The 72,089-nt window shown below is 44.9% G+C and overlaps 1 protein-coding gene across 1 annotated transcript; it reads left to right on the top strand.

The window, feature by feature from the left end:
* The first annotated feature begins 20,525 nt into the window (after window positions 1-20,525).
* Window positions 20,526-60,754, top strand: LOC143776137 (uncharacterized). The gene is made up of 13 exons (XM_077265177.1): window positions 20,526-20,572; window positions 20,815-20,880; window positions 22,992-23,013; window positions 30,427-30,445; window positions 30,697-30,765; window positions 32,622-32,696; window positions 38,816-38,872; window positions 39,840-39,935; window positions 43,572-43,661; window positions 47,583-47,642; window positions 50,013-50,051; window positions 59,377-59,426; window positions 60,618-60,754. The coding sequence occupies exons 2-12, from the start codon at window positions 20,851-20,853 to the stop codon at window positions 59,420-59,422; spliced, it is 603 nt and encodes a 200-aa protein (XP_077121292.1). The 5' UTR covers window positions 20,526-20,572; window positions 20,815-20,850; the 3' UTR covers window positions 59,423-59,426; window positions 60,618-60,754.
* The last annotated feature ends 11,335 nt before the right edge of the window (window positions 60,755-72,089 follow it).

Genomic DNA, 72,089 nt, shown 5'->3' with positions numbered 1-72,089 from the left:
CTCATTCCTGGCGTCAGCCATATATTCTCCCATCCTGCCCTAATGAGTATCTATCCTGCCCCATATGATCTTCCCATCCTGCCCCATCTGTCTCCATCGTATCCATCCTGCCCCATCTGTCTCCAATCCTGCCTCCAGTGTCTCCAGTCATGACGCCATGTCTGTCATCCTGCCCCGTGTCTCCATTCTGCCCCTGTGTCAAGCATTCTGCCCGTGTCCAGCATTCTGCACCAGTGTCCAGCATTCTGCACCAGTGTCCAGCATTCTGCACCAGTGTCCAGCATTCTGCACCAGTGTCCAGCATTCTGCACCAGTGTCCAGCTTTCTGCCCCTGTGTCCAGCTTTCTGCCCCCTGTGTCCAGCTTTCTGCCCCAGTGTCCAGCTTTCTGCCCCAGTGTCCAGCTTTCTGCCCCAGTGTCCAGCTTTCTGCCCCAGTGTCCAGCTTTCTGCCCCAGTGTCCAGCGTTCTGCCCCAGTGTCCAGCGTTCTGCCCCTGTGTCCAGCGTTCTGCCCCAGTGTCCAGCGTTCTGCCCCAGTGTCCAGCTTTCTGCCCCAGTGTCCAGCTTTCTGCCCCAGTGTCCAGCGTTCTGCATCAGTGTCCAGCGTTCTGCCCCTGTGTCCAGCGTTCTGCCCCTGTGTCCAGCGTTCTGCCCCTGTGTCCAGCGTTCTGCCCCTGTGTCCAGCGTTCTGCCCCTGTGTCCAGCTTTCTGCCCCTGTGTCCAGCTTTCTGCCCCAGTGTCCAGCTTTCTGCCCCAGTGTCCAGCTTTCTGCCCCAGTGTCCAGCTTTCTGCCCCAGTGTCCAGCTTTCTGCCCCCGTGTCCAGCTTTCTGCCCCAGTGTCCAGCTTTCTGCCCCCGTGTCCAGCTTTCTGCCCCCGTGTCCAGCGTTCTGCCCCAGTGTCCAGCGTTCTGCCCCAGTGTCCAGCGTTCTGCCCCAGTGTCCAGCGTTCTGCCCCAGTGTCCAGCGTTCTGCCCCAGTGTCCAGCTTTCTGCCCCAGTGTCCAGCGTTCTGCCCCAGTGTCCAGCTTTCTGCCCCCCAGTGTCCAGCGTTCTGCCCCCGTGTCCAGCGTTCTGCCCCCGTGTCCAGCGTTCTGCCCCCGTGTCCAGCGTTCTGCCCCAGTGTCCAGCGTTCTGCCCCAGTGTCCAGCGTTCTGCCCCAGTGTCCAGCTTTCTGCCCCAGTGTCCAGCGTTCTGCCCCAGTGTCCAGCTTTCTGCCCCCCAGTGTCCAGCTTTCTGCCCCCCCCTGTGTCCAGCTTTCTGCCCCCCAGTGTCCAGCTTTCTGCCCCCCCCTGTGTCCAGCGTTCTGCCCCAGTGTCCAGCTTTCTGCCCCCCAGTGTCCAGCTTTCTGCCCCCCCCTGTGTCCAGCGTTCTGCCCCAGTGTCCAGCTTTCTGCCCCCCTGTGTCCAGCTTTCTGCCCCCCTGTGTCCAGCTTTCTGCCCCCCAGTGTCCAGCTTTCTGCCCCCCAGTGTCCAGCTTTCTGCCCCTGTGTCCAGCTTTCTGCCCCCCAGTGTCCAGCGTTCTGCCCCAGTGTCCAGCGTTCTGCCCCAGTGTCCAGCGTTCTGCCCCAGTGTCCAGCGTTCTGCCCCAGTGTCCAGCGTTCTGCCCCCGTGTCCAGCGTTCTGCCCCAGTGTCCAGCGTTCTGCCCCCGTGTCCAGCGTTCTGCCCCAGTGTCCAGCGTTCTGCCCCCCGTGTCCAGCGTTCTGCCCTCGTGTGCAGCGTTCTGCCCCAATGTCCTTTCTGCCCCCCTGTGTCCAGCTTTCTGCCCCCCAGTGTCCAGCTTTCTGCCCCCCCCTGTGTCCAGCGTTCTGCCCCAGTGTCCAGCTTTCTGCCCCCCTGTGTCCAGCTTTCTGCCCCCCCGTGTCCAGCTTTCTGCCCCCCAGTGTCCAGCTTTCTGCCCCCCTGTGTCCAGCTTTCTGCCCCCCAGTGTCCAGCTTTCTGCCCCCCCCTGTGTCCAGCGTTCTGCCCCTGTGTCCAGCTTTCTGCCCCCCTGTGTCCAGCTTTCTGCCCCCCAGTGTCCAGCTTTCTGCCCCCCAGTGTCCAGCTTTCTGCCCCCCTGTGTCCAGCTTTCTGCCCCCCAGTGTCCAGCTTTCTGCCCCCCAGTGTCCAGCTTTCTGCCCCCCTGTGTCCAGCTTTCTGCCCTGGGCCCCCCCCCCGATCGCCGCTCTCAATAAAAAAGAAAAAAAAACAAGTTCTGCTTACCTGACCGCGATCCTGCTCTGTCTGGTTATCGGTGGGGGCGGCCATCTTCCTGAGGCCGCGCGTGCGCAGGTGGAGTGCTCTGCTGCCTGGGGCTTCAGGAAAATGGCCGCGGGATGCCGCGCATGCGCAGATGGAGATCGCGGCGGCCATTTTTCTGAAGCCGACATGCGAACAGGTAAATTCTGCGCCGCCGGCGACCCGCCCCCCCGCATTGTGCCGCCCCCCGCATTGCGCCCCCCTTCCTACGCCACTGCTTGGCGCCCTGTGCGGCCGCACAGGTCGCACAGGGCAAAGGCCGGCCCTGATCCTGATGACCTCGTTTACCCTGATGTCCTGCCTGTGTCCTGATGTTTCGCCTATGTGTGCCTCGGTGATCCGTTGGTGTCTTGGGGTCCACTGGGTGGTACCCTTCTGGGAGGTGTGGAATCAGGAGCCTGACATCATTATGTTTTGTTTATGTACTGTGTGACTTTACTTTAGTAAACTTTACTTTCTCTATATCTGAAGTTGTGCGGTGTAATCAAGCCCTACGTGTCTCTTTCCTTGTCCACATACTCAGCTGCCACAGAACCCCGGTCTCTGCCCTCCCCTAGTTCGTGTGGGCCCGGGTCCCCCTCGGTATAAAGGGTCCGTATTGTGCGCCCCACACCTTCTGAGGTCAGTCGGCTTTGGGCGTTTATGGGCTGTGCCGCATCAGCGGCTGTAGCTGACCGTGACAGTGAGATTTGGCATGCTGAATCACATTAGCAACTGAAAAAAATAGTTTTTTTGTACTCTGCAACAGCTCTGTGCACAGATTAAGTTCCGCGGCACTAAATGACAAGCTGACATATGCATAATCATAATAGCATGGGCGTCACTAATAATCTGTAAGCCAGATACTGTGCATTACCTGTATGTGAACAGCGCCTTATACAAGCCATTTTTGTGCAATCATACACTAAGCAATCGCCTCCTCTATGAATTGGTAGGTTGGGAGTGGCTTTCTTATCAGTATTTTGCACCTATGTTTCCGCCATCTTTACTACATGGGTTTGCTGCATCCTGAGAGTGCATTCATTTGGACACCTGGGCAGGTAAGCATTGCTGACCCTTTTCTGTTTTATTACTTCTTGAATTTTTTTCAGAATTTTTAGTCCTTTTTTTGTGTCTTTCGTATTTCGTTTAGTGTTAGGACTCACAAGTGTGAGGACCCTTGACGCAAGTTGTGAGCTTGCATATCTTGGCCAAAATATCAACCAATACTTCACATATTTAAAGGTATTTTCTGTACTTTATTTTTCAGGGTGCAGCCAAGCCCAGCATTTTTGGTCTTGTAAACTGGGGAGTCTGTTCACATGAGATGCATGTAGATAGTGCTGGGCAGCCTGCCTGATCTACTAGTATGGGCGTCACTAATAGGCTGCAAACCAGATAATTTGCATTACCTGTATATGAACAGCACCTGTCATGAATCCCCAATGGCTAGGGATAGCACAGGATAAGCAAAGTATAATAAATATCGGACGAGCTCTAGGGTGATGGAACCTGGGCTGACCGCTGCCCTACGCCTGACAAACGCAACTAGAGATAGCCAGGGAGCGTGCCTACGTTGGTTCTAGACGCCACGCACCAGCCTAAGAGCTAACTAGTACTGCAGAGAAAACAAAGACCTCACTTGCCTCCAGAGGAATTAACCCCAAAGATATAGTTGCCCCCCCACATGTATTGACGGTGAAATGAGAGGAAGGCACATACATAGAGATGATGTATATAGCTTTAGCAAATAGAGGCCCGCTGAAAACTAGAAAGCAGAATGACACAAAAGGGGACTGAGCGGTCAGCAAAAAACCCTAATCAAAAAAACCATCCTGAGATTACAAGAACCCATGTGCCAACTCATGGCACATGGGGAGAACCTCAGTCCACTAGAGCAACCAGCTAACAAAGAGACATTCTAAGCAAGCTGGACAAAAAACCAAACAACTGAAAATCAGCACTTAGCTTATCCTGAAAGATCTGGGAGCAGGTAGGCAGGAACCAAACAGAGCACATCTGAACACATTGATAGCCGGCAAGGGAAATTACAGAGAGGCCAGGTAAAATAGGAAACACCCAGCCTCTGATGGACAGATGGAAACCAAAGGCCGCAACCCACCAAAGTCACCCAGTACCAGCAGTAACCACCAGAGGGAACCCGCAAACAGAATCCACAACAGTACCCCCCCCCCCTTGAGGAGGGGTCACCGAACCCTCACGAGAACCCCCAGGGTGATCAGGGTGAGCTCTATGGAAGGCGCGGACCAAATCAGTCGCATGAACATCGGAGGCGACCACCCAGGAATTGTCCTCCTGACCATAACCCTTCCACTTAACCAAATACTGGAGTTTGCGTCTGGAAACACGAGAATCCAAGATCTTTTCAACAACATACTCCAATTCTCCCTCCACCAGCACCGGAGCAGGAGGCTCGACCGAAGGAACAACAGGCACCTCATACCTCCGCAACAACGACCGATGGAACACATTATGAATAGCGAACGATGCTGGGAGATCCAAACGGAAAGATACAGGGTTAAGAATCTCCGAGATCCTATAAGGACCGATGAACCGAGGCTTGAACTTAGGAGAAGAGACCTTCATAGGGACAAAACGAGAAGACAACCACACCAAGTCCCCAACAAGAAGTCGGGGACCCACGCGGCGACGGCGATTAGCAAACTGCTGAGTCTTCTCCTGAGATAACTTCAAATTGTCCACCACCTGATTCCAAATGTGATGTAGCCTGTCCACCACCACGTCCACTCCAGGACAATCCGAAGACTCCACCTGACCAGAGGAAAAACGAGGATGAAACCCCGAATTACAAAAAAAAGGAGAGACCAACGTGGCCGAACTAGCCCGATTATTAAGAGCAAATTCGGCCAGTGGCAAAAAAGCAACCCAGTCATCCTGATCAGCAGAAACAAAACACCTCAAATAAGTTTCCAAGGTCTGATTAGTTCGCTCCGTCTGGCCATTCGTCTGAGGATGGAATGCAGACGAGAAAGACAAATCAATGCCCATCTTGGCACAAAACGTCCGCCAAAATCTAGACACAAACTGGGATCCCCTGTCAGAAACGATATTCTCCGGAATCCCATGCAAACGAACCACGTTCTGAAAAAACAAAGGAACCAACTCAGAGGAGGAGGGCAACTTAGGCAAGGGCACGAAATGAACCATCTTAGAAAAGCGGTCACACACAACCCAGATAACGGACATTTTCTGTGAAACCGGGAGATCAGAAATAAAATCCATGGAAATGTGCGTCCAAGGCCTCTTCGGGATGGGCAAGGATAACAACAACCCACTAGCCCGTGAACAGCAAGGCTTAGCTCGAGCACACACTTCACAAGACTGCACAAAGGTACGCACATCCCTAGACAAGGAAGGCCACCAAAAAGACCTGGCCACCAAGTCTCTTGTACCAAATATTCCAGGATGACCAGCCAACACAGAAGAATGGACCTCGGAGATGACTCTACTGGTCCAATCATCCGGAACAAACAGTCTTTCTGGTGGACATCGATCCGGTTTATCCACCTGAAACTCCTGCAATGCGCGTCGCAAGTCTGGGGATACGGCGGACAATATTACTCCATCCCTAAGGATACCAGCAGGCCCAGTGTCTCCAGGAGAGTCAGGCACAAAACTCCTGGAAAGAGCATCTGCCTTCACATTCTTTGAACCTGGCAGGTATGAAACCACGAAATTGAAACGAGGAAAAAATAACGACCAACGAGCCTGTCTAGGATTCAAACGCCTGGCAGACTCAAGGTAAATGAGATTCTTGTGATCAGTCAAGACCACCACGCGATGTTTAGCACCCTCAAGCCAATGACGCCACTCCTCAAATGCCCACTTCATGGCCAAAAGCTCCCGATTACCCACATCATAATTGCGCTCGGCGGGCGAGAATTTTCTAGAGAAGAAAGCACATGGCTTCATCACCGAGCCATTAGAACTTCTCTGTGACAAAACCGCCCCCGCTCCAATCTCGGAAGCATCAACCTCCACCTGGAAAGGAAGTGAAACATCTGGTTGACACAACACAGGAGCAGAAGAAAACCGGCGCTTAAGTTCCCGAAAGGCCTCCACGGCCGCAGGAGACCAATCAGCAACATCAGCACCCTTTTTAGTCAAATCAGTCAAAGGTTTAACAATACTGGAAAAATTAGCAATGAACCGACGATAAAAATTAGCAAACCCCAAGAACTTCTGAAGGCTCTTAACAGATGTAGGTTGTGTCCAGTCACAAATAGCCTGAACCTTAACGGGATCCATCTCAATAGTAGAAGGAGAAAAAATGTACCCCAAAAAAGAAATCTTCTGGACTCCGAAGAGACACTTTGAGCCCTTCACAAACAGAGAATTGGCCCGCAAAACCTGAAACACCTTCCTGACCTGTAGAACATGAGACTCCCAGTCATCAGAAAACACCAAAATATCATCCAAATACACAATCATAAACTTATCCAGATATTCACGGAAAATATTGTGCATAAAGGACTGAAAGACTGACGGAGCATTGGAGAGTCCAAAAGGCATTACCAAATACTCAAAATGGCCCTCAGGCGTATTAAATGCGGTTTTCCACTCATCACCCTGTTTTATCCGCACCAGATTATACGCACCACGAAGATCTATTTTAGTGAACCACCTAGCCCCCTTAATGCGAGCAAACAAATCAGTAAATAATGGCAATGGATACTGGTATTTGACTGTAATCTTATTCAGAAGGCGATAATCTATACAAGGCCTCAGGGAACCATCTTTTTTTGCCACGAAAAAAAAACCTGCTCCCAGAGGGGACGAAGATGGACGAATATGTCCCTTTTCCAAGGACTCCTTAATATAATTCCGCATAGCAGTATGCTCTGGCAGTGACAGATTAAATAAACGACCCTTAGGGAACTTACTGCCAGGAATCAATTCTATAGCACAGTCACACTCTCTATGGGGAGGGAGCGAATTGAGCTTAGGCTCCTCAAAAACATCCCTATAATCTGACAAAAACGCAGGGATCTCCGAAGGAGTAGATGAAGCTATAGAAATCGGAGGTGCATCATCATGAACCCCGTGACATCCCCAGCTTAGCACAGACATTGTTTTCCAGTCCAGGACAGGATTATGAGTTTGCAACCATGGCAGACCAAGCACTAGTACATCATGTAAATTATACAGTACAAGGAAGCGAATCACCTCCTGATGAACGGGAGTCATGCGCATGGTCACTTGTGTCCAATACTGCGGTTTATTCATAGCCAATGGTGTAGAATCAATTCCTTTCAGAGGAATAGGAACTTCCAGAGGCTCTAGACTAAAACCGCAGCGTTTAGCAAATGACCAATCCATAAGACTCAGGGCAGCGCCTGAATCCACATAGGCATCGACGGAAATGGAAGACAGTGAAAAAATCAGAGTCACAGACAAAATGAACTTAGACTGCAGAGTATCAATGGCAAAAGATTTATCAACCCTTTTTGTGCGTTTAGAGCATGCTGATATAACATGAGCTGAATCACCACAATAAAAACACAAACCATTTTTCCGCCTATAATTTTGCCGTTCACTTCTGGACTGAATTCTATCACATTGCATAGTCTCAGGTGCCTGTTCAGAAGACACCGCCAACTGGTGCATGGGTTTGCGCTCCCGTAAACGCCGATCAATCTGAATGGCCATAGCCATAGACTCATTCAGACCTGTAGGCGCAGGGAACCCCACCATAATATCCTTAATGGCCTCAGAAAGACCATTTCTGAAGTTTGCAGCCAGGGCGCACTCATTCCACTGAGTAAGCACCGACCATTTCCGAAATTTCTGACAATATATTTCTGCTTCATCATGCCCCTGAGAGAGGGCCAATAAAGCCTTTTCAGCCTGAATCTCTAAGTTAGGTTCCTCATAGAGCAATCCCAATGCCAGAAAAAACGCATCCACACTGAGCAATGCAGGATCCCCTGGTGCCAATGCAAATGCCCAATTCTGAGGGTCGCCCCGTAGGAACGATATAACAATCTTGACCTGTTGAGCAGGGTCTCCAGAGGAGCGAGATTTCAAAGAGAGAAACAATTTACAATTGTTCCTGAAATTCAGGAAGGTAGATCTATCTCCAGAAAAAAACTCTGGAATAGGAATTCTAGGTTCAGACATGGGAGTGTGAACAACGAAATCCTGTATGTTTTGAACCTTTGCCGCGAGATTACTCAGGCTGGAAGCCAAACTCTGGACATCCATGATAAACAGCTAAGATCAGAGCCATTCAAGGGTTAAGAGGAGGTAAGAAGCAGCTAGACAGCAATTAAGGGCTAGGCAGCAAAACTCTGAAGGAAAAAAAAAAAAAAATTTTCCTTGAACACTTCTTTTCCTCCTGCTTCAGCCCAAACAATTAACACTTTGTGGGCCGGCTATACTGTCATGAATCCCCAATGGCTAGGGATAGCACAGGATAAGCAAAGTATAATAAATATCGGACGAGCTCTAGGGTGATGGAACCTGGGCTGACCGCTGCCCTACGCCTGACAAACGCAACTAGAGATAGCCAGGGAGCGTGCCTACGTTGGTTCTAGACGCCACGCACCAGCCTAAGAGCTAACTAGTACTGCAGAGAAAACAAAGACCTCACTTGCCTCCAGAGGAATTAACCCCAAAGATATAGTTGCCCCCCCACATGTATTGACGGTGAAATGAGAGGAAGGCACATACATAGAGATGATGTATATAGCTTTAGCAAATAGAGGCCCGCTGAAAACTAGAAAGCAGAATGACACAAAAGGGGACTGAGCGGTCAGCAAAAAACCCTAATCAAAAAAACCATCCTGAGATTACAAGAACCCATGTGCCAACTCATGGCACATGGGGAGAACCTCAGTCCACTAGAGCAACCAGCTAACAAAGAGACATTCTAAGCAAGCTGGACAAAAAAACCAAACAACTGAAAATCAGCACTTAGCTTATCCTGAAAGATCTGGGAGCAGGTAGGCAGGAACCAAACAGAGCACATCTGAACACATTGATAGCCGGCAAGGGAAATGACAGAGAGGCCAGGTAAAATAGGAAACACCCAGCCTCTGATGGACAGATGGAAACCAAAGGCCGCAACCCACCAAAGTCACCCAGTACCAGCAGTAACCACCAGAGGGAACCCGCAAACAGAATCCACAACAAGCACCCTATACAAGCCGCTTTTGTGCAATCATATACTAAGCAATCACCCCCTTCATGAATTGGTAGGCTGAGAGTGGTTGTCTCATCAGTATTTTGCAACTACATGGGTTTGGTGCATCCTGAAAGTGCAATTGTTCGAAAACCTGAGCGGTTATGCACTGCTGCCCCTTTTCTGCTGTATTAATTCTTGAATTTTTGGAGAATTTTCAGTCCTCTTTTTGTGGTTTTGCTATTAAGTTCAAGGTGACATATGGCTTACTGAATCACGATAGCAACATAAAAAAAATAGTTTTTTATAAATCTGCAACAGCTGTGCACACAGATGAATTTCACTGACACAAATGAGAAGGTGGGATGTGGCATGCTGTATCACATTTGCAACAGAAAAAATAGGGTTTTTTTTTACTCTGCAATAGCTCTGCACAAAGATGAATTTTTATTGCCACTAAATGACAAAGTGGGATATGGCGTGCTGTATCACTTTTGTAACAGAAAAAAATTGTTTTTTGTACTCTGCAACAGCTCTGCACACAAGTGAATTTCACCGCCACAAAATGAGGTGGTATATGGCATGCTGTATCACGTTTGCAACAGAAACATTTTTAAATAAATCTGCAACAGTTCTGCAAACAGATGAATTTCACTGCCACAAAATGAGAATGTGGAGTATGGAGTGCTGTATCACGTTTGTAACAGAAAAAAATAGTTCTTTTTACTCTGCAACAGCTCTGCACAAAGATGAACTTCAACTGCAAAACAGAGAAAGAAAGGTGTTTTTTTTATTCTGCAACAGCTCTGTACAAGGATGAATTTCACTGCCACTAAATGACAAGGTGGGATATGGCGTACTGTATTACATTTGTAACAGAAAAAAAAATGTTTTTTTTTTACTCTGCAACAGCTCTGCACACAAATGAATTTCACCGCCACAAAACGATGTGGGAATCGCGTGCTGTATTACGTTTGCAACAGAAAAAAATAGGTTTTTTTAAATCTGCAAAAGCTCTGCACACAGATGAATTTCAGTGCCACTAAATGACAAGGTGGGATATGGTGTACTGTATCACATTTGCAACAGAAAAAAAAAGTTTTTTTAAAATGTGCAACAGCTCTGCACACAGATGAATTTCACCGCCACAAAATGAGAAGGTGAGATATGGAGTTCTGTATCACACTTGTAACAGAATAATCTTTATTTTTTATACAGCGCTAACATATTTATTCCGCAGCGCTTTACAGTTTGCACACATTGTCATCACTGTCTTCGATGGGGCTCACAATCTAAATTCCCTATCAGTATGTTTTTGGAATGTTGGAGGAAACCGAAGTACCCAGAGAAAACCCACACAAACATGGGCAGAAAATACAAACTACTTGCAGATGTTGTCCTAAGTGGGATTTGAACCCAGGACTCCAGTGCTGCAAGGTTGTAGCGCTAACCACTGAGCCACCATGCTGCCCAGAAAAAAAGTAGTTATTTTTACTCTGCAACAGCTCTGCACAAAGATGAATTTCACAACCACAAAATGGCAAGGAGGGAAATGGCGTGCTATATCACATTTGTAACAGAAAAATGTTTTTTTTTATTCTGCAACAGCTCTGCACATAGATTAAAGGGAACCTGTCAGCTGTTTTGGCCGCTATAAGATGTGGCCACTGCCTATCAGGGCTTATCTACAGCATTCTATAATGCTGTAGATTAGCCCCCGATTTGAAATGAAAGATAAGAAAAATACGTTTTATTATACTCACCCGGGGGGTGGTCCGGTGCGGTCCGGTCCGATGAGTGTCGCAGGTCCAGGTCCGGCGCCTCCCATCTTCTTGCGACGCCACCCTCCTACTTCTTCATTGCTCGCCGGCATTGCGCTCCTGGGCATACGTACTTTATCTGCCTTGTTGAGGGCAGAGCAAATTCCTGCAGTGTACAGGCACTGAGCCTCTCTGACCTTTCCCGGCGCCTGCACACTGCAGTACTTTGTTCATCCCTCAACATGGCAGATAAGTACGACTGCGCTGGATCTGGACATGAGACACCCATCGGACCAGACTGCAGCGGACTGCCCCCCCCCCCCCCCCCCCCCGTGAGTATAATAAAACTTATTTTTCTTCTCTTGCAGCTCAGATCGGGGGCTTATCTACAGCATTATAGAATGCTGTAGATAAGCCCTGAAAGGCGGTGGCTGTATCTTATATTGGCAAAAACAGCTGACAGGTTCCCTTTAAGTTCAGTGGCACTAAATTACAAGGTGACATATGCTTTGCTGAATCACGTTTATGAACTGAAAAAAATTGATTTTGAAAGGTCTACTCGTGCATGGTGCACAATAGAAGCAGTGCACAACACAGGGCCAGACTGGGACTGAAAATCACGCCTGGCACACAAGCCAAAGCAGCCCACATTCAAATCAATTAAATAGGAGTGTATCTTTTCAATGCAGACTTTTCTGTTCAGTTTGTGGGTAAGAACACTAAGAGAGTTAAATAGGTGAAAAATGACAATATACGTCCCTCCTTGTCTTTAAGGGTATGTGCACACGATGCGGAAAACGCTGCGGATCCGCAGCGTTTCCGCAGCTGCGCATCCGCAGCAGTTTCCCATGAGTTTACATTACAATGTAAACCTATGGGAAACACAAAACGCTGTGTACATGCTGCGGAAAAAAATGCGCGGAAATGCATTCCGCAGCATGTCACTTCTATCTGCGGATTCCGCAGCGGTTTTACAGCTGCTCCTATAGAAAACTGCAGTTGTAAAACCGCAGTGAAATCCGCAGAAAAAATGCGGTAAATCCACCATAAATCTGTAGCAAAAACGCAGCGTTTTTGCTCTGCAGATTTATCAAATCCGTTGCGGAAAAATCCGCAGTGGACGATTATACGTGTGCACAAAGCCTAAATGTTGGGAGATACGGCATTGAGTGACTGTGCAGCGCCCCAGAGTTCTGGTCGTTGCAGTGCTGTGGCTTCGCCGCTAAGGGGAGCCATGGTACGTTCGATGGCACCGAAGGAGTTCCTCCAATCAGGTATCACAGACACCAATATGTTTCACAGCTGGGCCTCCGGGGGGAGCTAAGGGTGCTATTCATTAGGCCACTCCCCACCATAGTGGGTAAACTGGGGGTCAGGCAGGAAGTTAGAGAGAACGCTGACGGGATTGAACGGAGCAACACCCTGTGGCAGGGGGTGTTGTGAAGGGAGAGACTGTAGGGTCTCTGCCAGGGGTGGGATCCTGGCAGAGGCTTGGCATTGAAAGAACGTAACGGGTCCGCGCAGGCTCCTGGAAGCGGCGGGACTCAAGAAAGGACTAGAAGCGAGACAGATTGTGCTGAGTGAGAAACGAGATCAAGCAGAAGGAGAATACCAGCAGGGGTTGTGCTGAAAGAGGCAGCACCCTGCTGAGGCGCAATACCGGTGGCCGGAACGCCGAGGGAGTGGATTAGAATACAGCTTCAAGCCATACTCCAAACAGCGGCAGGACAGTCGGTCTCAGGCGGGCTGTCTACCACATATCACCTATGAAGTCTTGGGGGGCAATTGCGGGAGAGGGGCGACTCTAGGGTCCCGGAAGAACTCCAGGCCTACCTGACAAACGGGTGCCATTCCAACCTGAATACAGGGAAGGGGTGGATTACAGAGGAACATCAAATCGAGTTGTGAGGGAACTTAAGAAACAGACACAACCGTTGTGGGGTTACTTTCCGTGAGCACAGCAGGGAAGGACTACAACACATAGCGCTAGAAGGAAGGCACAGATTTCCACCTGAGAGGAGAACTCTGGAGGTGCCATTGGACCGGCCGGCCTTGCGTAGCCTGGTGAACCGTGTTCCGGACTGAGGACTCAGAGATCTCCAGTAAAGAGGTAAAGAGACTGCAAACTGGTGTCCTCGTTATTTACCGCGACTTACACCCCACAACCGTACCGCTCCATCGCTACCATTACTACCACTTATTGCACCGGACGTCCCCCACTGACGGACAGGGCCACGGACCGGGTCTAGCCACCGTGACAACCCCGAGACTGAGAACTAGAGGCCCGGCTCCGGGTATCCCCTCGGCCCTGCGGTGGTGTGGGGGCGCTCCAACTGCACCTACTGTATGCCCTGTGACCCTGCTGACATTTTTGGTTTTGAAAAGAAAAAAAAATTGCAGCATGCTACAAGTGGCTCCTGAATTTGGATCATGTGCACCAGTACAAGTCTATGGGTGCGTATGACACATCGGACTACAGTCTGATTTAAGTGGACACAGAGAATGGGGTAGATGGAAAAATGTAGATTCTCCATCTCCACCGCTTCTGTGATACCATTATCTCATGCAAGACAATCAGATCACAGTAAACTAACACTGATCAAACTCGGATCAGAGTTTAATCAATATCATTACCATAATCGATCCGATTCTCTGGCAATAATCAATAATGTGAACAACTTATTAATGTTATCACCACTGTGACAGGGTCACTGGTATCGTACATGAGGGAAGATATGTGTCACAAAGGTTTCTTTCCTGCATGATGTAACTGTTTTCTCCAACATGATATGTGCTGAGAGCAATTCAGTCGCTATATAGGCATGGCTTTTATGGTGGGTAGGTCAGAGATGGGCGGGATGCCTACCTACCATATCTCCACCTCCAGGGTGTGGCTGGAGGGAGTTAAATGTCCAGCCAGTTTTTATTTCCTCTGTCTATGTATGTGGAGGAAAGCAAGCCTCCTGATTGCTAGCTCCTGCGAGACCTGTCGTATGTGTTGTCCCAGAGGACCTGAGCAGGACTGTGTAGGAACTGTTTATTTTCACTTGAGCCAGACAGGCTCCTTTTTTCTGTTACCATTTTTCTTTTTTTTGTTTATGATACAATAAACCACCCAGAGACTTTAACCACACGTGTGCTTGTGTCTACCTCGAGGAGCAACATTCCAGGAATACGTGTAGCAGTGGTGGACAAATCGTATGTCCTGAGTCAAGGCTGCTGTGGGAATAGAAAAGCGGTCGGACAAAATGGAGGAGCTACTCAAACACCTGACCTTAAGCCAGCAGCAACAGCACCAGGTACAGCAGGAGACTAATGCACTCCTAATACAGGAGCTGCAGCCACAGCAAAGGCAGATGGAACTCCTGGAGGGAGATGTCCGCAGCAGAGAAACCGCCCCTCCCCCACATCAAGGTGATAACTCGTGCATCTGGAAAGCAGTAAGACGAGCCATGCACAAGATGATCCCAAGGGATAATACAGAGGTATTTTTGACTGTTTTTGAATGGGTTGCAGAGCGTGAGAGGATGCCCTCGGCGCAGTGAGCGGAGGTGTTGGCCCCCTATCTGGGTTTCACCCTATCTGACAGGTGAACCCCAGAAAGCTTATTTTGACTTGGCCTTGCAGGATGCCTGGGAATACGCCAAGTTGAAAACGGAGATATTGGCACGCTCAGGAGTCACTATGTCTGTCAGCGCCCAAAGGGTTCATCACTGGGCGTATCATGGTGACAAACTTCCCCGCTCTCAAATGTTTGACTTGTTGCATTTGGTCCAGAAATGGTTTCAGCCGGAGTCCTCCACTCCAGCCCAGATGGTCGAGCGGGTCTTCATGGACAGATTTGTTCACTCGCTCCCCTGGCTGCTGCAGACCTGGGTTACCCAAGGAGAACCGCGGAATGCGGATGACCTGGTGAGCCTCGTGGAAAGGTATTAGGTGGTCAAGAGGTCCCTGAGGAAGGCAGGGGGTGGTACATCTCCATACTGGGATACACAGTGAGAGACTGAGTTCAAAAAAAGGGGTAACAGAGCCACCACTGGGGGGAGTCCCCAGGAGCCGCTGAGGGGCTACTAAAGGCTGCTGCTAAAGACCTGTCCTAGACACATAGCTGTCCGTTGTCCTATGTCTGCCGAGCAGATGGATTGCAGCCTGGGCAGGCGCTGCTCATATTATGCCTACCCAGCCTGCAGTGTGGACTATCAGCCCGTAGAGGGGCCGCAGTCATGTGCCGTGACCATAAATGGGGTACAGGTGTCCACGCTTCCCCACCAGTTGATCACAGGGAAACATATGGGCATCCGCTGTATCCACGGGGATGCCAAAAACTACCCTGTTGCCAGTGTGTTGATTAAAATGAGCCGTAGTACAGAGTTTCATGAGAACGGGTAATCAGAGACTTGCTGCACCCCGTGATAATCGGGTGGGTCTTCAGCCTGTTCTAGGACTTGTGGGGAAAAGCAGGGGTGCCCAGTGTCTCATGCAGGAGCCAGCACAACTCTGATAAGTCCCCATTGCAGTTGGAGGTGGAGGAGTTCCCTTTGTGTGTCCTATCTGGTGATGAGGACAAATCAGTGACCAGGGAGGCCGAGGTTCCAGAGCTGGGGGTTTCTGGGGAAAATTTCGGGACTGCTCAAATGCGGGATCTTACCATAAAAGGGGCATTTGAAAATGTGTCTGCAATTGATGGGGTTGTTCAAGAGTTGGAGCTGACACCAGGTACCCACACTTTGTTGTATCGAGTGACTACACTGAGGGGAGGTGAAATAGTGGAGCAGCTGTTGGTTCCAGGGCCATACCGGTGAAGGTTTCTAGACATGGTATATTCACATGTTTTGGGGGGACATATGGGGGTGGGGAAAACACAGGAGAGAATATTGCAGAGGTTCTATTGGCTAGGATGTTACAGGGAGATCCTGAATTATTGTCGGTCCTGCCCCACCTGCCAGATAACTGCTCCTTCTTCTCACTTCCGAAGTCCTTTAGTCCAGTTACCTGTAATAGAGATCCCGTTCAAGCGAATTGCCATGGACCTAGTAGATCCTTTAGTTAAGACTGCATGAGAGCACTAATATATTCAAGTGCTTATGGACTATGCGACCCAGTACCCAGAAGCAGTACCCCTAAGGAAGTCTTCGGCTAAGAGTATCGCCCAGGAACTTGTCCATATTTTTGCTAGGACAGGCCTGCCGACTTTTGACAGACCAGGGAACCCCCTTCATGAGCAAGGTAATGAAACAACTGTGTAGGGTCCTCCAGATTGCCCAGCTGTTAACCTCAGTGTACCATCCACAAACTAATGGCCTAGTAGAATGCTTCAATAAAACCTTGAAAGCCATGTTCAAAAAGGTCATTGAGAAGGACGGTTGTGACTGGGACTACCTGCTTCCGTTTTTGCTCTTTTTCATCAGGGAAGTTCCCCAGGCCTCTACTGGCTTCTCGCCATTCGAGTTCCTGTATGGTCGACATCCGCGAGGGTTCCTGGACATCACCAAGGAAACATAGGAAGCTAAGGTCAGGCCACACAGGAGAAGAGAAAATGACAAGCTTAGGAAGCCAAGAGCAGTAAGGTATGTGGTAGGTGACCCTATTGTCCCAACCGGGATTCTTTAAAATGTCTCTGGAGTTTCAGTGATGGTTAATGAACCAGCCCTGTGTTCTTCCAGCTGGGACTGTAGTCCCCTAAGCTGTTATCCTGTAGAGTCACACGGACCAGAAGAAAACATCTCTTTATATAGTTCACAACTGGCCTTTAACCCACATCCAGAGGTCAGAGAGAGATGTGAATTCTGCCAACCTGAAATGATTATGTAATATATTTGCATAGATTTCCTCCTCTGTTTGGAATGCCAACAAACTGGCTGGCATGGACAATGTATGTAATCAACATATCTGTCAGGACTCTGAACATTTTTAATTACCTTTTTGTGCATTACTGCCCTTTTCCAAGATGGCATCTTTGGTCTCATGTGCACTGTGTCTTCCTGCTATAAAACTCCACCCCAGCCTTCAGTCTGTGCTAGAGTATTCTGCCTTGCATCCAGCTCCTGACCTCTGGTGACTCCCTGGCTATATACCTGCTCCTGTGAACCTGTGGGGTTATCCTGCTACTCTGCTCTGAATTCCTGCTGCATACACCAGTTCCAGTAATCCTCCTTCATCTGCTGCTCGTGTTTGCTTCCATCTGCATTTGCTGGACATGTAAGCTGTTTCTGCTCTGCAAGAACCTGAGACTATTACCCAGACCTCCCTGGTTGAGCTGAGATATTATTTGAACTGCCTTATAAGCATATCTATCTGTGTTTTGGACAAAGCAAGGACTTATTCGTGTCAAGTATCCTCAAGAATAATTGTGCTTCATAGACTTTCTGCGTGATTGCATTTTCCTCTGAAGTTTCCTATAGACTTCTGAGCTGCATTTGATATTTGCACCAAGTGTTGTGGACTTGAGTTTCTCTCTGCACCTGTTTGAATCACCGTGTGAGAATATAGACTTTACCACTTATAAAACTGTGTCCTGTAGTTGTCTTGTTCCATGCAAAGAGTCTCCTGAGTTATCCCCTATAATTATTACAATATCAGCAAACATCGTTGTCCAGTGGCCATGCATTACTGTTTTGCAAAGATAACAGAAATAAAAACTGTAGGAGATAATGCACACAGTACACAGCATGCCAATACATTTGTATTCTGCCAAACAAATAAAGCAGCACTCTGTAGCGCCATAGCATGCAAATATGAAATATGAAAATTAAATTGCATTACTGCACTAGAAATATGAAAAATTGAGAATACTTAGTGCATAAATTGGCCAATTAATGTGTACCTGGAAGCCAAGTTAAGGCGGTTCTCATTTCCAGGACCTAACATAATGCCATTCCTCTCTTAGAATAAAGTCTTTATCTGTATGGGAACCTAAGGTGAATCCTCTCTTGGACTGAAATCTATATCTCTGTGGAGGGGTAGGGTCCTGCTGTGATTAAAAGCGCCTGGGGCTAAGAGGCGGAATGCTCAGTCAGAAGGATAATGAATACAAATTTTAAAAAGTGACCATCACATCCAAACATAAACTAGTTCTGAACAAGTGCTTACCCAGAGTCACCAACTCATGTACAATCAAACAAATAAAGAAGCACTCTGTAGTGCCATAGCATGCAAATTTGAAAATTGAATTGCATTACTGCACTTGAAATATGAAAAATTGAGAATGCTTAGTGCATAAATTGGCCAATTCTTGTCTGCCTGAAAGCCACGTTAAGGCAATTCTCATTTCCAGGACCTAACATAATGTAATTCCTCTCTTAGAATAAAGTCTTCATCAGTAGGGGAAACTAATGTGAATCCTCTTTTGGACTGATCTATATATCTGTGGAGGGGTAGGGTCCTGCTGTGATTAAAAATGACTGAGGCTAAGAGGCGGAGTGCTCAGTCAGAAGGCTAATTAATAGAAATTTCAAAAAACTGACCGTCACATCTGTTTTTAATCACAGCAGAGATCCATTTTGATGTCCGGTTATTGCATTTTAATGCACTGTTGCGGCGACCAAAAATACGTAATTCTGACGTTTTGACTTACTTTTTTTCTCTTACACCATTTACCGATTGATTTGGTGATTCTGAATATGTGTATATTTAATTTTTTTTTTTTTTTTTTTTATGGGGTAAAAGGGGGTGATTTAAACTTTTTTTTTTTTTTTTATATTTTTTAAAAATATTTATTTTACTTATAGACGCCTCTCCAATACTAACCCCTGGGCTTAACGTCAGCTGACAATAGAAAGCTGACATCAACCCCACAAATATTATCCTACTTGCCACTGCACCAGGGCAAGTGGGAAGAGCGAGTCTAAGTGCCAGTTTTGGTGCATCTAACAGACGCCCCGTTTCTTGGGCGGCTGAGGGCTGATGTTTTCGTAGCCTGAGGTGGCTGCAGTTTGTCACTTCCCAGGCTATTAATGTCAACCTACAACTGTCTGTTTAGACTTTGCTGGTTTGAATTAATAGGGGGTCACCATAAATTCAACAGTAAAGGATATGCAAAAAGCTGTGAGCTGATATTAATAGCCTGGGAACCTTTTGGGATATTGTCCCTTTTCCCAGATTATTAACATCAGCCCCCAGCCGTAGGCTTTCCATCTGTTGGTTATGAAAATTATGCAGGAGTCCAAGCCATTTTTTAAATATAATTCTTAATTTTACACAAAATGTACACAGCAGGTTCTGAATACTACTCCCATCATTGTCGCTTTGTTGCAGGGAGACCAACTGACAATGATGAGAGCTGTCTTCAGCAGCCGGCGCCTGGGAACAGCACGAACTGTACCCCTTCTTCTCAGATGTCATCCTGTGTGTCATCAGACTGCACGTGTATGGCACGCATTTTGTCTGTGCTGCTGATAAAAAACTGACATGTCTGTGGGTTTTTCACATGGACACATGGTCTGTGTGAAAAACCTGACTTGTGTGCACCACCTTTGAATACAATGGGTGTGGGTGTGTCCACATTTGTGGCCCTTAAATAACGGACCGCAAACAGACACAAAAAACGGACGTATGAAGGGGGCTTATGTAGGTTGTCCTGTAAGGAGGCCATAACACATGGGCAACCTACATAACCCTGGCTTCTGGATTACCCTGCAACATTTTTTAGAAAGATTCATCGAATCGAAAAAAAAAAAAAACATCAATCCTTTCACAATCAAGAAGCAATGTCTTCCTTTTGAATACATTACCTATACCTATGTAAATAAAAGAAAATCATCACTTTTACTTCAACCCAATTGAGTGTGCAGTGAATAATTCCTTGGATGCCATGGCAGAGAAGCATCATTTAAAGGAGCAGTGAGGTACCCGAAACCTCTAAGGCCCGACAGAGCCCAGACTTCAAACCCATCCAACACTTTTGGGATGAACTAGAATGGAGATTGTGTGCCAGGACCACTCATCCAGCATCAGTGTCTGACATCACAAATGCTCTTCTGAATGAAGAAGGAAAAATTCCCACAGACTCCAACATCATGTAGAAATGGACAAATTCCAAATTAATGCCTATGGATTTAGAATGGGATGTCATATAATTATGTATCTCTATACTTATGTCGATAGAGTATATATGTATATTACCAATATAAGAAAATAATCTGATTATAAGACGGTTCTGCGTATATGTGTCCATGGCTCTGTGTATGTGTGTCCTATAATTTCTAACAGTTTACTGTCAGATTATTTACATACATTTATAAACTCTCCATAGACTTTATTGTACATGATTATATTGGGTCTCATTGGCTGCAGGGCTTGTACTAAGCGCACTTTAGAATGTTGTGACATCACAGGATCGGCGCCATGGTCACCGCTGCCTGGACGTTATGACATCATGAGGAATATATAACCAACCGCTCACCTAGAACTCCTTTGAGGGTTATAGTAGCAGTTGAGAGTGAGTATGCGTTTCCTTCACCCTTATTCTGTCCTTATTATTTCCCATTTCCCATCTATAGAAGTTTCTGATTTTTATGACAATCTTCCTGTACGTCCCAATTCTCATATCCCATACATGTTTCATTAGAAAACATCATATTTGTTAATTAGCTAGTTATGGCAATATGTACTATTGATACAATTGTATTTAACATTAGGCTATTTATTATAAGGAAACCTCTCTCTTTTTATCCAATTCAGGATTTTGCGGATTTTGCAGTTATTTCTATTAGAGATATGGCGAGCAAAAATCAGAGACCTATGTGTGTAAGTCTGAAATAAGGAAAGTCATGTAATAGTAGTGATTGTAATGCTGTCTCTATAAATTAATTTCTGTTGTCTGATGTCCGTTCTTTATGTATGGCCAAATGCCTGGACCAATCAGGTCAGTGCAATTACGCCGATACCAAATTGTTTTAAAATTTGTGTTGAAATAAAAAAAATTACGAATTCCAAAGAAGATCAAAAATTTGCTTTAGTCGTCAATTTTGAATATCCGTAATATTTTTATTTTTTGGTTGATGGAGCTGTGCAAGGGCTAGTTTTTTGCATGGTGATCTGATGTCTTTATTGATACTATTTTGAGTAGTTATGACTCTTTGATTACTTTTAATGCATTTTGTTGTGGAGATGTAGCAACCACAAACTTTCAATTTTGACATTTTCATTTTTTTTTATGCATTACAGATTTTTAAGATTGGTTTCATTCATTTTATGTTTTCATATATTGGACTTTTCTGAACACGTTGATGCCAAATATGTGTATTTTTTATTTTTTCCTTTCAATAATATCAAGTGGAGGAAATGTGGTTGATTTGAATTTTTTTTTTCACATTTTTAAAAACTTTTACTTTTGCTTTTCACTTTATTTGCTAGTCCCCTTAGGGGACTTGAACCTACGATCATCTGATCACTTGTGCTATATACAACAGTATTGTGGTATATAGTAGAAATCACTGTCTTCTATGATTCCCAATCACAATCTGGACTTTACAGGAGAGATTACATGACAGGCATGAGGGGCATTTAGCTGTCCCCCCAGTTGTTATAGCTTCCCATTGGCTCCCTGTTATCACATCATGTTTAACTGCCATTGTCAGCAACTGACCGCAGCATTAAACAGGTCAATAGCAGCAATTGGACACACCAATCACTGCTGATAGGGAATAATGCCATCTACAGATGCCTTTTCTTAACAATCCTTTCAAGGCTGCAGTTATTCCGGTTGCTTGTGCACCCTTTTCTAGCACACTATTTCCTTCCACTCAACTTGCCATTAATATTCCTGGATAAAGCACTCAGTGAACAGCCAGCTTCTTTTGCAATGACCTGTTGTGGCTGCCCCTCCTTGTGGAGTGTGTCAGTGACTGCCTTCTGGACATCTGTCAAGTCAGAAGTCTTCCCCATGATTGTGGAGCCTGCTGAAACAGACTAAGGGACTGTTTTAAATACTTAGGAAGCCTTTGCAGGTGTTTTTGTTAATTATTCTAATTTACTCAGATAATGACTCTTGGGTTTTCATTGGCTGTAAGCCATAATCATCAACATTAACAGAAATAAACACTTGAAATAGATCACTCTGTTTGTAATGACTCTATATAATATATGAGTTTCACTTTTTGTATTGAAGAACTGAAATAAATTAACTGTTTGATGATATTCTAATTTTGTGAGAAGGACTTGTATATAATATAGCCGACATCTGCCCAGTGTGGAGTTGGCTCTGCTTCTCAGCCGGCTCCAAAGTGCCTCACGTGCTCCATGACAAATTTATCAGTCGTTGGGCATTAAAGATTTAAATCTTTGTGGCATCCAGTACCCTGGAATATGCACATTACTGTTACATTTAGGCAGACTTAGCAATGCAGCTTTACCAGTTTGCCACCATTTTTAACCCTAATGTACAAAGCCTCCTTTTTTTGTATATATATATATATATATATATTCCAATTATTTTATACTTGAGAAAATGGAAAATAAAGTCAGATGCCGCCCTGAGTTGTCATCAGACGTGGCCCTGAGTTGTCCCCAGACATGGCCCTGAGTTGTCCCCAGACATGGCCCTGAGTTGTCCCCAGACATGGCCCTGAGTTGTCCCCAGACGTGGCCCTGAGTTGTCAGCAGACGTGGCCCTGAGTTGTCAACAGATGCCGGGTCATATAGCAGGCGAGCTGTTTATGAGCTATATGAATGCTGCATGGGGCATGGACTGGCTCTCTGCTCATAGATTGCACTAGTATTAATAAATCTATCTTGTGTGATAATTATAAACCCCATTGATTATCCAGTGTAATAGAAGCCTATGAGTCTGTGATGTACAATGTAAGAAGATGAAATATTTCATGAACTTTACACATTTCTCTGTTTTACTATTACAGCATGCAGACAGCAACATCCAATGTAAGTACTGTCCTTGTCACCGGCATTTATACCTCGCTGTGTCCCCCGCGCTCTGCTCCGGTCTGTGCAGCGTGGGGACTGAGGCTGTGCACAGCAGGCGCCATCTATTCACCTAATGGCGCCTGCTGAACTGAGTCTCAGACGCACAATGGCAGCTGAGTGGTGGAACAGGAAGCTGATGGTAAAATTGTGATGGCGGTTGTGGTGAAGGGGAACAGGAAGCTGATGATAAAATTATGATGGCGGTTGTGGTGATGGGGAACAGGAAGCTGATGATAAAATTGTGATGACGGTTGGGTGATGGGGTAACAGTGCCAACACTCCCCAGGACTCTCAGGTCTTGTGGTCCGCCGCTAAGGATGTGACACCCCGACAATCCAGTAGTGACAGTATAGCTGAAACCTGATTGCCAGATCAGATTGATTGTAAGGAAGTATCTGTGCAATCACGGTGTGAAGCAAGGGCTCATTCACATGGTTGTTTTTGTACCAGGGGTGCTGTCAGTATTTTTCACTGGCCCTTATATTCTATAGAGCTAGTAACATAGTTAGTAAGGCCGAAAAAAGACATTTGTCCATCCAGTTCAGCCTATATTCCTATATTCCATCATAATAAATCCCCAGATCTACATCCTTCTACAGAACCTAATAATTGTATGATACAATATTGTTCTGCTCCAGGAAGACATCCAGGCCTCTCTTGAACCCCTCGACTGAGTTCGCCATCACCACCTCCTCAGGCAAGCAATTCCAGATTCTCACTGCCCTAACAGTAAAGAATCCTCTTCTATGTTGGTGGAAAAACCTTCTCTCCTCCAGACGCAAAGAATGCCCCCTTGTGCCCGTCACCTTCCTTGGTATAAACAGATCCTCAGCGAGATATTTGTATTGTCCCCTTATATACTTATACATGGTTATTAGATCGCCCCTCAGTCGTCTTTTTTCTAGACTAAATAATCCTAATTTCGCTAATCTATCTGGGTATTGTAGTTCTCCCATCCCCTTTATTAACTTTGTTGCCCTCCTTTGTACTCTCTCTAGTTCCATTATATCCTTCCTGAGCACCGGTGCCCAAAACTGGACACAGTACTCCATGTGCGGTCTAACTAGGGATTTGTACAGAGGCAGTATAATGCTCTCATCATGTGTATCCAGACCTCTTTTAATGCACCCCATGATCCTGTTTGCCTTGGCAGCTGCTGCCTGGCACTGGCTGCTCCAGGTAAGTTTATCATTAACTAGGATCCCCAAGTCCTTCTCCCTGTCAGATTTACCCAGTGGTTTCCCGTTCAGTGTGTAATGGTGATATTGATTCCTACTTCCCATGTGTATAACCTTACATTTATCATTGTTAAACCTCATCTGCCACCTTTCAGCCCAAGTTTCCAACTTATCCAGATCCATCTGTAGCAGAATACTATCTTCTCTTGTATTAACTGCTTTACATAGTTTTGTATCATCTGCAAATATCAATATTTTACTGTGTAAACCTTCTACCAGATCATTAATGAATATGTTGAAGAGAACAGGTCCCAATAACGACCCCTGCGGTACCCCACTGGTCACAGCGACCCAGTTAGAGACTATACCATTTATAACCACCCTCTGCTTTCTATCACTAAGCCAGTTACTAACCCATTTACACACATTTTCCCCCAGACCAAGCATTCTCATTTTGTGTACCAACCTCTTGTGCGGCACGGTATCAAACGCTTTGGAAAAATCGAGATATACCACGTCCAATGACTCACTGTGGTCTAGCCTATAGCTTACCTCTTCATAAAAACTGATTAGATTGGTTTGACATGAGCGATTTCTCATAAACCCATGCTGATATGGAGTTAAACAGTTATTCTCATTGAGATAATCCAGAATAACATCCTTCAGAAACCCTTCAAATATTTTACCAACAGTAGAGGTTAGACTTACTGGCCTATAATTTCCAGGTTCACTTTTAGAGCCCTTTTTGAATATTGGCACCACATTTGCTATGCGCCAGTCCTGCGGAACAGACCCCGTCGCTATAGAGTCCCTAAAAATAAGAAATAATGGTTTATCTATTACATTACTTAGTTCTCTTAGTACTCGTGGGTGTATGCCATCCGGACCCGGAGATTTATCTATTTTAATCTTATTTAGCCGGTTTCGCACCTCTTCTTGGGTTAGATTGGTGACCCTTAATATAGGGTTTTCATTGTTTCTTGGGATTTCACCTAGCATGTCATTTTCCACCGTGAATACCGTGGAGAAGAAGGTGTTTAATATGTTAGCCTTTTCCTCATCATCTACAACCATTCTTTCCTCACTATTTTTTAAGGGGCCTACATTTTCAGTTTTTATTCTTTTACTATTGATATAGTTGAAGAACAGTTTGGGAATAGTTTTACTCTCCTTAGCAATGTGCTTCTCTGTTTCCTTTTTGGCAGCTTTAATTAGTTTTTTAGATAAAGTATTTTTCTCCCTATAGTTTTTTAGAGCTTCAATGGTGCCATCCTGCTTTAGTAGTGCAAATGCTTTCTTTTTACTGTTAATTGCCTGTCTTACTTCTTTGTTTAGCCACATTGGGTTTTTCCTATTTCTAGTCCTTTTATTCCCACAAGGTATAAACCGCTTACAGTGCCTATTTAGGATGTTCTTAAACATTTTCCATTTATTATCTGTATTCTTATTTCTGAGGATATTGTCCCAGTCTACCAGATTAAGGGCATCTCTAAGCTGGTCAAACTTTGCCTTCCTAAAGTTCAGTGTTTTTGTGACTCCCTGACAAGTCTCCCTAGTGAAAGACAGGTGAAACTGTACAATATTGTGGTCACTATTTCCTAGATGCCCGACCACCTGCAGATTTGTTATTCTGTCAGGTCTATTAGATAGTATTAGGTCTAAAAGTGCTGCTCCTCTGGTTGGATTCTGCACCAATTGTGAAAGATAATTTTTCTTGGTTATTAGCAGAAACCTGTTGCCTTTATGGGTTTCACAGGTTTCTGTTTCCCAGTTAATATCCGGGTAGTTAAAGTCCCCCATAACCAGGACCTCATTATGGGTTGCAGCTTCATCTATCTGCTTTAGAAGTAGACTTTCCATGATTTCTGTTATATTTGGGGGTTTGTAACAGACCCCAATGAGAATTTTGTTACCATTTTTCCCTCCATGAATTTCGACCCATATGGACTCGACATCCTCATTCCCTTTGCTAATATCCTCCCTTAAAGTGGACTTTAGACAAGACTTTACATAGAGACAAACCCCTCCTCCTCTCCGATTTTTACGATCCTTTCTAAACAGACTGTAACCCTGTAAGTTAACTGCCCAGTCATAGCTTTCATCTAACCATGTCTCGGTTATTCCCACTATGTCAAAGTTACCTGTAGATATTTCTGCTTCTAGTTCTTCCATCTTGTTTGTCAGGCTTCTGGCATTTGCGAGCATGCAGTTTAGAGGATTTTGTTTTGTTCCAATCTCCTCGCTGTGGATTGTTTTAGAAATGTTCTTACCTCCCTTCTGAGTATGTTTTCCTGGGTCTTCTTTGTTCGAGTCTAATGTTTTTCTTCCCGTCCCCTCTTCTTCTAGTTTAACGCCCTCCTGATGAGTGTAGCGAGTCTTCTGGCGAATGTGTGTTTCCCAGGTTTGTTGAGGTGTAGTCCGTCTCTGGCGAGGAGTCCATCGTACAAGTAATTCACACCGTGGTCCAGGAATCCGAATCCTTGTTGTCTGCACCATCGTCTTAGCCAGTTGTTCGCATCAAGGATCCTGTTCCATCTCCTGGTGCCATGCCCGTCTATTGGAAGGATAGATAGCTAGTAACATGTCGGCTTTGTGGCGGATTATGGACCACACTCACCCATTGACCGACTGCTGGGAAAAACATGGGAAACTTCCATCAGCTTTTTTTATTTTTGTATCGAAAATAAATGAATGACTCACTAATGGTAAAAATGGACACATTGACTGAAATAATGACAATCTGATGCAGCACATTAATGAAAATTAGTTGCTTTGATTTGTGAAGATGAGAAAAAAATGACGTGTGGATGCGGCCTAAGAATAAGTCGTCCACTATAACTGAGGGATGGTTATTAACCCCTTTCTGCCATTGAACCTATTATCTCGTCCATGTAACCTGGGACTTAATTACCATGGACGGGATAGTACGTCATAGGCGATCAGCCGCGCTCACGAAGAGAGCGCGGCTAATCGCGGCCGGGTGTCAGCTGATTATCACATCTGACATCCAGCACTATGTGCCAGGAGCGGTCACGGACCGCTCCCGGCACAATAGCCCCCGGAACGCTGCAATCAAACGATGTGATCGCGTTGTTCCAAGGGTCTCCTCCATTCTCCTCCCTGCAGGCCCCGGATCCAAGATGGCCGCGGGGTCCTTCCTGGTCCTGCAAGGAGGTGGCATGCGAGCGCTTGCTAAGAGCAGGCACCAGCAAGCCTCCTGCACTGCCTATGCAGGAGGAGGCTATGCAAAGCTGATCTGACACTATACAGTGATGTCCCACCCTGGGACAAAGTAAAAAAAAAAATTACACTGTGTAGAAATATCAAAAAAATAGTTCCTATATAAAGATAAAAAATAAATATTGTTCACATATTTATTATTGTCGCGTCCATAACGACCCGACCTATAAAACTGTCCCACTAGTTAACCACTTCAGTGAACACCGTAAAAAAAAAAGCAAGGCAAAATACAATGCTTTATCATCATACCGCCGAACAAAAAGTGAAATAACACGCGATCAAAAAGACGGATATAAATTAACATGGTACCGCTGAAAACGTTATCTTGTCCTGCAAAAAACGAGCCACCACACAGCATCATCAGCAAAAAAATAAAAAAGTTATAGCCCTCAGAATAAAGCTATGCAAAAATAATTATTTTTTTATATAAAATAGTTTTTATTGCATAAAAGCACCAAAACATAAAAAAATATAAATGACATATCGCTGTAATCGTACTGACCCGAAGAATAAAACTGCTTTACCAATTTTACCAAACGCGGAACAGTATAAACGCCCCCCAAAAGAAATTCATGAATTGCTGGTTTTTGTTCATTCTGCCACACAAAAATCAGAATAAAAAGCGATCAAAAAAGTCACGTGCCTGAAAATGGTACCAATAAAAATGTCAACTCGTCCAGCAAAAAACAAGACCTCACATGACTCTGTGGACCAAAATATGGAAAAATTATAGCTCTCAAAATGTGGTGACGCAAAAACTATTTTTTTGCAATAAAAAGCATCTTTTAGTGTGTGACAGCTGCCAAATATAAAAACCACTATAAAAACCCGCTATAAATAGTAAATCAAACCCCCCTTTATCACCGCCTTAGTTAGGGAAAAATAAAAAAATGTATTTATTTCTATTTTCCTGTTAGGGTTAGGGCTAAAGTTAGGGTTGGGGCTACAGTTAGGGTTAGGGCTAATGTTAGGGTTGGGGCTAAAGTTAGGTTTGGGGTTTGGATTACATTTACGGTTGGGATTAGGGTTAGGGGTGTGTCAAGGTTAGGGGTGTGGTTGGGGTTATGGTTGGGATTAGGGTTAGGGGTGTGTTGGAGTTAGGGGTGTGGTTAGGGTTGGGATTAGGGTTAGGGGTGTGTTGGGGTTAAGGGTGTTTTGCTGTTAGGGGTGTGGTTAGGGTTGGGATTAGGGTTAGGGTCATGTTTGGGTTAGGGATGTGGTTAGAGTTATGGTTAGGGTTGGGATTAGGGTTAGGGGTGTGTTGGGTTAGGGTTGGAGTTAGAATTGAGGGGTTTCCACTGTTTAGGCACATCAGGGGTTCTCCAAATGTGACATGGTGTCGAATCTCAATTCCAGCCAATTCTTCATTGAAAAAGTGAAACAGTGCTCCTTCCCCTCCGAGCTCTCCCGTATGCCCAAACAGGGGTTTACCCCAACATATGGGTTATCAGCATACTCAGGACAACAGCCTTTGGGGTCCAATTTCGTTTGTTACTCTTGAGAAAATACAAAAGGGGGGGCTAAAATATCATTTTTGTGGAAAAAAAAGGATTTTTTTATTTTCACGGCTCTGCGTTACAAACTGTAGTGAAAAACTTGGGGGTTCAAAGTTCTCACAACACATATAGATAAGTTCTTTAGGGGGTCTACTTTCCAAAATGGTGTCACTTGTTTGAGGTTTCCACTGTTTAGGCACATCAGGGGCTCTCCATATGCGACATGGCATCCTATCTCAATTCCAGTAAATTTTGCATTGAAAAGTCAAACGGCGCTCCTTCCCTTCCGAGCTCTGCCATGCGCCCAAACAGTGGTTTACCCGCACATATGGGGCATCAGCATACTCAGGACAAATTGCACAACAACTTTTGGTGTCCAGTTTCTGCTGTTACCCTTGGAAAAATAAAAAATTGGGGGCGAAAAAATAATTTTTGTGAAAAAAAATAATTTTTTATTTTATGGCTCTACATTATAAACTTCTGTGAAGCACTTGAGGGTTCAAAGTGTTCGCCACACATCTACATAAGTTCCTTAGGGAGTCTACTTTCCAAAATGGTGTCACTTGTGAGGGGTTTCACTGTTTAGGCACATCAGGGGCTCTCCAAAGGCGACATGGCGTCCTATCTCAATTCCAGACAATTTTGAATTGGAAAGTCAAATGGCGCTCCTTCACTTCCAAGCTCTGCCATGCGCCCAAACAGTGGTTTACCCCCACATATGGGGTAGCAGCGTACTCAGGACAAATTGTACAACAACTTTTGGGGTCCTATTTCTCCTGCTAACCTTGTTAAAATAAAAGAAATTGGATCTGAAGTAATTTTTTTGTGAAAAAAAAGTTAAATGTTCATTTTTTTTAAACATTCCAAAAATTCCTGTGAAACACCTGAAGGGTTACTAAACTTCTTGAATGTGGTTTTGAGCACCTTGAGGGGTGCAGTTTTTAGAATGGTGTCACACTTGGGTATTTTCTATCATATAGACCCCTCAAAGTGACTTCAAATGTGATGTGGTCCCTAAAAAAAAATGGTGTTGTAAAAATGAGAAATTGCTTGTCAACTTTTAACCCTTATAACTCCCTAACAAAAAAAAGTAGATATGTGGGGAATTTTAATTATTACGTATTTTGTGTGGCATATCTCTGTGATTTAAGGGCATAAAAATTCATTTTGAAAATGTTGAAATTTTCAAAATTTTCACCAAGTTTCCATTTTTTTTTCACAAATAAACGCAAGTAATGTCGAGGAAATTTTACCACTAACATGAAGTACAATATGTCACGAGAAAACAATGTCAGAATCATCGGGATCCATGCAAGCGTCCCAGAGTTATAACTTCATAAAGGGATAGTGGTCAGAATTGTAAAAATTGGCCCGGTCATTAACATGCAAACCACCTTTGGGGGTTAAGGGGTTAAATACTTCAGGAAATCTAATTGTAATCTGTTGTTGTTTTTCAGCTGCAGGAGGAAATCCCAGGTAAGAGTTTTTCTCCTCACTGTATAGTGGTGTGGTGGGCATCCATCCATCCTATGGGGCAGTTCAGAGCTAGAGGTCCCAGCGGACAGACCCCCAATAATCAGTAACTTATTCCCTGTACTGTGTATAGGGGAGAACTAAGTCGGGACGTCTATTTTAGTAGTTGAAATCAATTACCAGCGTTACAAAAAGTTCTAGTGTAACCCTTACCTAATACAGTATATACATTGATATGTTTCCTTGTACTATAGGGCGGACGCCCCTGATTTATTCCAGTTAATAACTTGGAAGGAGAGCGTTATGAAAGAGATCACCATTATGTGAGTGAAGAAATGCAACGATCTAATATAAGCAAACCTTATAGATTACAGAACTCTATAGAACTTTCCTTATCTCTGATGACGGATTCATCTTATTCAGGCAGATATGTTCCCCAGTGATCCTGTCTGCACACACAAATATCTGTCTACACACATACCGTATTTTGTAGTTTATAAGACGCACTGGATTATAAGACGCACCCAAAATTTTGAGGAGAAAAATAGAAATGGTGGTGCTTACAATCCATGCGTCTTATTACTTACCGAGGGTGGTGGCTTTGGTGAAGCGGGGTCCTAGGGCCGTAGGCTGGGATGAGGTGGTTTCGGATGTGCGCCATTGTGGGTGTTCGGTGGTGAGGGGGCTCCGCTGACATTTTGTGAATGCTCAGCGCCCCCGCACTTACATGGTTTACTATGAGGTGGAGTCCGGGAAAATGGCTGCCGGAGGAGGTGCTGAGATCTCCATCTGCGCATGCGCTGCCCCCGGTAGCCATTTTCCCGGAGTCCACCTCATAGTAAACCATGTAAGTGCGGGGGCTCTGGGCTTTCACAAAATGTCAGCGGAGGCCTCGCACCAGCGAGCACCCGCAGCCCCTCATCCCAGCATGCGGTTTGCAGCAACACTCCTCTCTTGTCTCCTCCAGCAGCGACCCTGGGACCCTGCACCACCGCAGCCAGTAAGGTATATCTGCATTATAAGACGCACCCTCATTTTCCACCCAAATTTGGGGGGAAAAAGTGTGTCTTATAATCTGAAAAATATGGTACGTTCCATTTATTGCGTACCAGTCATGTCTCATATTTTACAGTACAAAGATGCCATAGTAGATTATATGGGATACAAACAGTACAGGAATTATGTAACTTGTTAAATGGGAACCAGGAGGAAACACACGAGCCACTACTGTAGTATGGCTTCTTTAGAAAGAAGGACGTATACTTTCTGGAGGGAAATGTGTGCAGAGGTGATCGGACAGTTTTCTCAGTGAACAGCACTGAGCAGCCTGCAGTGTATTACAATGTGTGGAGGCTGCAGAGGACAAAATGCAAAACAGTTGCAATATTGCTATTATCAATGTTTATAATATTCACCCTGTGGTACATCGTTAGAAAATCACCAATAAATTAAATTAATTATGTTTGGAACAATCATCTTGTGTAAATTTAAAAAAGGTAAAATCGTATAGAGACAAGATATATCATGTGGTCTTTTCCTGCCAACAATCTTCTAGATCTCTGGGTATCCCCACACAGAAATGCCCTCTATTTACAGCTGCTGGCAGACAGAATTTTAGGAATCTCTCATCATGTTTTGCTACCCCATCTAAGAGCAACAATTCCAGCAATGTGTCACTCGCTGCAGTTTGGATAAAATCACTGTTTTATCTGCTGCCGTTTTCTCAGTTCTCAGAGTTCTGAGCTCTGTATAACCCATCTACCACTGATTGACAGCTTTCTGTGTGCGCTGTGCATAGGCAAAAGGCTCTCAGTCAGGGTTACACAGAGCTCAGGGCTATGGAGGACTACATGGCATGTGACAACTAGTCCTCTAGTGATTATCTCCTGATAATAAAACAACCATTTTATTGAAACTGCCGCAAGCAGCCCAGTAAGGGACACCTTGCTGGAATCATGGTCTCTGCCCCTACATCATCCTTCTCTCAGATTAAATAGCAAAAACCTGCCGACAGATCTCTTTAACACTGGAGTTTAGTCAATGTAAAATGTTGGTAAAGAAAGTACCTAGAATGGAGGGAGAAGGGGAGGAATTAAGCCAAATTTGTCATGATCACTTATGCTATTGAACATAATAATAATTACTGGTATTTGTACATTTCACGTTCCATGTACAATAGGGAGCAGATAATGCAGTGGAAGGAAGAAAAAATCCATGAGGACATGAATACTCTGAGGAAACTGCATCTGACTCTGTAAGTGCTGACATTTATTGAGCTAATAAGCCTTACAGATTACAGAATGATAGGTATAATCACAGTTTCCCACTATCCTCCCTCTATGGATGGTAACTTACTGTGGGGCTTAGTTACACTTTACACATGATTTCAGTCTAGTGCATATATTCTCTGCACTATTCCCTTCCTAGAGCGGCCATCGTTTACTATCAGATCTAAGATAATTTTTTATCAACAGCATTTTCCCAATTCAGAGACTGATGAAGACTTACGATCTGTCGGATATGCCAATATTATTAGGTTGGTGACAGTCAGAAAAACAGCCGACCCTACAGCATGGTGGAGCGCCCCCACACCGCCGCAGGGCCGAGGGGTACCCGGAGCCGGGCCTCTGAGTCTCAGTTCTGGGGTTGTCACGGTGGCTAGACCCGGTCCGTGGCCCTGTCTGTCAGTGGGGGACGTCCGGTGCAATAAGGGGTGTTGTAACGGTGCAGTTGTGGGGTGCAGATCGCGGTAAATAATGAGGACACCAGGTTGCAGTCTCTTTACCTCTTTACTGAAGATCTCTGGGTCCTCAATCCAGAATACGGCTCACCAGGCTGCGCAAGTCCGGCCGGTCCAATGACACTTCCAGAGTTCTCTTCACAGGAGGAAATCTGTGCCTTCCCCCCTAGCGCTATGTGTTGTAGTCCTTCCCTGCTGTGCTTACGGAAAGTACCCCACAACTGTTGTGTCTGTTTCTGATGTTCCCTCACAACTCGACTAGATGATGTTCTGCTAATCCTCCGTCCTTCCCTGAGGTTCGGGTAGGAACGGCACCCGTTTGACGGGTAGGCCTGGAGTTCTTCCGGGACCCTAGAGACGCCCCTCTCCCACAATTGCCTCCCAAGACTTCATAGGTGATTTGAGTTAGACAGCCCGCCTGAGACTGACTGCCCTGCCGCTGTTTGGAGTATTGCTTGAAGCTGAATGTTATTCTACTCCCTCGGCGTTCCGGCCACCGGTAGTGCGCCTCAGTAGGATGTTGCTTCGGTCTTACAGCACGACTCCTACTGGTATTTCTCCTTTGCGTGATCCCGTTTCTCACTCAGCACAATCTATCTCTCTTCTAATCCTTTCTTGGGCACCGCCGCTACCCGGAGCAGGCACGGTCCCGTTACGTTCGTTCTCGTTGCCAAGCCTCTGTCAGGATCCCACCCCTGACAGAGACCCTACTGTATCTTCCCCTACAACACCCTCTGCCACAAGGTGTTGCCTGGTTCCAACCCAGTCAGCTTTCTGATCTAACTTCCTGCCTGACCCCCAGTTTACCCACTATGGTGGGGAGTGGCCTAATGAATAGCACCCTTAGCTCCCCCCGGAGGCCCGGCTGTGAAATGTATTGGTGTCTGTGATACCTGATCAGATGAACTCCTTCAGTGCCATCGGACGCACCATAGCTCCCCATAGTGGCGGAGCCACAGTACTGCAACGACCAGGACTCTGGGGCGCTGCACTCCCCCCTGGTTAAACACAGTACTCCGGGACTGAGAAGAAAACAACAATACAAGTTTAGCAAAAAGACATACAATTTTTGTTGAGTGCAAATAACAATACGTATACTTGAACAAGCTTCCCTTTATGGGAGGTGAGAATACTTGAACGTTACAAAACATGGTTAAACATTAAACATTATAAATTACAGGCTATAAATAACTCCTGTTACCCAACCGGGTACTCTACTAAGTGCAAAAATTGCTGAACAATACTTTAACATTGCCTTTAAGGACATACACTCTGTATCCACCAAAGACCTTCCTATAATCACATTATAAGGTAAATTAACTTTTTTTTTTTTTTTTTTTCATTCTCCTTCTTTGAATCTGCAGGACCGCCTGTCCTATCGGCACCAGACCTACTGCCTCTCCTTTCTGTTACAGGACCGCCCCGTTCAGCCAGGGCCTACTGCCTTTTCAACTTCTATACACAGTATAGATCATAACATTACTTTCAGTTTTAGAAGCACTGAGCCATCTACGTATGGCTCCTAGGAGGACTCACTACCCAACCCCTACGCGTTCACTTTCTGTCTTCTGTAACACATTATTAACTCTTTTTTTACAATAACTAACTTACTATGGAGGACTCAGGGTTTACCTTCTATCCCTAGTTTCTTATCAACATTCTCAACTATCCCCTTATAACATCAATCTTCATTACTATTTTCTTTCTGGAAACATTATCTGCATTTCTCTACATTTAACCAATCAAATACATATAACTTTTACATGTAAGAATTATCATCACTTTCGCTCATCAAGACATTATTGCTATCCATCAATCTTAAAGCAATACGATTCTTCAAATATACACGTGGATGTCCCCTTTAAGAAGGGACCAAATCTTCAGGAGGTAGCATTTGTTCTCTAGCTACCAGTCCATACTCAGCAAAGGCTCCGGTGCGGTATCTTCGCAAAGAGTCTCTTTCTAAGTAAAACCAGTAGGAAACACCCTTAAGAAGGTGTGAACTATGTACAAGAAGTTTGTATCATGCACTGTTCATGATTGCGGCAGTTTTTTAAGACTTGTGCAAAAACTTAGAAAAAATAAACAAAACAACAAGGATCCCGGGTCAACAAAGGGATCCATAAGGAATTAACCCTGAACGGGTTTAGCAGCAACAGTAAACAAACAGTTAAAAGAAGAACTATTTACACTTTCTTAAAGCATTCATGCTTACTCATTCGGCGCAGCAGGTGGTTTCCTTCCGGGCCTCACCAGGCCAACGGGCCGCGCTGCCTCACCCGGAAGTGGCTCTGGTCCCAGCAACGACAAGATCCCCCGCCGTGATGTTCTTCTCACCGAGGATCCTGCTCGCCCCCACGGCACATGGTGGGTCCGGGTTCTCTGCTGCTCTGCTGGGTCGGGTTCTTTGGCCTTTTCGGCAGGAGGTTCATCATCAGCTGTTTCAGCGGCGGCCTGGAGCGCAACGCATCGCTGGACGCCCCGTGCCATCCAGCCAGCTTCGCCTGTTGCTCTCCTCCACCGGGTGTAAGTCACGGCATCACCGGGCTCCAGGTCGCGAGCAAACCTTCCTCCGCAGTGCTCGACCTCCTTCCGGTCCACGTGGACTTGTAGCGGCTCCCCGATCTCCTGGATAACCCCTCTTCCATATCGGGGGTTGAAGGAGACCACTACACCCCAGTGGGACGAGGGGACATCCGCGACGGTGGTTAAATCGATCTGGGCTGCCGGTTGCGGTCGGTTCCGCCATGCAGCCATCAAGCGCCGCAGGTGCTCGGCCTCTGGCATAATCTTCAGGCCTTGTGTTTGCAGCGCACCTTCAGCCGCGGCCGGGTCAGAAGGAGCAGGGGACACCGGAGTTAGACGGACCTCCGTGGGTTGGCCCAGCCGAGCGAGCACGCGGTCCTCGGCCTCCACGCGGCGCGCTAGCTGGCGGGCCTCGGCTGCAGCTACACACTCCGCCGACGGCGGCAAGGGGGATCGGCCCATCGGTAGCTCCGTAAGGGTCAGCTCCCGCAACGCTGGCGCATCTGGGGCTGTGTCGGGTGGTACAGCCTCAGGCTGGATCGGGGCAGTCCCACGCGGTGCTCTCGGTGTCGCCATCTCTTCTCCTCCTTCGGTGTCCTCTTCCCGCGGTCTCTTTCGTGGGCGGCCCCGTCTCCATGGTCTCCACCCTCCAAACAGGATCAGGAGGCGGACCTCGGCCGTTGACGGACATGTCCTCAGGACCAGGAAATGTTTAGACTGGGCGGCCATTGCCCTTCGCGCTCTCTAGCCTGTCTACGCCCATTCCACGCCCCTCTTCTCTTCCGGCGCTCTCCTCAGCACTGCAATGGCGGCGGATTTTGGCGGCAAGTGGCGCAGCACACAGTCTTTGCAATAAAGTACAGTCCAAGCACAGTAAATCACAGTACCAAGGCACACATGACCTGATTCTTCAGGCTTAAGTAGATCCTGTTCGTGACGCCAAGTTGGAGCGCCCCCACACCGCCGCAGGGCCGAGGGGTACCCGGAGCTGGGCCTCTGAGTCTCAGTTCTGGGGTTGTCACGGTGGCTAGACCCGGTCCGTGGCCCTGTCTGTCAGTGGGGGACGTCCGGTGCAATAAGGGGTGTTGTAACGGTGCAGTTGTGGGGTGCAGATCGCGGTAAATAATGAGGACACCAGGTTGCAGTCTCTTTACCTCTTTACTGAAGATCTCTGGGTCCTCAATCTAGAATACGGCTCACCAGGCTGCGCAAGTCCGGCCGGTCCAATGACACTTCCAGAGTTCTCTTCACAGGAGGAAATCTGTACCTTCCCCCCTAGCGCTATGTGTTGTAGTCCTTCCCTGCTGTGCTTACGGAAAGTACCCCACAACTGTTGTGTCTGTTTCTGATGTTCCCTCACAACTCGACTAGATGATGTTCTGCTAATCCTCCGTCCCTCCCTGAGGTTCGGGTAGGAACGGCACCCGTTTGACGGGTAGGCCTGGAGTTCTTCCGGGACCCTAGAGACGCCCCTCTCCCACAATTGCCTCCCAAGACTTCATAGGTGATTTGAGTTAGACAGCCCGCCTGAGACTGACTGCCCTGCCGCTGTTTGGAGTATTGCTTGAAGCTGAATGTTATTCTACTCCCTCGGCGTTCCGGCCACCGGTAGTGCGCCTCAGTAGGATGTTGCTTCGGTCTTACAGCACGACTCCTACTGGTATTTCTCCTTTGCGTGATCCCGTTTCTCACTCAGCACAATCTATCTCTCTTCTAATCCTTTCTTGGGCACCGCCGCTACCCGGAGCAGGCACGGTCCCGTTACGTTCGTTCTCGTTGCCAAGCCTCTGTCAGGATCCCACCCCTGACAGAGACCCTACTGTATCTTCCCCTACAACACCTTCTGCCACAAGGTGTTGCCTGGTTCCAACCCAGTCAGCTTTCTGATCTAACTTCCTGCCTGACCCCCAGTTTACCCACTATGGTGGGGAGTGGCCTAATGAATAGCACCCTTAGCTCCCCCCGGAGGCCCGGCTGTGAAATGTATTGGTGTCTGTGATACCTGATCAGATGAACTCCTTCAGTGCCATCGGACGCACCATAGCTCCCCATAGTGGCGGAGCCACAGTACTGCAACGACCAGGACTCTGGGGCGCTGCACTGGCACTGACCCCCCAAAAACAATTAAGGAGAATAACACCACACAAGATGAAATGAGCTTTATTCTCCTGGTATCAGTCATGGGGTGGGCCAGCACGGCTTCCGTCACCGCTCAGTACATAGTAAGCTGAGTCTGTATGACCCGCCACTGACTGACAGCCGGCCAAGCACTGATGCACTGCTGAGTGAGCTGTCAGTCAGTGCTGGGGCGCGGTTACAGAGCTGTGATTGGTGACTGTAATTGACTGACAGCCAGTGACTGCTACTGGGAGAAATAAAGTTCATTTTCTCCCCGCTGCCGCACTTTCACTATTACAACAGGGCTCCCTAATAAAGCTATTATCCTTCAGATTAACCCTAAGCCTGCAGGTTAATACTGTCATGGACCTGACCGGGTCATTTTAAGGCTATGTTCACATGTCCAATAATGAGCCGCTAGAACGGATCCAGCAGAAATCTGTTGGCAAAAAAGTTATGTAGACACAAGTTTTTCAGTAGTTTTTTAAAAACTGATTTCAGCTGGATCCGTTTTTTATCATTGAAGTCTATGGACAACAGATCCCTTAATAACCATCCATTATCTTCCATTAGAAATGGATCGTGTAAGTAAAATACGGATCCTTCACAACTGAAAGGAGAACAGACGGCCATTGTCCAAATACTTCAATATTAAAGAAAAGGATCCTGATGAAATCAATTTTTTTGAATGGCCATTAATGTTGTGTCTGTATAACTTTTCTGCCAACCGATTGCTGCTGGATCCGTTCTAATGGACGACTCCTGGACATGGGAACATGGCCTAACATGTTGGGTGTTATTTGTGTCTTCCTTCAGAGTGGATGGTGCGGTCAGGATGCAGGGGGGAGTAGACGTGGCTCATAAGTGGAGAAGGAGGCAGATTCCTCTGATAGCATGATAAGATATATTACAATCATTCTTCTATTTGCTCGTACTATTGCGTTTGTGACCATTTTAACATAAGTTGCTGTATCTTCCTCATACAATAGTGAGAAAATGGATCTAGAGACCGAATCATATGTGATAAAGGACAGGATCGTGTCTACGTAAGTGCCGAGAATTACTGATCTAATATAAGCAAACCTTCTGGATCACATAATGATATCGATGTTTCCTCAGCTCCAATGTGTGTGGGATTCACTGCACTCGGGTACAGATGATAGAAACCTGTCTGTACGGGGTATATATTCACTACACAGGTAGTTGTCATTACCGGGTGCCGCTCACGTGTCACAGTTTATTTATAAAGATGGGTTACATTACAAACATTAGAGGAATTATCATTTGACTTGATAAATACAAGTGAGAAGAAAATAAAAATGAGCCAATATCTGATATGGTTCCCGCAGAAATCTATCAGACATTGTGTATTATATATGTAATCTGCGCTGGTGCTGAGGACTCCTAGATTGCACGGACGTCTGCCACGAGCTGCAGACTTTTCAGACGGCAAAGATAATCCCATAAAACTTAATATTTATTCCATCATGGATAAAATGTGGTATAAATAATACCGGAGATAATGGTTATTCCAGAAGATTGGTGAAAATCCATTCTTGCATTTGGTGTCATTATAATTATTGCACCATTTGGCTTTTCCAGGCTGTTTTCCTGCACATTCAACTTTGATGTGGTCTGTGGCCATGAATTGGCTGAGAGGAGCTGAAAAGACAAATATTAAACTTACAAACTCTCCCATTGGACCATTAGAACAAGTTGACTGACAGATTTTCAGTTACCTCCTTATGCAGCCAGCAATAGATATTGCAACGCAGAAGCTATAGAAAACAAACAGAGCAAACATTTTAATGAAACCCAATGAGAAAATTAATTTTTAGCCAAAGATAGATGTATTCAAGTAATAAAAAAATCCTTAATGTGATGTAGATGGAAAATGTGGCAAAGTATTTGGGATGGAGGCCGAGGGGCGGAATTTGTTCACTAATGCTCTTCAAATTTCTGATCTTTCTATATTTACATATGACTTGATGATCGATGTTAAATGAACAACAGAGTGCTCAGCAAACGAGTAGTAGAAAAGAGATTAGAAGGCAAAAAGAAAGAGCTGGGCAAGATAGAGGAAGAACTGGACACGATAGAGGAAGATCTGTAAGTGTTTTCCCCAGTAGAGATGATTTACAACCTGTCTGTACATCCTATATACCTGTCTACGCTGTCACTCGCTGTGTGACTTTCATTTCTCAGTTTAGGAGGTTTAAAGGACACATGAATAAGATGAATTAGATGAATTCTATTAATTTGACTGTTTGAATTGGGAACCAGGAAAAATAAAACGTGACCCAACATTTATACGGCTCCTTTAGAAAGACACAAGTTATTATTATAAGTGTATATACTTTCTACAGAATACCTCCTGTCTAGGATGTCTGATTTAGGAAGCTGTCACAGCCGTCGGCATATATCCAATTGGTATCCTTATAGATATGGCTGAGTGCAATAGTGGAGCCGGGAGCCATTAGCTCCCCGCACCACCACACAGCCTGTGCTCCCCGCGTTGTCTAAGGTCTGGTGCAGAAGACATAATGATGTCACTAGATCATGTTTCCAGCGCCCAACCACACATAGCATAGAACAGAGCAAGTCTGTATATTCATGCTTATCATGGGAACAACACTTGGGAGGGGATTTTTAGAGAACAAAATGTCCAGCTTCACTGAATTTGAGGAAAAAAGTTTTCTGGATTCACAAACTTAAACATGGAGGATACAAACTTCAGCACAAACCATATGGGTAAGAATCTCAATGCATTTCTGGAGACTAAGCTCCCTTAATCATGACCAGGGGATTTTTAACCATTGCACTATTTGCCGTGAGGTGGGGTATTGGGGGTGGCTTTTTGAGATATTGTACTGAGAGTGAAGGAGCGGCTGGGGCATTATACTGTGTGGGAGCATCATAGTGCGAGGGGGATTCCTTGGGACAACATACTGTGTCAGGGTTACAAAATAGGAGAACCAAGAGTCAAAAATAGCCAAAGAGAGTAACCAAAAAATATATAAAGTTTATTGGAAACACGTAATTTGCATATACACAATATTATCATATAAAAAGTTGGAAATTTGTGACTAAATCCATAGATACAAATAGTGACCTAAAAAACACAGTCCGGGACAATAACTAGAGTAGTTGCTATTTAGTAAACATGTAGCAAGCATGCTGCCAGTATATACACGTTAATAGTTAATAAAGGAAGCGGTAACTATTGAACGCGAAACGCGCGTTGGGGTACGTGACCAGGATCCAGACGGGACCTCCATACTATATGGGTAATTAATTGTCCTCTACTGCATTTTTTGCACATGGACTCATGGCGAGTATAGCAGCACTGATAATGCGCTCACACTATTAGGTTATGTCGCCACATATTGGTTGCTATTAACGTGTATATACTGGCAGCATGCTTGCTACATGTTTACTAAATAGCAACTACTCTAGTTATTGTCCCGGACTGTGTTTTTTAGGTCACTATTTGTATCTATGGATTTAGTCACAAATTTCCAACTTTTTATATGATAATATTGTGTATATGCAAATTACGTGTTTCCAATAAACTCTATATATTTTTGGGTTACTCTCTTTGGCTATTTTTGACTCTTGGTTCTCCTATTTTGTAATATTGATGGTTGAGTCGCCATTTTTTTTAATTTGGTTTATGGCTGATGCTTATTTATATACTGTGTCAGGGTGCAACTTTTTGGGGCACAATGTGTAGGGGTATCGTAATCTGTGTGTTGGGGAATTATCCTGTGGGTGGGTATGCACAGTGGGGCCATCATACTGTATGGATGTACATTATGGGGGTGTCATACTGGGGAGGGTTTACACTTTTGGGGGCATGTAAGGGGGTATTGTACTTTGATGGAACACTAATTGCACTCGCAACATATGACCTTATGGCATTCATAGTTATGAAATACAATGTAGGAATGTGATCCTATAAAAGCAATGGGGACCACACATGTAAACACTAGTGCGAATACGATAGAAAGTAATTGCCGAAAACTATTTATTCAGTATTTTACATCAGTATTTGTAAGCCAAAACCAGGAGTGGGTGATAAATGCAGAAGTGGTGCATATGTTTCTATTATACTTTTCCTCTATTTGTTCCACTCTTGGTTTTGGCTTACAAATACTGATGTAAAATACTGACCAAATACTGCTAGTGTGACGGCAGCCTAATTAAAAGTGACATTTTGGGTTTTCTTTCAACTTTAATATTACCAATAAAAGAAGGGATGTAAATGTTTTTTGGCAATTACTTTCTATGGTATTTGCACTCGTGTTTACATGTTTGGTCCTCATTGCTTTTATAGGATCATCCTGAAAGTGCTATCGTTCGAAGACCTGGGCAGTTATGCACTGCTGCCCCTTTTCTGCTCTTTTAATTCTTGAATTTTTGGAGAATTTTCAGTCCTCTTTTTGTGGCTTTGCAATTAAGTTCAAGGTGACATATGGCTTGCTGAATCAAGTTAGCAAAATAAAAAAAATAGTTTTTTATAAATCTGCAACAGCTCTGCACACAGATGAATTTCACTGACAAAAATTTCACTGACACATTTGCAACAGAAAAAATAGGTTATTTTTTTACTCTGCAATAGCTCTGCACAAAGATGAATTTGCATTGCCACTAAATGACAAGGTGGGATATGGCGTGCTGTATCACTTTTGTAACAGAAATTTTTTTTTTTTGCACTTGTGTGCAACAGCTCTGCGCACAAGTGAATTTCACAGCCACAAAATGAGGTGGTATATGGCATGCTGTATCACGTTTGCAACAGAAACATTTTAAAAAATTCTGCAACAGTTCTGCACACAGATGAATTTCAATGCCACAAAATGAGAATGTGGAATATGCAGTGCTGTATCACATTTGTAACAGAAAAAAATGTTTTTTTTTACTCTGCAACAGCTCTGCACACAAATGAATTTCACCGCCACAAAATGAGGTGGGAAACGCGTGCTGTATTACGTTTGCAACAGAAATAAATAGGTTTTTTTAAATCTGCAAAAGCTCTGTAGTAGTCACATTACTCACGTGGCTTAGGTGTATTTTAACCCCTTAATGATGTGATTAATGTAAACTTTAAAAAAAAGTTTAACTTTTTGAAAAAATGAAAAACTGAATCGGAGTTATATTAATAGAAAAAAATAAGGCCCCAATACATCAAGACCAGTGATTTTCTCACCGGTCTAGAGGAGGCATGGTGAAGTCAGACGCTCCTGATCCATAAGTGGTGTATGCCTCATCATGAGTGAGGAGCATCTGACGGGGGGCGTGCACCCCTGTGTCCCACCCCAGAAATCATACTGGAGGGAGATTTCTGGAGTAGGGAACACCACAGCTTGTCATGAATTATACAATCTGTGGTGTGACATCCCACTGTGCCCCCGTCCTACCATTTAGGTAAAGCTGGAAGTAACTGATGTGAAAATGACGAAAGTTTCAACATTTTTGTGCAACTTCAAGTTGTGCCAAAATTTAGCATCTTTTCAAAGTAATTTATGGCAGAATGCCATCCCCCCATGATACTGAGCTGATGTAAGAAGTTGTAAGGAGATTAGCTGCTATTAGATAGCGGCACCCCCTGAAGTCACAATGCACCCTGAGTGGTGTGATCTCTCCGATAGGTCACCTTTGTCAGATCATTGTGGGGCTGAGATCACTGTGATACATTCACTGTTGTGACATCCTTCTCACTACTTTTCTTCCCTTATCCAACAGACATATCCACGACATCGAGATGACACCACTACTTTACAGGCCAAATGGGTTTGGAAAAAGTTTCTGGTGTCCACAACTTGTCACCATCCAGTACGTATGTTATTTCTAGAAATATAATACTATATGACCAGCCTGATATGTTATAGAAGGTTGTGTTTCCGCTGGAGGACTACAGTCTTTGTAGTGATCTGCTATTTATTGCTCACACCCGCTGGTTCAGTGCTTTCTATTACTCCCTAGTTATCCAGTAGTAGGCGACCCACCAGGCTATTTCTAGTGACTTAGCTTAATAATAGCATACCTGGTTTCTCAGGAATTTATATTAAACCTCCACCTCACTTTGATTTCTTTATCCCAGGGGTGGACAATTAAATTTCCTGAGGGTCCACATGAGAGGAGACCATTGACTGTTATTGAGGGCTAAACTAATAGGCTGAAATTGATTCTACCTATTATTATTATTTAGTATCAGCATTAAGAGGGTAAAAAAACTGCATCTGCCCCATAAAGTGAACAAAGGATGCACAGAATTACTTACAGTTTATATGTAGTATATTGTGTGTGCATATCATAGAATCATAGAATGATAGAGTTGGAAGGGACCTCCTGGGTCATCTGGTCCAACCCCCTGCTCAAAGCAGGATTCACGAAATCATCCCAGACAGATGTCTGTCCAGCCTCTGTTTGAAGACTTCCATTGGAGGAGAACTCACCACCTCTCGTGGCAGCCTGTTCCACTCATTGATCACCCTCACTGTCAAAAAGTTTTTTCTAATATCTAATCTGTGTCTCCTCCCATTCAGTTTCATCCCATTGCTTCTAGTCTTTCCTTGTGCAAATGAGAATAAAGATGATCCTTCTACAATGTAACAGCCCTTGAGATATTTGTAGACAGCTATTAAGTCTCCTCTCAGTCTTCTTTTCTGCAAGCTAAACATTACCAAATCCTGCAACCGTTCCTCATAGGACATGGTTTGTAGTCCGGTCACCATTCTGGTCGCTCTTCTCTGAACTTGCTCCAGTTTGTTGATGTCTTTTTTAAAATGTGGTGCCCAAAGCTGGTCACAGTATTCCAGGTGAGGTCTGACCAAAGAGTAGAGGGCAATAGTGGCTTCGCGTGATCTAGACTGTATCCTTCGGTTAATACATCCCAGAATTGCATTTGCCTTTTTTCTGCTGCATCACACTGTTAACTCATGTTCAGATTATGATCTATTAGTATACCCAAGTCTTTTTCACATGTGCTGTTGTTTAGTCCTATGCTTCCCATTCTGGAAATGCTTTTTTCATTTTTATTGCCCAGACGTAGTACTTTGCATTTTTCCTTGTTAAAAACCATTCTGTTAGTAGCTGCCCACTGCTCCAGTTTATTTATGTTTTTGAATCTGCTCTCTCTCTCTCTTCTCTAGTATTAGCTATCCCTCCTAGCTTTGTGTCATCAGCAAATTTAATTAGTGTACTCTCAATTTCTTCATGTAAATCATTGATAAAGATGTTGAACAATACAGGGCCCAGGACAGAACCCTGTGATACCCTGCTTGACACATTCTTCCAACTGGATGTGCAGCCATTTAAGACCACTCTTTGGGTCCGATCACTAAGCCAGTTATGAATCCAACAGTTGCCTTGTCAATTCCATACTTAGACATTTTTTCACTTAGGATGGTGTGAGATACTTTGTCAAATGCTTTGCTGAAGTCAAGATATACTATATCTACAGCATTTCCCTGATCCACCCAGTCAGTGATTCTGTCATAGAAGGAAATTAAGTTAGTCTGAGATGACTTATTAGTTACAAACCCATGCTGACTCTGGGTAATCACTTCATTCTTATCCAGGTACTTACATACATGTTGTTTAATAATTTGTTCAAAGATCTTTCCTGGTATGGAAGTCAGACTCACCGGCCTATAGTTCCCTGGGTCCAACTTCTTCCCCTTTTTGAAGATAGGAATGACATTTGCTCTTCTCCAGTCTTCTGGGACTTCTCCTGTTCTCCAAGAATTTTCAAAGATTATGAAGAGTGGTTCAAAAATTTCTTCTGTTATCTCCTTCAGTACTCTGGGGTGTAATTCATCTGGACCTGGACCTAAGTGTTTCCTCACTATCTTTCTTCTTTCTGTATATAGATATCCTGGATTCTTCTACTCCTTTAATAGTACAGTGAAGATCAGTTGATGTTACATTTCCTTTCTGAGAGAAAACAGATGCAAAATAGGAATTTAAACGTTCAGCCCTCTCAACATCCTTTCTTACCATTTCATCATTTTCATCCTGTAAAAATCCTATAGCATCTTTGACTTTTCTTTTACTTTTGACATATCCCCAAAATCCTTTTTTACTGCTTTTGACATCTCTTGCAAGCCTTAATTCATTGTCATCTTTAGATAACATGATTCGTGCCCTGCAGGTTCTGTAGACAGCATTATATTCTTCTTTAGATATGCCTCCCTATTTCCATTTGATAAACATTTCTTTCTTTCTTTTTAGCATGTGTTTAAACTCTGTGTTCATCCATCCTGGTTTCCTTAAATGCTTTGTATTCTTCTCTCTTTTTGGAATTGTTAATGATTGTGCTTTGAGAATCTAATTTTTCAAGATTTCCCAACCTTCCTGGACATTTTTGTCCTTAAGGATATCCAGCCATTGGATCCCTCCGATGTGTATATAGTATGTGAATGTATGCAGCCTATAGTGTGTGTATATGTATATAGTATGTGTATGTATGCAGCCTATAGTGTGTGTATATGTATATAGTATGTGTATGTATGCAGCCTATAGTGTGTGTATATGTATATAGTATGTGTATGTATTCAGCCTATAGTGCGTAAATATGTATATAGTATGTGTATGTATGTAGTCTATAGTGTGTATATGTATATAGTATGTGTATGTATGCAGCCTATAGTTTGTATATGTATATACTATGTGTATGTATGCAGCCTATAGTGTGTGTATATGTATATACTATGTGTATGTATGTAGCCTATAGTGTGTATATGTATATGGTATGTGTATGTATGCAGCCTATAGTGTGTTTATATGTATATAGTATGTGTATGTATGCAGCCTATGGTGTGTGTATATGTATATAGTATGTGTATGTATGCAGCCTATAGTGTGTGTATATGTATATAGTATGTGTATGTATGCAGCCTACAGTGTGTATATGTATATAGTAAGTGTATGCATGCAGCCTATAGTGTGTATATGTACTGTATATAGTATGTGTATGTATGTAGACTATAGTGTGTGTATATGAATATAGTATGTGTATGTATGCAGCCTATAGTGTGTATATGTATATAGTATGTGTATGTATGCAGCCTATAGTGTGTATATGTATATAGTATGTGTATTTATGCAGCCTATAGTGTATGTATATGTATAAAGTATGTGTATGTATGCAGCCTATAGTGTGTGTATATGTATATAGTATGTGTATGTATGCAGCCTATAGTGTGTGTATATGTATATAGTATGTGTATGTATGCAGCCTATAGTGTGTGTATATGTATATTTTATGTGTATGTATGCAGCCTATAGTGTGTGTATATGTATATAGTATGTGTATGTATGCAGCCTATAGTGTGTATATGTATATAGTATCTGTATGTATGCAGCCTATAGTGTGTATATGCATATAGTATGTGTATGTATGCAGCCTATAGTGTGTGTATATGTATATAGTATCTGTATGTATGCAGCCTATAGTGTGTATATGTATGTAGTATGTGTATATATGCAGCCTATAGTGTGTATATGTATATAGTATCTGTATGTATGCAGCCTAGTGTGTATATGTATATAGTATCTGTATATATGCAGCCTATAGTGTGTGTATATGTATATAGTATGTGTATATACGCAGCCTATAGTGTGTGCATATGTACATAGTGTGTATATTGTGTATTGTACAGTATAGAGTTAAAATCAATCATTAGTATGACGAAAAGTCTCAGTGAAGCTCTCGTATAACATTCAGGATGATTTCTGTGTCATGTACTATAGAGAGGAGACTTCTGAACAGATAGAGAAGGAAGGCAAAATGAAGGAGAACACCATAGTGATGTAAGTGCACATATTTCCTAGATTAATATAAGAAAATAAAGATGTGTTCCTATAAGAGAAATGGAACATAGTTGCCAACATCAATTGTTCTCATCTCTTCTATAACCCATACCAGTCACATTTGGATCCACATACATATCTTGCAGTTAAAAAATAAATAAAGTGGTCAACCTCTCTATTCCTTCTTTCAGTCACTGAGGTGTCAGATGTCAGCCCCTCTATTCTGCCCTATAGTCACTGAGTGTCAGATGCCAGCCCCTCTATTCTGGCCTATAGTCACTGAGGTGTCAGATGCCAGCCTCTCTGTTCTGCCCTATAATCACTGATCACATTTGGATCCACATATATATCTTGCAGTTAAAAAATAAATAAAGCTGTCAACCTCTCTATTACTTCTTTCAGTCACTGAGGTGTCAGATGTTAGCCCCTCTATTCTGAACTATAATCACTGAAGTGTCAGATGTCAGCCTCTCTGTTCTGTCCTTCGGTCACTGAGGTTTCTTAGTAATAGGCAGGGGTTCGGGTTGTTTGTATCAGTGGAGAAAGGAATGGGACTCTGAGAAGTACCGTATTTTTTGGGATTTTATAAGATGCACTTTTGTTTCAAAATGGGGGGGGGGGGAATTGGTGGAGAACTGAGTGGGGTCCCAAGTAGCAGGGTCGCTGCTGCAGGAAGCTGGCAGTGGCAGGAGAGGGGCGATGCTGTGGGCCCCTTGACTTGATTTACAATCCTGAAAACCAGCAGCAAAGAGGGCGCACCACATGCTTCCCCTTTTTATATGACCCCTGCAGCTCTAACCTCCACCTTTTAAGGTAAGCCCAACCCTTATCCATTAACCCTATACTGGTTCTCTCACTACTCCAGTCATGTTCTTTTATGCCTATTCACCTTGACTCTGCTTGACTGATGGATTAGTGACTTGTGCTTCCCAGTAAGTAAAAGAAACACACACACACTGCATGATGTGGTTTTTTATTTGGCCACAGCAGCCTTATTTCAGGTAACAAACACTAACATGACATTAGTACATGATTAGCAGATTACTTTCCTTCCCAAAATTTTGTTATATGAGCTCCTTCCACTCATCCAAGCAACAAAAAACCTGGCCAATATTCCCCTCAGCCACAAAAAAAACATATAGCTCAAGGAGAAAACATGGATGCTCCTCTGGGAAATAAAATATACAAATTCTTTCTTTCTGATTTGGCTTTTATCCTAAGTCATATTGCAAGGCTTGTTAAAGGGTCGATGTTGACTTGTAGGATTGCTACTTCCAATAGGTGTCACTAGAATTCAAGTCATACTCCTCTCCAAAGAGACAATTTGCATATTTTATTTCCCAGAGGAGCATGTTTAGCCTTTTAGTCTCCTCACACTGGCATGCCAGACCTGGCTTATCAATCTCCACAAGGAGAAACCTTACCCCTTAGATACTTGAAAGTCAGAAAGGCAATATCACACGATGAGACACAGCTCCTCTGATAGGAAGACTTTGTTATACAGTCTTGTAGGCTGAGAGACAGTTTTCTTTAAAGGGAACCTATCACCCCGTTTTTTTCGGTATGAGATAAAAATACTGTTAAATAGGGCCTGAGCTGAGCATTACAATAGTGTAGTTTGTGGACCCCGATTCCCCACCTATGCTGCCGAAATACGTTACCAAAGTAGTCGTTTTCGCCTGTCAATCAGGCTGGTCAGGTCGGATGGGCGTGGTTTCTTCCCCCAGATATTGCGTAGTTTTCCGCTGGTGGCGTAGTGGTGTGCGCATGTCCAAGGTCCCGAATCCTGCACAGGGGTGTGAAAATAGCAGCGATGTCCATTAATCCATTAGTGGTCGGTGGGCGCAGCCATCTTCCTTTGGCCGCGCGTGCGCAGAAGCGGCGCTCTGCTGGCCGCGGCTTCAGGAAAATGGCCGCCGCGATATCCATCTGCGCACGCGCGGATGCCCGAGGCCATTTTCCTGAAGCCGCGGCCAGCAGAGCGCAGCTTCTGCGCACGCGCGGCCAAAGGAAGATGGCCGCGCCCACCGACCACTAATGGATTAATGGACATCGCTGCTATTTTCACACTCCTGTGCAGGATTCGGGACCTTGGACATGCGCACACCACTACGCCACCAACGGAAAACTACGCAATATCTGGGGGAAGAAACCACGCCCATCCGACCTGACCAGCCTGATTGACAGGCGAAAACGACTACTTTGGTAACGTATTTCGGCAGCATAGGTGGGGAATCGGGTCCACAAACTACACTATTGTAATGCTCAGCTCAGGCCCTATTTAACAGTATTTTTATCTCATACCGAAAAAAACGGGGTGATAGGTTCCCTTTAAGGTGATTATTTGGACTTATGTTTTTTTCTTTACAGAAGAAATAAAAGAACAAGGAAAGAGAAGCGTCCATCAAGGTAAATCCAAGTGTGGGAACATCTGTAATCGCCCCTTTAGTTATTATTTGAGTAGGTGACAATATGCAGATTGTCCCATAATATCTTTAAGATGATAAGATCATACATAAGGTGGCTCAGTGGTTAGCACTGCAGCCTTGCATTGCTGGAGTTCTGAGTTCAAATCCCACCAAGGCCAACAACTGCAAGGAGTTTGTATGTTCTCCCCATGTTTGTGGGGGTTTCCTCTGGTTTCCTCCCACATTCCAAAGACATATGATAGGGAATTTAGATTGTGAGCCCCATCAGGGACAGCGATGATGATGTCTGTAAAGTGTTGCGGAATAAGATAGCGCTATATAAATATAGAGATTATTATTATAAGATCTCTACATAACATTATGATAAATCAACACAAATCAGTGGATTTTGCGACATGCATTGTAGTTTGTATAAAAAGCTGTAAATACATAAAAAATGTTGAAAACTGCTAAATTTTTTAAGGAATGAAATTAAAACAACAGTAAGTTCAGCATATATTACATGATAACGTTACTCTGGAAGTCTAGTGTAATTACACTGAAAAAAAGACTTACCGTATTTTCGGTGTATAAGACGACTTTTTAACCCCTGAAAATCGTCTCAAAAGTCGGGGGTCGTCTTATACACCGGTTACGGCGTGTGCATGGAGCGGTCCTGGATGGTTCCTAGGGTCTGAAGGAGAGTAGACTCTCCTTCAGGCCCTGGGATCCATATTCATGTAAAAAAAAAAATTGATATACTCTATAACAATATTATATACAATAATATATTATACGTATAAGATGACTGGGCGTATAATATGACCCCCATCTTATACGGCGAGTATTTCCCAAATTCCATATTTTATATGGAAAAGTTGGGTGTCGTCTTATACAGCAGAAAATACAGTACTTATTTTTAGATTTACAAACTAAAATACTTTTCTAGGGCCACATGATATGAATTTTTTATCATTTATACAAGACGTATGCTGTATTTTCTGGACTATAAGATACATTTTTTTAAGCAAGAAAAAATCATGCTTAGTAAAGTGTGTGTGCCTTATAGTCCAGAGGCAGGAGAGCGCTGACACAGCATCATTCCAGATAAGGCTACTTTCACACTGGCGTTAACTGCATTACGTCGCAAATGCGTCGTTTTGCCGAAAAAACGCATCCTGCAAAAGTGCTTGCAGGATGCGTTTTTTCTGCATTGACTAACATTAGCGACGCATTTGCGACGCATTGCCACACGTCGCAACCGTCCTGCGACGGTTGTGCCGTGCTGTTGCAGATCGTCGGGAGCAAAAAACGTTACATGTAACGTTTTTTGCTCCCAACGGTCCGCTTTTTCCGACCGCGCATGCGCGGCCGGAACTCCGCCCCCACCTCCCCGCACTTCCCCGCACCTCACAATGGGGCAGCGGATGCGCTGGAAAAATGCATCCGCTGCACCCGTTGTGCGGCGGGGACAACGCTAGCGTCGGGGACCTCGGCCCGACGCACGGCGACAGGCCGAGCTCGACGCTAGTGTGAAAGAAGCCTAACTGGGAAAACTATGCAGCAGCACAGCTCTGTCTCCTCCAGCCCAACACTGAGCAGTCTAATCTGTGCAGGGCAGGAAAGGATGTTACAAGAGCTGCACATCCCTAAAGCTGCACAGATGCTGCAGGTCCTTACTAGCTGAAGGTCCTTTCAGGTTACTTATGTGTATAGAAGGAACTTCAAATTGTGCTAGCATATACTGTGTGCAGCAGAGGTGTGTCGGGGATGTAGCTGAGCTGCGTGTGCTTATGTAGCAGAGCTGGGTGTGCTTATGTAGCAGAGCTGGGTGTGCTTATGTAGCAGAGCTGGGTGTGCTTATGTAGCAGAGCATTGTGTGTTTGCTGATGTTGCAGAGCTGAGCTGTGTGTGCTTATGTAGCAGAGGTGTGTCGGGGATGTAGCAGAGCTGTGTGCACTTATGTAGCAGAGCTGTGTGTGCTTATGTAGCAGAGCTGTGTGTGCTTATGTAGCAGAGCTGGGTGTGCTTATGTAGCAGAGCATTGTGTGTTTGCTGATGTTGCAGAGCTGAGCTGTGTGTGCTTATGTAGCAGAGGTGTGTCGGGGATGTAGCAGAGCTGTGTGCACTTATGTAGCAGAGCTGTGTGTGCTTATGTAGCAGAGCTGTTTGTGCTTATGTAGCAGAGCTGTGTGTGCTTATGTAGCAGAGCATTGTGTGTTTGCTGATGTTGCAGAGCTGAGCTGTGTGTGCTTATGTAGCAGAGCTGTGTGTGCTTATGTAGCAGAGCTGTGTGTGCTTATGTAGCAGAGCTGGGTGTGCTTATGTAGCAGAGCTGTGAGTGTTTGCTGATGTTGCAGAGCTGAGCTGTGTGAGTGTGCGTGTGTATGTAGGAGAGCAGTGTGTCTGTCGGTATTGTAGTTGCGTGTGCAGCTGAGCTGTGTTTGTATGTTGCAGAGCTGAGTGTGCATATACTGCAGAGCTGAGTGTGCATAAGCCATGCATGCTGCAGTGCTGTGTGTGTGTACTGCAGAGAGTGCATGCAGCGCCCCAGAGTCCTGGTCGTTGCAGTACTGTGGCTCCGCCACTAAGGGGAGCCATGGTGCGTTCGATGGCACTGAAGGAGTTCCTCCAATCAGGTATCACAGACACCAATATGTTTCACAGCTGGGCCTCCGGGGGGAGCTAAGGGTGCTATTCATTAGGCCACTCCCCACCATAGTGGGTAAACTGGGGGTCAGGCAGGAAGTTAGTAGAGAAGGCTGACTGGATCGAACGAAGCAACACCTAGTGAGAGAGGGTGTTGTGGAGGAAGAGACAGTAGGGTCTCTGCCAGGGGTGGGATCCTGGCAGAGGCTTGGCATTGAAAGAACGTAACGGGACCGTGCCTGCTCAGAATAGCGGCGGTGCCCTAAGAAAGGATTAGAAGCGAGATAGATTGTGCTGAGTGAGAAACGAAATCAAGCAGAAGGAGAATACCAGCAGGGGTTTTTGTTGAAAGAGGCAGCACCTTGCTGAGGCGCATTACCGGTGGCCGGAACGCCGAGGGAGTGGAATAATATACAGCTTTACGCCATACTCCAAACAGCGGCAGGACAGTCAGTCTCAGGCGGGCTGTCTACCACATATCACCTATGAAGTCTTGGGGGGCAATTGCGGGAGAGGGACGTCTCTAGGGTCCCGGAAGAACTCCAGGCCTACCTGACAAACGGGTGCCGTTCTTACTGTAACATCAGGAAGGGACGGAAGATTAGCAGAAGATCAGTTAATCGAGTTGTGAGGGAACTTAAGAAACAGACACAACAGTTGTGGGGTACTTTCCGTAAGCACAGCAGGGAAGGACTACAACACAAAGCGCTAAGAAGGAAGGCACTGATTTCCACCTGTGAGGAGAACTCTGGAGGTGCCATTGGACCGGCCGGACTTGCGCAGCCTGGTGGGCCGGATTCCGGACTGAGGACCGAGAGATCTCCAGTAAAGAGGTAAAGAGACTGCAACCTGGTGTCCTCGTTATTTACCGCGACCTGCACTCCACAACTGCACCGCTACACCACCGTTAACAGCACCTATTTACAACGGACGTCCCCCACTGACAGACAGGGCCACGGACCGGGTCTAGCCACCGTGACAACCCCAGGACTGAGATCCCAGAGGCCCGGCTCCGGGTACCCCTCGGCCCTGCGGCGGTGTGGGGGCGCTCCGCAACTTGGCGTCACGAACAGGATCTACTTAAGCCTGAAGAATCAGGTCATGTGTGCCTAGAGACTGTGATTTGTTGTGCATGAACTGTGGCTTTATTGAGAGACTGTGTGCTACCATTGACCAATAGAAGTTCCCGCCAAAAGCCGCCGCCATTGCTACTTTGGAGAAGAAGGAGGGCGTGCTATGGGAGGAGACTACCAGAATGGCGCGAGAAATGGATACCGCCCTCTGCGCTTCGGGCTGCAAGGAGATGACCTGCCCCAAAGCAGAAGACAACCTCCTGATTTGCGACGGCGGGAAGCAGGAGATGGAGAAGCCCGACCTCGGAGAAATGGCGGAGTCAGGTGCATGCACTGCCACCGACTATCAGGCAGCGATGATGAACAGCAAGTGCCTGAGCGAGGAAGGAACAGTCCCGGCTTACCCTCGTTCACTGGAAGTGGACCCGTGTCCTCTACAGCCGGCGGATCCGAAGCCCTTGGAACAGATAGCGGGGCCGAGTTCCCCAATCCTGGCCTCGGAGTCAGCGGAGGAGGAACCACAGCGAGCGGAACAGCGTTCGAGGACCGCATCGGAGGAGCTGCGGTCCGGGCTGCGGCCGACTCCAGCGTTCTCGTCAATGGATCAGATCGACATCGGTGGAACCACATCAGGTGTAGGTACGGAAGATACCCCTGCCTCCCCGCTCGATCCCGCTCCCGCGACCGACCCCCTTCACAACAGTAGCTGCCTCTTAATGGCGGGAATGGTGGCATCATCCCTTGAAGTAATGAAGGGTCTGGTATCCCCGCCACGAACCGCAATGGGAGAGTTCCTAGATGTGAGCTCGGAGGGAGTGATTCTCCGGTGGGAGGCCCCCCGGATTGAGCCGAATGGGGTTTGGAGAAGAGGTCACGCCATTGCCGTGCTCACTTGGGAGCAATATAAGCAGTGCCTGATTTCCCAATGGAAAGACTGGAAAGAGATGGGACAAACCCCCGCCGCATCAGCCGTGAACCAGGGTCTGAAGCCTGTACGGTCAGGAGATACCCGCCATCGGAGTGCCCAGGAAGGGTGTGCCCGTAACGTTCGCCGACGTGGACCTGAGAGAGTGTCATCTACTACTTCAGCTGTGATTGAACCAAATGTAGCAGAGCTTACCAACATTGCCACTGCACATGTCATTGCAGCAACTGAGCTGGCAGCTAGGATCCGTCTTCAGGTTCAGGCATCAAGCGGTCTGACTGCACCGGGAAGACCCACCAGTGACACTGGCGCGACATTAGCCGGGAGCCAGGGGCCAAGGCCACCTGAGCAAGAGTAAACCTCGGAAACCTGAAAATGTAAATAGTTACTGTTTGTTCTTTAAGTTGCTGCTAAACCCGTCCAGGGTAAACTTTAAAAAGGCGACCCCTTTGTTGACCCGGGGTCACTATTGTTGTTTTCTTGAAGTTTTGCACAAAGTTACACAAACTGCGAAATCATGGACTGTGCATGATTTGAACTTTCTTGTAAATAGTTTGCACCTTCTTAAAGGTGCTTCCTACTGGTTTTGTTTACAGACATTTTGCGAAGATACCATTCCGGAGCCTTTGCATGGACTGGTAGGCTGAGAAGAAGAGCTACCTCAGAAAGACTTGATCTCCTCTTAAAGGGGAGGTTAGAATTGAACTTGAAAGTGATACTGTTTTAGAACAGTAATGTCGAGATAATGCTTTGAAGAAAATGTAACTGTTTTTCATGGAAAAGTTATGTGTGTTTAATTTGTTTAAAATGTGAAACCTAGATAATGTTCTTTGAAGAGAAAGATGCAGAAAGCCCGTAGGGGTAGATGTAGAGTTCCGTTTAACTGAAAGTAAAGAAGTAATAACGAAGGTGAGGATAGAAGGTAAACCCTGCGTCCCCATAGAAAGTTAGTTCATTACTAAGGACAGAAAGTAGACCCGTAGGGGTTAGTGAGTGAGTCCTTATAGGAGCCAAGCAGAGTGGGCTCCATGCTCTCAAATTAAAAGGAATGTTATGTCTATACTATGTATAGTAGAGAAAGGCAGTAGGCCCTGGCTGAACAGGGCGGTCCTGTAAAAGAAAGGAGAGGCAGTAGGTCTGGTGCCATAGGGACAGGCGGTCCTGCAGGTTCAAAGTAGGAGAATGTGAAGTTACCTTGCCCTGTAATGTGATTATAGGAAGGCCTTTGATAAACTAAGAGTGTATGTTTCTTAAAGGCAATGTTAATTTATTGTTCCAGCATTTGCACTTAGTAGAATACCCGGTTGGGTAATGAGAGTTAATTGTAGCCTGTTGCTATGATATTTGATTATGTTCTGTAACGTTAAAAGTGTCCACACCTCCCATAAAGGGAAGCCTGTTCAAGTATGCTTATTGTTTTGCACTCAACAAATTTGTATGTCTTTTTGCTAACCTGTATTGTTGTTTTCTTCCCAGTCCCGGAGTACTGTGTTTAACCAGGGGGGAGTGCAGCGCCCCAGAGTCCTGGTCGTTGCAGTACTGTGGCTCCGCCACTAAGGGGAGCCATGGTGCGTTCGATGGCACTGAAGGAGTTCCTCCAATCAGGTATCACAGACACCAATATGTTTCACAGCTGGGCCTCCGGGGGGAGCTAAGGGTGCTATTCATTAGGCCACTCCCCACCATAGTGGGTAAACTGGGGGTCAGGCAGGAAGTTAGTAGAGAAGGCTGACTGGATCGAACGAAGCAACACCTAGTGAGAGAGGGTGTTGTGGAGGAAGAGACAGTAGGGTCTCTGCCAGGGGTGGGATCCTGGCAGAGGCTTGGCATTGAAAGAACGTAACGGGACCGTGCCTGCTCAGAATAGCGGCGGTGCCCTAAGAAAGGATTAGAAGCGAGATAGATTGTGCTGAGTGAGAAACGAAATCAAGCAGAAGGAGAATACCAGCAGGGGTTTTGTTGAAAGAGGCAGCACCTTGCTGAGGCGCATTACCGGTGGCCGGAACGCCGAGGGAGTGGAATAATATACAGCTTTACGCCATACTCCAAACAGCGGCAGGACAGTCAGTCTCAGGCGGGCTGTCTACCACATATCACCTATGAAGTCTTGGGGGGCAATTGCGGGAGAGGGGCGTCTCTAGGGTCCCGGAAGAACTCCAGGCCTACCTGACAAACGGGTGCCGTTCTTACTGTAACATCAGGAAGGGACGGAAGATTAGCAGAAGATCAGTTAATCGAGTTGTGAGGGAACTTAAGAAACAGACACAACAGTTGTGGGGTACTTTCCGTAAGCACAGCAGGGAAGGACTACAACACAAAGCGCTAAGAAGGAAGGCACTGATTTCCACCTGTGAGGAGAACTCTGGAGGTGCCATTGGACCGGCCGGACTTGCGCAGCCTGGTGGGCCGGATTCCGGACTGAGGACCGAGAGATCTCCAGTAAAGAGGTAAAGAGACTGCAACCTGGTGTCCTCGTTATTTACCGCGACCTGCACTCCACAACTGCACCGCTACACCACCGTTAACAGCACCTATTTACAACGGACGTCCCCCACTGACAGACAGGGCCACGGACCGGGTCTAGCCACCGTGACAACCCCAGGACTGAGATCCCAGAGGCCCGGCTCCGGGTACCCCTCGGCCCTGCGGCGGTGTGGGGGCGCTCCGCATGCACATAAAGCTCTATGTGTATAATACACATCCTGCAGAGCAACACTAAGAATACATCCATCACCTCCTTATTCTGCCCTTATGTATTACTGTTAGTTATATTATGAACCCCTCCACTTCTTTACACCAACAGGGAAGTTTTAGTTAATAGGAAATAGTTTTTTGTATTTTCTGCTCTCTAAACCTGAGGTGTGACTTACAGTCATTTCATTCTATAGGATAGAATATGTTATACCTCCAGGTCTCGGATAGTGATTACTAGAGTAAAAGGCTTCTCATGGACTGTAACGTTCATGTCCTATCCCTAGAATACACAAGCATTGTTTAACCCCTTCTGGACATGGCCAATTTCCCTTTTTGTATTTTTCTTCCCTTTTCCCAAGAGCCATAACTTTTTTATGTCCACGTAGACATATGAGGGCTTGTTTTTGTGGGACAAGTTGCACTTTTGAATGATCCCATTTATTTTACCACAAAGTGTACTGGAAAACAGGAAAAAATTCCAAGTGTGAAGAAATTGCAGAAAATCCGCAATTCTGACATTGTTTTTACAGCAAACATTGTGTGGTAAAAATGATCTTCCAATATGATTCTTCTCATCAGAATTATTATGGCGATACCAAACTTGTACAGTTTTCTCATTATTTCAGTGGTAAAAAAAAAATCATGAATTTGTTAAAAAAAAAAAAAAAATGGGGAGTGGGGGGTAATAGTGTTGCCATTTTGCAAAACTCATAATGTTTAAAATTTTCAGTTGATATAGCTGTGTGAGGACTTTTTTTTTTCGGGGCGACACAACATTTTTATAGATACCATTTTTAGATAGATATGATGTTTTGATTGCTTCCTACAGCATTTTTATTTTAGAGTTTTACAAAAAAAATTGATTTTTTTCTGTTTATTGTGTCTATCGAGCAAATTAATTAATTTTATGCTTTGATAGATTGGACATTTATCGAAGTGGTGATACTGTAGATATATTTTTTATTATCTCTATTGTTAAATGGGGTGTAAATGCAGTGATTCAAACTTTTTTTTAGTTGTTCCATGTTTTTTTACTTTTTTTATGTTTTGTTAGTCCACTTAGAGGACTTGAACATGTGATAGTCTGATTGCTTATACAATACACAGAAATACCACAGTGATGCTGGCTAGGTTTCACAGCAGCTCCGTGATGACTGGCATGGAGGCCTTAGGCTATGTGCCTACATTGCGGATTCGTGTGTGGATTTTTCCACACTGTTTTTGAAAACTTGCTTTTTTTGTGCGGATTTCACCTGCGGTTTTACACCGGAGGATTCCTATTGAGGAGCAGGTGTAAAACGCTGCAGAATCCGCACAAAGAATTGGCATGCTGCAGAATAAACAACACAGCGTTTCCGTGCGGTATTTTCCGCAACATGGGCACTGAAGATTTGGTTTTCCATAGGTTTACATGGTACTGTAAACCTGATGGAAAACTGCTGCGAATCCGCAGCGTCCAATCAGCTGCGGATCCACATTCAAATCCGCACCGTGTGCACATAGCCTTTATCGGCATCCAGTGATTACTTCACATGGGCACATGTAATACCGACCCACTATTAATGCTGTTGTCAGAGTTCGACCGCAGTATTTTATTGGTTAACAGTCTTGGCTGTTCGAGGTAGGTTCTGGCTGTGTGTCACAGCCATTCTTTGCCCTATGAGCCCACTCCATACACCCACTACCGACTTGCGCCGTACATGTATAGTGGATGTCGGTAATGAGTTAATCGATGGCAGTATTATTCACTGCAATGGTGCGAGCTGCAGTACCAGGCACTTCCATTCATTCAGACGGTGACTGGACAGACTATAAATTGTGCTACTTGCCTACAGTCCCAGGAGTTCAGGAGATCCCCTCATATTTCATGAGTCTTCTGGACATATTTGTAGAGTAAGCGAGAGAACTCCATATCATGGTATCTCTGGAAATGGAAGATGCTTTCTTAACACTTATGGTACCTTGTTCCTTTTTATTTTTTTTAGGCTACAATCCTTCTTATCTTGTTTCTGTTTATTCACAAGAAAGTAAAACAGTGAGTATTCAAGGTCCTTTCTGTACATGTACACCCCCAGATCTTACCATCATTCAGTAATATGATATGCAAGTATGCTACATTTTTACTAACGTAAGACTAGCTGGTATAGTTCATGGTGATCAGTATGCACTCTGAAATAGTTTTTGATGTCTGCTGTTTTTTTGTCTCTATTTGGACATTTGAAACATCATCCCCTCAATGGTAATGTTTTATACAAAGCTCCTAAACTGTATAGTTAGTATAATTATTGTTAATACACAGACCAGCCCAACATGAGATTCCTAGTTTGCATCTTTTTGCGATTTTTTAATTCTCCTTCAGCCTCTGTGTATCCAGCTTGTCAGAGCTGAGTGGACCGTCCTGTTCTTCCAATGATTAATTTCCCAGAAGCACACTGCTTCTCCTTGGTGCTTCAGGCCAGTTCACCATGCATACTCTGCCAAACAGCCTATGGAGAAATAAAGAGACAACACTGCTCATACTCGACTGATAGCATTGGAGCCGTGGGATGGTAACATGAGGGGGAATTTCCCAAAATGGAGAGATTTAAATATGAGTTGCATTTGCATACACAAATAAATATGGTCTTAATTTTTTACACACATATTATGATTTTGGTAAGTGTTCAGTTATTAAAACATAGATATAATTACAGTGTATGCAGTTGCCAATGACCACATAACTTTAATGGCATTTCCTTAATTTTTTTTTCTGCAAAATCATGTACCTTTAAGGTTAATTGCACACAGGAATGGTTTCAGCACACAGTAAATGACATCAATGTAATTCTGGCAAATAACTTAGTAAATAAATTATTAATTATTGACCAGGATGGTTAGATATTAAGAAACATACAATATACATTGTCTGTTACTTAAAGGGGTTGTTCTGTCACAATATATTAATTAACTATGCTTTATATTAGTGCTGAGATTAGTGGGAATCCAACACCCGGCAGCGCGACTGATCAGCTATTATAGGCTTTTGCTGAATATAAAAACATTGAATAGAGTTCCAATATGTGGTCACGGTCAATGTATAGCAGTCATCACAAGACAATGCAGATTAGGACCTAGAACAGCTTATAACAGTTGATTTTTGGGGATTAGTCTTGAGAATAGCTCATTAATATCTTGTGTTTGGAATGCACTTTGACATTATTGTTTGTTATATCTCCACTGTATATAGGAAAATTATATCACCATCTGGCAGCAACAATCTAATTTAATCTGGCAGCACCAATAACCACCTATTTCCATCTGGCAACAATAAGAACCACCACCTATTTCCATCTGGCAGGAACAAAAACCACCAGCTAATTCAATCAGGCAGCAACAATAATCACCACCTATTTCCGTCTGGCAGGAACAAAAACCACCAGCTAATTCCATCAGGCAGCAACAATAACCACCACCTATTTCCATCTGGCAGCAACAAAGACCACCAGCTAATTCCATCAGGCTGCAACATTAACCACCAGCTAATTCCATCTGGCAGCAACCACAACCACCAGCTAATTCCATCTGGCAGCAACCACAACCACCAGCTAATTCCATCTAGCACCCACAACCACCAACTAATTCCATCTGGCAGCAACAACCACCAACTAATTCCATCTGGCAACAACAATCACCAACTAATTCCATCTGGCAACAACAACCACCAGCTAATTCCATCTGGCAACAACAACCACCAACTAATTGCATCTGGCAGCAACAACCACCAACTAATTCCATCAGGCAACAACAACCACCAACTAATTCCATCTGGCAACAACAACCACCAGCTAATTCCATCTGGCAACAACAACCACCAACTAATTCCATCTGGCAGCAACAACAACCACCAGCTAATTCCATCTGGCAACAACAACCACCAACTAATTCCATCTGACAGCAACAACAACCACCAGCTAATTCCATCTGGCAGCAATAACAACCACCAGCTAATTCCATCTGGCAGCAACAACAATCACCAGCTAATTCCATCTAGCAGCAATAACAACCACCAGCCAATTCCATCTGGCTGCAATAACAACCACCAGCTAATTCCATCTGGTAGTAACAACAACCACCAGCTAATTCCATCTGGCAACAGCAACCACCAACTAATTCCATCTGGCAGCAACAACAACCACCAGCTAATTCCATCTGGCAACAACAACCACCAACTAATTCCATCTGGCAACAACAACCACCAACTAATTCCATCTGGCAACAACAACCACCAGCTAATTCCATCTAGCAACAACAACCACCAACTAATTCCATCTGGCAGCAACAACCACCAACTAATTCCATCTGGCAACAACAACCACCAACTAATTCCATCTGGCAACAACAACCACTAGCTAATTCCATTTGGCAACAACAACCACCAACTAATTCCATCTGGCAGCAACAACAACCACCAGCTAATTCCATCTGGCAACAACAACCACCAACTAATTCCATCTGGCAGCAACAACAACCACCAGCTAATTCCATCTGGCAGCAATAACAACCACCAGCTAATTCCATCTGGCAGCAACAACAACCACCAGCTAATTCCATCTAGCAGCAATAACAACCACCAGCCAATTCCATCTGGCTGCAATAACAACCACCAGCTAATTCCATCTGGCAGTAACAACAACCACCAGCTAATTCCATCTGCCAACAACAACCACCAACTAATTCCATCTGGCAGCAACAACAACCACCAGCTAATTCCATCTGGCAACAACAACCACCAACTAATTCCATCTGGCAGCAACAACAACCACCAGCCAATTCCATCTGGCTGCAATAACAACCACCAGCTAATTCCATCTGGCAGGAACAACAACCACCAGCTAATTCCATTTGGCAACAACAACAACCACCACCTAATTCCATCTGACAGCAACAACAAACTCCACCTACTTCCATCTGACAGCAACAAGAACTACCACCTAATTCCATCTGGCAGCCACAAGAACCACCATCTAATTCCATCTGACAACAGCTTAAAGAGGTTGTCCAACTCAGAAATCCAATGTTTTAAGTCAATTTGTGCCTCTATTATTTTTACAACACTTCTATAAATTTTGTCTTTGGTTTCTACCTTTCATTTTTCCTGTATTTCACTTTATTCCATGCACCAAGTTTGATAACATGCTGTTCTTCAGACTAGGAAACTCCCTTGTTCTTTTATTTCTAAGCTCACAGCCAGAGCTAGCTCTGCTCCCGGCGCCAGTATCCATCGCTGTTGTCTGCCCACCCAGTACGTAATCATTGGCTGTTAGTAATCTTCCCCAGCACTGACCTCTTTTATTCGTTCCATCATTGGAACTGATGGAGCAGTGATCCTGTACTTTCATGTGTGGCAATGCAGCAACAATTACTACACCTCACACCACATCCACAATGGTGATAGAGCTGTCACATGTCCCCTACATTACCCAGGAGCGTAATGATCGCGGCCATAGAAGGTTTGACCTGGTCTGTGCTGGAATGGTGCCTGCTGACGCCAATGACTACTTCAGCTGAGTTGTGTTGTGGAGCAGTAAACCCTACGGGTTCCTGCACTGCAATACATGCTGCAGACCAATCAGAAACCAGCAACTCACATCGGTGTGCCATGCATTGGTGCCACAAGGAAGTGACATCATGCGTTGCAATAACAGTCATGCCAATGTCAGATGCCTGCCCTTGCGCTGGCACACAAGAGGACACCACTCATCGATGGATTGAAGGAAGGTGAGTAGAATGTTTTTGCTTTTTTTCTGCAGATGCAAAATGGTGTACATTAGTAGATAATGAAGGGGGAGGGTGAACATGAATGTCCTGATAGAATTCAGAACGCTACAAGGACCCATACATCTCATCAACGTGCGGGGAGGTCGCAGGTCAAAATTTTATACTGGAGCCCCTGACATGTGAACACTGTAAAGTAATAATGTGTATGTGTGTATATACTGTATATGACAATAAACAATGTTTGAGCAAACATTTCTACACCTGTAGCAGGCCAATTTTGATTTCTTTTATTTCAAACCAAATAAATTTCACACAAACCAAGTTCTAATCTATGTGACAAGTCAATTTATGAACAAACAAATTTCTACACCTGTGCCTGCCAATTTATTTTTATTTTTAAACCAACGAAATTTCACAACAACCAAGTTTTACAGTATATGTGACAATAGTAAATTTTTGGAACAAAAATATTTTAACTGTACCAGGTCAAGCAGTTTGTGAAAACTTGAACTCACTGTAATTTTACACAAAGCACTTTAAACTGTATGGATAACTAATTGAATCAGGAAAAAAAAATAATGTTTTTGGAGTGTAATATAACACGAAAATGTACCCAAGAACATGCAAAACTGTATGGATGAGCAATACAAGACCGATAAATTTTTAGGCAATTTTTTGAAGGGTTATATACCAAAATGTACCCAAGAACACATAATACTATATGGATGAACAATATAATACAGATACGTTTCTGAACAATTTTTTATGGGTTATAAACCACCAAACTGTACCAAATAACATGTAATACTCGATGGATAAGCAATATAATAGTGAAAACATTTTGAACAATTTTTTGTAGGATTAGATACCACCAAAATTCACCCAAGAAGATGTAATACCCTATGGATGAGCGATATAATACCCATACATTTTTAATAGGTTTGTTTGAGGGTTATATAGCTACGAAATGTACCCCAGAACCTGTTATACTGTATAGATGAGCAATATAATACCCATACATTTTTGAACAATTTTTTTGAGAGTTATATACCATCAAGAATTACCCAAGAACACATAATACTGTATGGATTGGCAATATAATGCCAATAAATTTTTGAACAAGTTTCTTGAGGGTTATATACCATCAAAATGTACCCAAGAAGACATAATACTATAAGGGTGAGCAATATAATACCAATACATTTTTTAACAATTTGTTTGAAAGTTAGATACCACCAAAATGTGTCAAAGAACATGAAATACTGTATGGATGAGCATTCTAATACCGATCCTTTTTTTTTTTTTTTACAATTTTTGGGAGCGTTAGATACCATTGAAATGTTCCCCAGAACATGTAATACTGCATGGATGAGTAATTGAGGCCAGATACATTTTTGAACAGTTTTTTTAGGGTTAGCATATGTGCACACGATCAGGAATGGCTCAGTATTTGCTCAGGATTTGACGCAGGTGAAATCTGCACCAAATCTGCATCTGAGGTCACTGGCATTTTGGATGCTTTTTTACATGCGTTTTTTCATTGCATGCGTTTTTTTGTCACTTGAAATAAAGCTAATTGAAAGCTGGCTTCTGGGAAGGAAAAAAAAAGTGATTTCCTGTTTGCAAATGTATTGGGGGTATGTTCCCACTGTCAGTAAAAGCTGCGGGTTGGACGCCGCTTACATCTGCAGCGCCCAACCCACAGCGTCCAGCTGTTACAGCATAGTGGATGGGATTTCAAGAAATCCCATGCCCACTACGTGTGAACCAATGCCCACGGCTCACCCGCAGAGACGGACAAGTGGTGCCTCTTTCCAGACCGCATGTCAATTTATGCAGCAGAGACGCTCACCATTTTTGAAGACAGACCAGTGTGAAAAGGTTGTTGGATGGATAGCAGATGCTTCTGGTCATTTTGCCAGGACCACCCTGTCGACCACACGATCCGATCTCAGTAGCCGTGATTCTAGACCACATAATCCTCACCCTGATCCCCCTTCCTATCACCATGCCGAGTGCCCGGAGACAAGTGATCCCACACTTGGACACTCCGGAGTATAGAGCAGCTAAATCTTACAAATATAATGTTAATGAGGTGAATAGGTAATTTTGGGAAGTGTGGAAAAAAGTGAAGTGAATGCAAAAGAAGAATACTTAAAATGTGATGAAAGTGGGTTGGATATTGATAGTAAAGGGTAAATTTGTCCTTGTAAAATAGACTGTATGTGGAGTAAATATGTGAGAGAGTGGAGGAATGTGGGTAAGAGGAAAGGTGAGATGAACGTAAGGATTTCTGGGAAAATAGGGGGAAGGAAGTGTATGGCCAAAAACTATATATATATACCTGTATATATATATATATATATATATATATATATATATATATATATATATATATATATATATATATATACACACACACACACACACACATTATATATATATATATATATATACCGTATATACGCGAGTATAAGCTGACCCGAGTATAACCCCCCCCCCCTAATTTTGCCACCAAAAACTGGGAAACCTTAATGACTCGAGTATAAGCCTAGGATGAAAAATGCAGCAGCTACTGGTAAATTTCAAAAATAAAAATAGATACCAATAAAAGTAAAATTAATTGAGACATCAGTAGGTTAAGTGTTTTTGAATATCCATATTGAATTAGGAGCCCCATCTAAAGCTCCATAATGTTGATGATGGCCCAATAAGATGCTCCATATTAAAATATGCCCCATATAATCCTGCATAAAGGTTAATAATTGCCCCATAACATGCTCCATAGACACATTTGCCCGTTATAATGCTGCACAAATGTTGATTATGGCCCCATAAGATGCTCCATAGACACATTTACCCAATATAATGCTGCACAAATGTTGATTATGTCCCCATAAGATGCTCCATACAGACACTTCCCCCATATAATGCTCCACAAACGTTAATTATGGCCCCATAAGATGCACCATAAAAATATTTGCACCATATAGTGCTGCACAAACGATTATGGCCCCATAAGATGCTCCATAAAGATATTTGCACCACATATAATGCTGCTGCACAAACGTTGATTATGCCCAATAAGATGCTCCATAAAGATATTTGCGCCACATATAGTGCTGCGCAAACGTTGATTACGGCCCCATAAGATGCTCCATGCAGACACTTGCCCCATTTGCTGTTGCTGCGATAGAAAAAAAAACACATACTCACCTCTCGCTCAGGCCCACGGCACTTTTAATATTCACCTGCTCCTCGTTCCGGCGCCGCTCCATCTTCAGGGTCTTGTGCACTGACGTTCAGGCAGAGGGCGCGCACTAACCACGTCATGGTGCCCTCTGAACTGAGCGTCACTGCAGAAGACGCTGAAGATGGAGCGGTGCCGGAACGAGGAGCAGGTGAATATCGCGCAGCGCTGCGCTCCCTTCCCCGTTATACTCACTTCCTCCTGGCGCGGTGCAGTCCCTGCTTCCCCGGCGCCGCAGCTTCTTCCTGTATTGAGCAGTCACCGTTACCGCTCATTACAGTAATGAATATGCGACTCCACCCCTATGGGAGGTGGAGCCGCATATTCATGACTGTAATGAGCGGTACCACGTGACCGCTCAGTACAGGAAGAAGCTGGGGTGCCGGGGAGCCAGGGACCGCGCCAGGAGCAAGTGAGTATAATTAGACAGCCCCCGCTCCACCTCCGCTGCCGGCCCCTGGGTATGACTCGAGTATAAGCCGAGAGTGGGACTTTCAACCCCAAAAAATGGGCTGAAAATCTCGGCTTATACTCGAGTATATACGGTATATATATATATACACATAGATTCATACATAAATATATATATATATATATATATATATATATATATATACACCCACACACACACACACACACATACTGTATATACAGCTCTGGCAAAAATTAAGAGACCACTGCAGAATGTTCAGTTTGTCTGATTTTTCTCTTTATAGGTATATTTTTGAGTCAAATTTAAATTGTTCTTTTATTCTATAAACTTCTGACAACATATCTCCGAATTTCCAAGCAATAAATTTTGCATTTTCTTTCTGAAAAGGAGAATGGTCAAAATTGAAAAAAAATCCAGTCCTTTCAGACCTCAAATAATGCAAAAAAAACAAGTTCATAATCATTTAGAAACAACAATACTAATGTCTCAGGAAGAGCTCAGAAATCAATATTTTGTGGAATAACCATGATTTTTAAACACAGCTTTCATGCGTCTTGGCATGCTTTCCACCAGTCTTTCACATTGCTCCTGGTGCAAAAATTTAAGCAGTTCTTCTTTGCACATGTACACATACAGTATGTATATATTATACACATACATACACTCAATGATACATACACATATATCCAGGGCAGTATTTGCCACTAGGCACGTGAGGGCACCGGCCTAGGGCTGCAGGATGTGGGGGCGGCACCTGAGCAAGGTTTTTTTTTTATTAAGTCTGGGGAGCCATGTATACAAGATGGGAGGGGGGAGCCATGTATACAAGATGGGAGGGGGAGCCATGTACAAAAGATGGGGGAGCCATGTATACAAGATGGGAGGGGGGGAGCCATGTATACAAGATGGGAGGGGGGGAGCCATATATACAAGATGGGAGGGGGAGTCATGTATACAAGATGGGACGGGGAGCTATGCATACAAGATGGGAGGGGGGAGCCATGTATACAAGATGGGAGGGGGGATCCATGTATACAAGATGGGATGAGGAGCCATGTATACAAGATGGGACAGGGGAGCCATGCATACAAGATGGGACAGGGGAGCCATGCATACAAGATGGGACAGGGGAGCCATGCATGCAAGATGGGACAAGGGACCCATGCATACAAGATGGGACATCGGAGCCATGCATACAAGATGGGACAGGGTGAGCCATGCATACAACAGGGGGAGACACACAGAGCAGGACAGGATGGGGTGAACCACACATACCCGGCTTATACTCTAGTCAATAAGCTTACCCAGTTTTCCGTGGCAAAATTAGGTGCCTTGCTTATATTCGGGTCGGCTTATACTCTAGTATATACGGTATGTAATATATACACATGTATGTGTGTGTGGCTATATATATGCTTTGTCGCCATAAAAGGAGGGGGCCCAGACACAGTTCTTGGACAGGGGCCCCAAGCTGTCAGTGTCCACCCCTGCCAGGGATCAATTGTACTCACATCTTAAAGAACTGAGTACAATTGAGGCTCTGACTGCCGGGTCAGAGCGATGTGAACAGCGTGATCAGATCATGTGATCACGCTGCTGATTTCGCTCACTCGCGCTGCAGAGGCTAACACTGGTGGTAAGTACTCCAGTGGAGCAGAAGACACCGAAGATTAAGTGCACGGGGGGGCAATTTGAGTGGGGATGAGGGGATTTATTATGTGTGGGGAGAATTGGAGTGAGGATGGGGGTGTTTAATGTGTGGGGTGAGATTTAGAGTGGAGATGGGGTTATTTATTGAGTGTGGGGAGATTTGTAGGGGGATGGGGGTATTATTATTATTATTATTATTATTTATTGTTATAGCGCCATTTATTCCATGGCGCTTTACAAGTGAGGAGGGGTATACATAATAAAAACAAGTACAATAATCTTGAACAATACAAGTCATAACTGGTACAGGAGGAGTGAGGACCCTGCCCGCGAGGGCTCACAATCTACAAGGGATGGGTGAGAATACAGTAGGTGAGGATAGAGCTGATCGTGCAGCGGTTGGTTGATCAGTGGTTACTGCAGGTTGTAGGCTTGTCGGAAGAGGTGGGTCTTCAGATTCTTTTTGAAGGTTTCGATGGTGGGCGAGAGTCTGATGTGTTGTGGTAGAGGGTTCCAGAGTAGGGGTGATACGCGAGAGAAATCTTGTATACGATTGTGGGAAGAGGAGATAAGAGGGGAGTAGAGAAGGAGATCTTGTGAGGATCGGAGGTTGCGTGTAGGAAAGTACCGGGAGATGAGGTCACAGATGTAAGGAGGAGACAGGTTGTGGATGGCTTTGTACGTCATGGTTAGGGTTTTGTACTGGAGTCTCTGGGCAATGGGGAGCCAGTGAAGGGATTGACAGAGGGGAGAGGCCGGAGAATAGCGGGGGGACAGGTGGATTAGTCGGGCAGCAGAGTTTAGAATAGATTGGAGGGGTGCGAGAGTGTTTGAGGGGAGGCCACAGAGTAGGAGGTTGCAGTAGTCAAGACGAGAGATGATGAGGGCATGGACTAGGGTTTTTGCAGATTCTTGGTTGAGGAATGAACGGATTCGTGCAATATTTTTGAGTTGAAGTCGGCAGGAAGTGGAAAGGGCTTGGATATGTGGTTTGAAGGAGAGATCAGCGTCAAGGATAACCCCGAGGCAGCGAGCTTGTGGGACTGGGGAGAGTGGGCAGCCATTTACTGTAATGGATAGGTTCGTTGGGGGGGTCACGTGAGATGGGGGAAAGATGATGAATTCTGTTTTGTCCATGTTAAGTTTCAGAAATTTAGCGGAGAAGAAGGATGAAATAGTGGACAGACATTGAGGGATTCTGGTTAGTAGGGAGGTGATATCTGGTCCAGAGATGTAGATCTGTGTGTCATCAGCATAGAGGTGATACTGAAAGCCATGAGATTCTATGAGCTGTCCCAGGCCAAAGGTGTAAATGGAGAAGAGCAGGGGCCCAAGGACTGAACCTTGTGGGACTCCGACAGAGAGGGGGCGAGGTGAGGAGGTGGTGTGTGAGTGGGAGACGCTGAATGTCCGGTCTGTTAGGTATGATGAGATCCAGGATAGGGCCAAGTCTGTGATGCCAAGGGATGAGAGGGTCTGTAATAATAGGGAATGGTCCACTGTGTCAAAGGCAGCCGACAGGTCGAGGAGGAGGAGAACAGAGTAGTGTCGCTTGCTCTTGGCGGTTAAAAGGTCAGTGGTGACCTTAGTTAGGGCAGTTTCAGTGGAATGGTGTGACCGGAAGCCAGATTGTAAGCGGTCAAAGAGGGAGCAAGAAGAGAGATGGGAGGACAGTTCAAGGTAGACGTGTTGTTCCAGTAGTTTTGAGGCATAGGGGAGAAGTGATATAGGGCGATAGCTGGATACAGAGGATGGGTCAAGAGAGGGCTTTTTGAGGATAGGTGTGATGGAGGCATGTTTAAAGCTTGAGGGGAAAACACCATTTGTTAGTGATAGGTTGAAGAGATGGGTTAGGGTTGGGATGAAGATTGTGGTGAGGTTTGGGATGAGGTGGGTTGGGAGCGGGTCAAGTGCACAGGTGGTGAGATGCGATCTTGAGAGTAGAGTGGCGAGTTGATCTTCTGTAATGGTGGAGTAGTTGGTTTTGGAGGTGGAGGGTAGGGAAGTTGGGAGGAAGGGCTCTGGGGCTTGTTGACCAAAACTGTCTCTGATGTTATCAATCTTCTGCTTGAAGAATGAGGCAAAGTCTTCAGCAGAGATAAGTGTACAGTATGAGTAGCGATGTGAAAAATGTATGTGGACAGAGTACGGGGAGTGAGGGTGATGGGATGTGTGCAGACATAGTGTGGGGAGTCAGGTGAGCAGGCAGTATAGAAAGTGAGGGGGTAAATATATTAGGAGACAGTATGGTGAACTGGGGGGATGTTAGAGGAGGCAGTATGAGGGAGAGGAAAAGTGTGAGGAGACAGAATGGGAGGAGAAAAGTTAGTGGGCACAGAATAGAAACTGAGTAGTGGGTTCGTAGCATGGGGGGACAGTGTAAGGGCATAGCCAGGAGGAGACAGTATACCAAGGAGGGGGGAGTTGAATGAGAGTACTGTATAAATACTGGGCCCTATAGGGGGGACACAGTATGAGAGGACAGTGTGAAGGGGGGTCCAGTATGGAAAGGAGAGGTCAGTGTGAAGAGCATGTACCATAAGAGGGACAGTGTGAGGGTCATATTTTGTGCAGACAATACAGTGAGGGGCAAATTTTTTATTCAGGAGCATTATAATGACACTTGTATCTTTAACCCCTTTCTGACATCTGACGTACTATCCCGTCGAGGTGGGGTGGGCCCGTATGACCACCGACGGGATAGTACGTCATACGCGATCGGCCGCGCTCACGGGGGGAGCGAAGCCGATCGCGGCCGGGTGTCAGCTGCATATCGCAGCTGACATCCGGCACTATGTGCCAGGAGCGGTCACGGACCGCCCCCGGCACATTAACCCCCGGCACACCGCGATCAAACATGATCGCGGTGTACCGGCGGTATAGGGAAGCATCGCGCAGGGAGGGGGCTCCCTGCGGGCTTCCCTGAGACCCCCGGAGCAACGCGATGTGATCGCGATGCTCCGAGGGTCTCCTACCTCCCTCCTCGCCGCAGGTCCCGGATCCAAGATGGCCGCGGCATCCGGGTCCTGCAGGGAGGGAGGTGGCTTACTGAGTGCCTGCTCAGAGCAGGCGCTGGTAAGCCTGCAGCCCTGCACAGCAGATTGTCGATCTGACAGAGTGCTGTGCACACTAAAAGCAAAGTAGGCTGACAGCACTCACTGTTAGGTAGAGCACTCGTTCCACATCCAGGGAACCGTCCTGGATACAGCAGACCAAAAAATGTATTGAACAGCGCTCAATCCAGGTGTAGAAAATCTTAAAAGCGAACTTTATTCAAGCCATGGTTCAATGCGACGTTTCGACCATAACATGGTCTTTATCAAGCATACAATAAAACATAGAGGGCTGTCTTAAGTAGTGTGGATGCTGCACAATGCTCCAATCACTACTCAGTACCGCCCCTCCAATACAATTAGTAAATATCATAAAAATAACAAACAACAGTGGTGTATACACATCAAAAATGACAAGAGATACCCATACAGTGTATAAAATATGTCATGCCTCCTCGATATCACAAATAGATCCCACCGTAACCATGCCCGATCGGACAGTTATTGTTTATTATTTACAACATCACCATGGGGACAAACCACCCCTCAACAGAC

The sequence above is a fragment of the Ranitomeya variabilis genome, chromosome 5 (assembly GCF_051348905.1).
Source record: "Ranitomeya variabilis isolate aRanVar5 chromosome 5, aRanVar5.hap1, whole genome shotgun sequence".
NCBI lineage: Eukaryota > Metazoa > Chordata > Amphibia > Anura > Dendrobatidae > Ranitomeya > Ranitomeya variabilis.
The sequence above is the reverse complement of the archived record's forward strand: the minus strand, read 5'-3'. Positions and strand labels throughout refer to the sequence as shown.

Excerpts from the sequence above, each read along its gene's own strand:
- LOC143776137 (XM_077265177.1), top strand. The coding sequence starts at position 20,851 with ATGGCGAGCAAAAATCAGAGACCTATGTGT. Across the intron at positions 20,881-22,991 it reads AAAATCAGAGACCTATGTGT|CATGCAGACAGCAACATCCA; the intron begins GTAAGTCTGAAA and ends TTACTATTACAG. Across the intron at positions 39,936-43,571 it reads GACACGATAGAGGAAGATCT|ACATATCCACGACATCGAGA; the intron begins GTAAGTGTTTTC and ends CTTATCCAACAG.